Below are 72,089 nucleotides of genomic sequence, written 5' to 3'. Positions count from 1 at the left end.
CTATCATTCACTCTTCTCTCACCACCGGTAGCGTTCCCTCCTTATTGAAGACTGCTCTAGTCACTCCTATACTGAAAAAACCTTCCTTAGATCCTAACAACTTTAACAACCTTCGTCCGATTTCCAATCTACCCTTCATTTCTAAGATACTCGAAAAAGTGGTTGCAGCTCAACTTCATTTACACCTGGTTAATAATAACATCTACGAGAGATTTCAATCTGGTTTTCGCTCATGTCACAGTACCGAAACTGCTCTACTTAAAGTCACTAACGATCTTCTAATCAGAGCTGACTCTGGTCTTCTCACCATTCTCGTCCTTTTAGATCTGAGCTCAGCCTTTGACACCATTTCTCACTCTGTCCTTCTAAGCAGACTTTCCTCTCTCGGCATCTCTGACACACCCCTCGTCTGGTTTCAATCATATCTCCTCGACCGCTCCCAGTTTATTCAACTAAGATCATTCCGCTCTCATCTATTTCCCGTCACCTCTGGTGTACCCCAAGGCTCAGTTTTAGGCCCTCTTCTCTTTATAATATACATCCTCCCTCTAGGTACCATCTTCCGCAAATTTGATCTTCAGTTTCACTGTTTTGCTGATGACACCCAGTTATATCTCTCTTGCAAACCTGATTCCTCCCTCCCACCTTCTTCCCTTACAGAATGTCTATCCGAGTTAAAATCCTGGTTTACCTCTAATTTTCTAAAGCTCAATGAGGATAAAACTGAGATCCTCCTTATTGGCACCAAATCCAACCTTTTGAAGGCAAACCATTTCTCACTCACCATCGATAACTCCACAGTTTTCCCTTCTCCTCAGGTTAAGAGCCTTGGTGTCATCCTAGACAGTTCACTTTCCTATAAATCTCACATCAATAATCTCACCCGTTCTGCCTACTTCCATCTACGTAACATTAACAGATTGCTTCCTTCTCTTTCCACCCAGTCTACGTCCATTCTTGTACATAGTCTTGTTACCTCCCGTATTGACTACTGCAATTCTCTTCTGCATGGTCTCCCCCAAAAATCCCTCCACAAGCTTCAACTGGTTCAGAACTCTGCTGCTCGCATTATCACCAGAACCCCCTCCTACCAGCACATCACCCCTGTTCTTCAGGAACTTCACTGGCTCCCTGTGAAATTCCGGATAATTTTCAAACTTCTTCTGCTCACCTTCAAGGCCATTCATAACCTCGCTCCTTCTTACCTTTCTGACCTGTTAACCACCACTTGTTCTGCCCGTTCACTTCGTTCTTCTTCTTCTATCCAGCTTACTGTACCTTCCTTCCGCCTCACCACCATGGGAAGCAGAGTTTTCAGCTGCTCTGCTCCCAGGCTGTGGAACTCTCTGCCCCCTGAAATAAGAAATATTGGTTCTCTCCCCCAGTTTAAGTCCCAACTCAAAACTCATCTGTTCAAATCTGCATATTCACTGTGAATCCACTGTTTGTTCATTTTATCTTGTGCTTGTATTTTATTGTTCTTATTCTCCCATTGTTTTACTAAGTGTTTTATTCTATTGTAAAGTGTCCTTGGGTGACTTGAAAGGCACTCATAAATAAAATTTATTATTATTATTATTATTATTTCCGATTATCCCTGGCTATTGGACTCTCTGCACCCTCTGGTACAAAACTTCATTCTCCACGAACTTCACCTCCACCCTCCAGCCGCTACCGCTTCCCAACCCAGCCCGCCGGCGAAGGTTTTGCCCGGCCCGCCGGAGGTTTTGCCCGGCCCGCCGGAGGTTTTGCCCGGCCCGCCGGAGCAGTCGGCAGGGAGGAAGCGACGTTCGCGTCACCAGCGCGGCACCCCACAGCCGGACTTCAGGATGTCAAAACAGTCGGCTGTGGTGGGTGAAACAGACACTCTTTCTGTTCCTTCTGACCCAGATACTAGGTCTATTTCTTCTGGAGCTATTTTTTGTGTCTCCTCTAAAAATAATAAGGATTTCTCTGTCTCGCCCATGGCCATTGCTCCTAAGACTACCTTTGTTGAGCAGACATTTTTTGCTAATGACTATGTTCACGCTGTTGTTCCCATGCCCGGAGTAGCTGAGCCTAGCACTACGAACATAGGGAATTTAAGTGTCAGGGAAGCTTTCTTGTCTCCGTCAGTTACTTCAGGGAAAGCAATGAACCTTTCTGAAACTGGTTTTTCTGGCCATATTGTCCCATCCTCACTTTCACCTCAGTCAGCAGCCCAGCTGCCCTCAGTTCAGTCAGACACTCCACAATTTATTACACCTCCACTACTACCGTCTCCGCTACTGGTAGTTCAGTCCGTAGCCGCTTCGCTGCCTATAACTCTGTTGCCACCGGTTCAGCTGTCTGCCCACTCATTTACCTAGCCACTCCACACAAACTTTTGCTGGTTCATTTAAGCTGGCCATCTCAGAGACAGTAGCTCCCTCTAGGGCCTCCCCAGAGGCTGGGTGCCAGTCACCGGCCAGCTCTGGACCCCTAGAGGTCGAGATGCCAGCACCAGCAGCTTCATTGGAGGACTTTGCTGAGCAGTCTCAGCCGTCATCCCCTGCTGAGAGCTCCAGTGAGTCCGCCCCTCTGCCTCCGTCCTCTGTGGGAGGACCAGAGGGACCCATTCAGCCGTCAATCTCAGCTGGAGGGCCCGAGGAGCCCGTCCAGCCTCAAGCCACGTCTGCTGGAGGGCCCGAGGAGCCCGTCCAGCCTCAAGCCACGTCTGCTGGAGGGCCCGTGGAGCCCGTCCGGCCTCAAGCCACGTCTGCTGGAGGGCCCGAGGAGCCCGTCCGGCCTCAAGCCACGTCTGCTGGAGGGCCCGAGGAGCCCGTCCGGCCTCATGCCTCGTCTGCTGGAGGGTCCGAGGAGCCCACCCAGCACCACGCCTCGTTAGCTGAGGGTCCTGGAGGACCCAGCCAGCACATCCTCACACCTGCTGATGGTCCGGGGAAATTGGTTCAGCCGTCACCTGCTGAATCGTCCCCCGCGACTTTTACATCATCGCCTGCAGCATCATCACCTGCTGCCGTCCCGCTGCTGTCAGGTTCCGCAGCCGTCCCGCTGCTGTCAGGTTCCGCAGCCGTCCTGCTGCCGTCAGGTTCCGCAGCCGTCCCTTCACCCACGCCTGGTCCGGCGACCATTTTAAGTACACTGAGAGCAAAGAAATAATCAGAGCCCAATTTTTTTTGTGTGCACACATACTTCAATAAAGCTGATTCTGATGTAAATGGTTGTCTTCTTCTGTTAGCCCTGAGACACACTGGTGACTTGTCCAGGATTATACCCTACAGCAGTGGGCAGATGGATGGGTTGATTGGTGGATCTGATTATTTATGTGCATGTAAATACCCACACTGCCTGACACACAGAGCATAGTTGCTGCAATGGAGCAGGAGATTACTTTATCAGTCTAGTTCCAAGGCTTTGCTTAGTCTGCATATCTCTGATTTACTTCAGCAATTTAAGACATTTAGGTATCTTGTACGTGGACCTTTTCCACAGCTAGCAAATTATCCTTTTGTAGGAGGAATTAAGAAAAGAGAGACATTTACCTGTTCGAGCAGCAAAAAATAATAAGTGTCAAACCAATCCCCACAAGCCTGGATGAGCCTGACCAAGAGTCCGAGTTCTTGGTATTATCAGCTGACTGAAACTTGGACCATAGATAATATAAAACATGCATGTAGCCATAACTCATGTTTACCAAGCTCAAATTACTAGGGAGCCCAGTGCTGTTTTCCCATAGAAAATCGGAAGTCTTTTTCCAGCCACAGGGGTTGCTCTCTCCTGTCCTTTACAAAAAGACAAAAAAAAAAAAAAAATAGATTTCAGGTATTTCCACCTTGGCTTCTCTTTTCAAACCTGGAAAAGTAAAGTATCTACTCCATGTATAAAAAATGTTTCGATTTTCATTTAAGTATACTCCATTGTATTCCTGAACTGAACTGCATTACAGCTGCATTACAGCATTTCAGTTATCCGGTTGTTCAGTCTGACGTCACTAGCCGTGTCTGGACCTAAACTCCGCTGCAGGTCCATATATGAAACGATCACTATGGCATTACTGAGAGTTGAAAAACTGTCTAAAGTCTTTCATCTTTAATAAAATGATCAGCGTTCTGCTCTACCAGGTGTAACAATTGAGTTTAACATCCAGGCATCCATGAAAACGGAATTTATGACATTTAACGGAGTTAGAAGTTAGCAGGGAGTTAGCTCGCTAGCTTCTATCTAAATACAATATAGCATGTCCTGACTGCGGGGTTTTGGAAACAAATTAAAACGTACAGCTCTGTTATCACTTCCAACATAAATGAAGACAGAAAACTAAACAGCAGTGATGTTTGTAGGGTTACTGAAGTTTGGCTAGCTGGTATATAATGATGTGCTACGTGACCGCTAGCGACACAGCTATGTTAGCATAATATAAACAAGCTAACTTTTTTTCCACTCGATAAAAGTTACCGTGAGTGTTCTCGGTGGTCAGGAACAAATGTAATCGCATGGCAGGATGCTGTAAAAGGACCAAACTTCAGCCAGGAGAACAACTGAGATAATCCATCCAAAATACGAGGTTAGTCATTCATATACTGCTGCATGGGCTGGGCTGTAGTTACATCCTAAGGTTTTAAAAACTGAGCTTAAATAAATGATTAGCGGTAATAAAAGCCGAGGGAGGTCAACGGTGATCACTGACTGTTTTAGGAGCTTTTTGAGATCAAATAGAAGAAAATACCTAACATTAAACATGTTAACAACACAAAAGCCATATTAAATGCAGACTACTTTAGACCCGGAAGTAGGATTCGTCGTGTCATCACTGAACAACCGGATAGAGGAATATATACAGGGCGATTTTAGCCCATTTTTGGGGGTGCTTCAGCTTCAGCACCCCCAAAAATGAATCAAAGATTTCTTACTTTTTTTTTGACAATATTTGCTGTTTGTGTGACACACTACTAAAACTATAAAAAGCATACAGTACTGTACTTGTTTGAGACGTAACATTTTAACAACAAAAGTATAGATAACCCCCCCTCTCAAAATGGTTTGTTCCAGCTCACGTCTCCCGTACTCTGGCTCTAGCCTCTTGCTGCCAAATCGATGGTGGCTGAGACGCAGCGGAGCGGAGGTGTAAGTGCCTGGCTTAAAACAGGACATATTAGCTGCATTTAACCTTCAGTCACTCTTATATAGTTAGGTAGGAGTCAGACCATGTTTCTTTTTAGCTGAAATGCATTGCACTCAGGTACCCTGCAGTGTTGAAAACGTGTTTTCCGACGATGTTTGCTACCCTACCTACAATCCGTCCTCATGTAGTAAAATCAACGACATGTGACCGTCCTTTTGCTCCCATTGAAATGTATACAGCCTATTTAAAATCTAAAACTTAAAATTGTCTGTAGCCTGCTGTTGTTACCATTGTCCTGTTTGAAATGGAATGAGAGAAGCTGGTTATTTTGTCATATGTGCATGTGCCGATTGTCACGATCCTGGGTCTTATGACCCAGTGTTTTGAGTTTTAGTTCATTTTGATGTTTATAGTATGTTTAAGCTCATTAGGTCTCCTATGTTCATTTGCTTATTAGTTCCCCCTTGTGTTTTCAACCCCTGTGAAGTCTCTCTTGCCCTTCGTGTGTTTCATGTCTGTTGTCTTATGTTGTCATGTCTGCCTCTCATGTTTCCTGTTTTATTTTGAAGAGATCTCGTGTTTTTATATTATGGATTATGTTTTGTGTCCTTTGTTGTACTGTTTCTTGTTTCCCTAGGTCTCAGTTATGGTTATCATAGGTTTAGTTCTTTGGCTTTGTCATATGGCTTCCCTGTGTTCCATGTTATGTCTACTGTGACGTTTTTGTACCATGTTTCAGGTTCCTATGTTCTGTCTCCCCAGTTGCTGTTAAGTTTACTCGCTCGAGGAATGAAAAGAACTGGGGTAAAACTGATTTCTCAACAGTTTTGGTGCCGTGAAACCCGGGATTCGCTCGAGGCGCAGAGATGAATTGGCAGAGCTGAGATCGTGAAACAAGGCGAACAGAGAGCTAGCTCACATGATTAAAAGGTAAGCACGACCTGTTTATTTTCGAACCGTGCATATTGTTTAAAGCCTAAATTATCTGTTCGCTAAGTTGAACGTATCCCAGTGTAAATTCACTCAGTAGAAAAAAAGGCGGCTAGCGTCCGTCTCAGTACGTTAAAGCAAGAGACTTTTGATAAGAACTCAGGTTGATGTTTAGGGCCCCGTGAGGACATCTCGGTGCGTTAAAGCAGGAGACGTTTGTTACGGATTAACTCATTCACTGCCAGCCATTGGCAGTGAATGAGTTAAACCCATTGACTCATTCACTGCCATTGACGGCTATAGACGTCAATGGCAGTGAATGAGTTAATAGAATCGGTGTTTGATCCGTCTTAGTTATTAGGAAAAAAGTGGCGGTGCTGTGCTCGTCCTCGTGCGTTAAAGCAGGAAACTTGTGTTACTATTAGTTAGAAAGCGGGGCTGAAAGGCTTTGTCGCCGGCTAAGGGCCGTGTGCGCTCCGAGTTTGGCAACTCCACCCTTGGTCGGACGTGTCCTTGGGATTTGCCGGGGTGGTGACCTGGGCACCGGGGGCGCCCTAAATAACTAAACCTAGGTGTTGGATCCTAGTCACGGTTGATAACCTGCATGAGAGTGGGGGCAAGTTGCTTTGTTAGTGAGAGAACGACTGCTTGGCTCAGCCCACTGACTGCAGTGTGTGTAGACTGTGCAGTTTGTGTGAAAGCGCCGTTAGAGTCGGCGTCTCGTCTGAAGTACGGGAGTCAATTAAAGTAACAAAAAGAATTCGTGTCTAAAAGTGTGTGTTTGTGGTGTGCAGAAATCGCGGCAGAAGGCCGTGTCACGAGTCGTTGTAAACTGTGAAGTCAATTGGGGGTTTAATTTGGTTCTATATTTTTTAGGGGAAGAGAAACCGCGGTATCGAGTCCGTGGCGCAGTTTGAATAATTTGTGAGGTGCACAAGAGCGGACGGCACCCGCTTTGTGTGCCGCTTAGGGCGTTGTCCTTAATCAGCAGAAGTGTCTTGCAGAAAGTTTGAATGGGGCTGCGAGAAGCATGAGGTGTGTGTGAGCCAGCCTCGAGGGGCGGGTTCACAGGTGGAACGAACGAAGAGTAAATGTGCGTGTGTGTGAGAGAGAAAGAAAAGGTGGGGGCGAGTGACCAGCCTGTGAGTGTGTGTGAATTTCTTGATGACAAAGAGGGAGACAAAGTAGATTAGTTGATTTTCTGTGAAATAATAAATAGTCAAGAAATCGTAGTGATCAAATAGGAGAAAATGAACTAAAGTAAATAAAAAATAAACAGTGGATTAGTGTTAAAGTAATGATAAATAAATTGATAAAATTAACAGTGACATTTAAAGGTGATCAAGTACTCAAGGATGAATGGAGAATTTGATTGTTGACTGTATGAGAGCTGTTGGGGTGAAAGGAAAATGAGGTTGGAGGAGTGAGTTAACAGGTTAATGTGTGGGTGTAAAACAATGGGGTAATAAAAAAAGAGAAAGAAATATCATGAAAACAAAGAAAATAAAAAGTGTGGAAGTGTGAGTGGGAAATTGTCTCCAACTGGGGGAAGCAGTGACACTACAGGTCACCTTCTTCCCCTGCTGGACACAAAGGAAAACATAATTTGGAGTGTTGTGGATGAAAATAATTAACAACAACATCAAGAAGATTTTTGTGTTTGCGGTTAAGACCAAATAAAATTTTATTTTTGGGCTTTAAAGTCAGTAGAGTTCAAAACAAAATAAGTAGAGATGTGTTGCTTTAGGAGTGATGAAAACATATGCAGTCACAGTGAATAATGAAAGTCTCTCAGTCTGTCGTTTACAGGTGGGGAACGGACCTGGATCAATTCTCCATGGGCAGCAGTCGGAAGAAAATTATAGGTTAAAATCATTAGAAAAAAATAGAAACACCCAGCCAGAATTTTTTGGCTGAATTGTTTTGCAGCTTCTCGTCCTCGTCCTGAATAAGCAAGCTCCAAGGAAGCTAATCTCTCCCTGAAGACACTGAGTGCAGTTCCAGAAGCACGAGCATGAACATCAACAGTGGACAGGAGTCCAAGAGACAATACCAGAGTTCTGAGCAGAGAGGTCCAGCAGCACTGTGGGCAAACGGCATCAGAAAGAGAAGAACCACCATCTAGATTGGATGGATGGAGATGCGTTTCCAGCAAGCTGCAACCTCACTGTGTGTGAAGGACTTTTGAGAAGACTGTCTGAGTTTGACATTTGCCATGTTTGGAGTGAGATGGCAATGAAAGAGACAGTGGGACAAAGAGATACATGGGACAAAGCTGAAGAAAACTGACTGCCATTGGACTGAAAAGTGGGAGAGAAGAAAAGGAGCAGAAGAGGGCTGAGGCTGCTGTTTTAGTGTGGGGAATCAAATTGGGTTAAGGAATCCGGGGAGACAAACGACTGCCTGGAAGTGGAGGATTGACACAGACCACCACAAAAGGGGGAGGAAGACAAGCACTGAGGTATGCAAGTGTACTGTTAGAAAAATGGAAAGGTGACACCACACATGCAGATAATATGCACCAGAGATAACAAAAAATCATACACAAAGTGTTACACATTACAAGAGGGTATTTGTAGAAGGGGTTAACAACACACAGTGTGGTTGCCTATGGTAACCTGCAAGCATTTGGGGTTTAGCTGTGCCTGACTATGACAGAGTTTTTCATTTAGATGTTTCTGAAACAAAAATTGGAGTGAACGGAGTCTTGTTTCAGAAAAAAGGGGGAAGGTACATAAAAGGTTACATAAAAACAGAAAATGTATTAACCCGACTAACACACACACACACACACACACACAATGAAGATCAAACACAATTTTAAGTAGGTAATTCTGTTACCATCATCCTGTCTGGTTTATTGAGTGGGTTGAGAACTGATACATAGACGACTGAATTAGTATTATTTTGGGGAACATGATAGCAGGGGTGAACAGAATCCTGCAGCCAGAGTTTAAATGAGTGAAACTAGCAGATTTTTGTTTTGTTTTGTTTTGTTTCTGAAGTATGGGTGTTTTCTCACCTATAAGAGAAAGAATATTCTGTGACAAGCCTTAAGACCGGGCTTCTGTATTTTTATTTTCTTTTGTTTTTCAGTTTTATTTGTCATTTTTCATTTTATTTTTTATTTTTTGAACAGTGCACTGATTTTTGTTTGTGAATTTCTTTTCTTTAAGCAGATCTGCACGTCGGGAATTAAAAGCGCTACATGTCGTTGGGAAAATTGTTGCAAGTGAGTTTCTCCACATTAAAATGGGCTCAGGAGGAAGCCACTTATTTGGGACAATTAGAAAGTGAGAGTCCCTGCCTAAAAAGGATTCAGCGATGTAATCCGATCTAAAGTTCTTCTTTTTCTTTTTGAAATGACGTCATTTTGCTGAAAGTGGAAACTAAATGCGACGATAGGTTCCACTATCAGCAAAGAAAGAATGAATGAATGTATGAATGAATGAGTGAAAGAGAAAAAACTGATTGGTAAAAGCTGACAAGACTTGACCACGACACAAGGTTAACTTCCACCTAGACAGGACAAAAGGGTGGATGAATTTATGTGTTTCCTTTTACAGGAGCAGAAAGATGACAGCAACATTCGAGGTTGCGTGATGATTTAACTTTTAAATGCCATTTTCTGTGTTTGTGAATCTACCAGGGGTGTGTTATTCATGGGCTTGTGTTGCTCACAGAAGTTACTGTGAGAAAGTGTGTACACACCTGCGCAGCGCTAACATTTGCATTCTCTTTTCTACAGCATTACAGTTCTTCATGTGATTTGATGATGTGATTTCTAACAGAACAATTGGTGGATGTTTGTTTCTCTACTGCAGGTTATGAGTTGGTGATGCTGTTACACTGTGTTTTTGGGATGATGTGAATAACATTCTTTCCACAGCTATGGATGGCTAACTTTATGGTGTTTTTATGGCACCTCTGGAATGTGGATGGCCGACGCCTGCCCACCACACGATCCATGTGTGTTGCTAATGTTTGTTTTCTTTAAGAGTGCATTGTGGAGGATTCGGCAGAAGTGGACAAGTGACATGAGAAAAACAAATAAGGGATGCAGTGTTTATGGAATAGTTGAAGATGGGTTATTGAGCTCATAGTGATAAAACGGGTGGAGTGACATTGTTTAAGGAAAGTCACAGATTAAATTGTGGAATAAATTGGGATGATTCATGATTTGGGACAAATTATGGTAATAATAGTGATTTAATGATTGGAGAAAACCTGCACATGATACTTGTCTGTTATGCTGAGTACTTTATCACTCTCATGATCTATAGTTGGTTGCAAATGTGAAGTTTGATTTAACAGATTTGTCTTCCAGGTTACAGGCTCCAGGTGGAGCTGGGAGTTAAACAAGCTTAACATGTAACTGCTGACTAATGTTTTTACACAGGGTTACAGGTTGGAGTATGGCTGCTCCAAGTGGGAAACCCTGGAGATTGTTTTAGAGAGAATGTGCAACATTCTTGTGCATGTCTCATTGGGGAGTTGACACGTGGCGAAAGCCGTGTGGCGAGAGGAGTGTCATTTTTGAATTTGTAAATGTCGTGAGGTGCCATGACGAGAAGGAGTGGCTGAGAGGATCGTCCACAAGAGGGGAGCTGAGGCCAGGAGAGAGGCTTCAGGAGGATCGGAGATCATCTTCAGCACAGCAGACATCACAAAGAGAGCTGTGCTACTGAGCTTCCAGGAGATCAAGAGGAGACTTCCCACAGCAAGATTTTAAATAAAATGAAAGATTCAGTGTTGACGCTGAGGAAGACAGCTAAGGTGTACGACGTGCTCTGCCTTAAATCTTCAGCAGCGTTGGAACATGAGAACCTGAGGGATGGAGAGAGCGTGCCAAGCTCCAAAAGCGACAGCGCAGAGGAAGTCCAGCGATGGAATTGTAATTCTGTGTGAGGCACAAATACTAGGAGACTGGGAAATAGTTGACACCACTTTTCCCAAGGATGAAGATCACCTAAAGTGTGTTACTTTGCCATGCAGATTTGATGCTCTGCAGAGAAGCCTTCTGTGAGGGAGAGATGTAAACAGACGAGCTTTTTATCTACATTTAAATCATGTCAACTTCTCTAGGCTGGTGGAGGGGGAATTGGAGAGAAACGGTAGTGTTAGGTGTGACTGTTGTTATTGTAACTGTGATTTTTCTTATAAGTGAATTGCCCAGAGACAGACCTGAATCCATTCCAGCGACTCCACCATCACAGGCCACGGTGAAGCGAACCAAACGTAGCGAAACAGGTAAATCAGATGAGTGTTTTGATTATTATGGCGGTATAGAGTTGGACTACGTTAAAGGGTCCACAATCTCGTATACATTTGATCTTTGTTCTGTCATTAAATGCAAGGGCTTGCTGAACAGTTGAGTCCAACGTCTTTAATGGAAGTACAAAATCGGATGGCGTTAGATATGTTGCTGGGATAAAAAGGGGGTGTTTGCGCGATGTTTGGGGATATGTATTGTACTTTCATTCCAAATAACACAGTTCCTGACGGCTCTGTGACCCGAGTTTTGGAAGGCCTAAAGACGTCCACCGCAATGTATGAGCATTTGGGATTAGATGACCCGCTGGAAGCGTGGATGACCTCTGTCTTTGGGCAATGGAAAGGTTTCATTATGTTAATTATGGTTTCTTTGTTTGTTTTGTATTGCAGTATTAGTGACATGTGGGTGTTGTTGTGTGCCTTGTATCAGAGCTTTGATTGTAAGACTCATCAATCGTGCTGTGGGAGAGTCTGATACAAAGGCAGACACCATGATGCCACTTTTGGGAAATGTGGAGTCACAGTATGAAAACATTATGGTGAGGGATTTAGTTTAGTTTTATCTGCCATAGAGCAGATAAAAAAGGGGGACTTGTAGAATGTTTAGCTTATTTTAGAGTTTAGAAATGTGTTATCATAGAATGTAGAACTATAGTAGAGACACCGCCCTTAAAGTAATAAAGGCCTCACTGTGTTGTGAACTTAGGAGTAGATTGTAGAAGGCTTCTCCCCCACTGAGTGGAAATTCCCCAGAGGATGTTTTAGGGTGGGGGTTTCAACATTTGTAACTATGGTCTGGAAGGGAGAGGGGTTTTATGACCTCTAGGGAGATACCTACACCCACAGTGTTTTAACTGTCACGCACACACATCCACACGCACACTCACTCATGTGCACTCACACATACACACAGGTATGCGTACACAGTTACACACGAGCACTCGCATAGACACGAGGGAACGCGCACATGTAGGCATTCATGTGCTCGTGCACATAGACACAGACAGAGTTTGCAGCACACCGTGGGGGTTTTATGATGGGGTCACTTCTATAAAACTGTGTTTCACAGACAAAGGGGTGAAGATTTTTGCAGAGGGACACCGGCCTCGTCTTCCCTTCTAGAAGATGCATGCTTAAATGAAGATGAATAAAGATGAATAAAGATTTTGTGAAAATGACTACTGAGTCCGGTGCCATCTCTGGACGCTCGAGGAATGAAAAGAACCGGGGTAAAACTGATTTCTCAACAGTTACTTGCCTTTTGTTTGAAAGTACACTGAGAGAAGACAGTTTTTATTAGTGATCTTAACCTCTGGGTGGTCTTGGGTCGATTTGTGCCATTTTTCATTGTTCATTTACACGCCATTTGCACTGTGTTGAATGGAATATAGCGAAAGTCTGCAAAAAAAAGTTCGGTCACATTTACTGTTAAAATTTCAGTATGACTTCCGGAAATTAGCTTCAGTGGCTAAGCTACAGACAAACTTACACTATCGGTCCTAGTGGTCGATTTGTGCCCCATTGAAACCCATTATAAACGCTATTTTTCACGGCAAAAAAATTACGGTCAAATCGATCGTGATCGGTTATGTTTCCGTTTCCGTTTGCAGTACTGGCCTTAGAGTTGTAATTTTTTTATTTGTCCACCGGGTGGCGCCCTTGCTCCACATTTGACCCCGGGCTGGAAAACAGCGGGCTGCTTAAACAGACCTGCGGGAAACGAAGCCTCATTTCCGGCGTGCAGCAGCGGCTTCGCCCGCTGATCGGGCGGGACCATTTTCGGCCCCTAGGACCGTTTGAGGGTGCTTTTTTTTTTTTAATCAACAGGAAATGACGTATTTGTTGTGACGTGGTACCGGACGTGTGTGTTGGAAAAAGGGGTCCGACGCAACATGCCCCGGTCATCGTCGGGAGTTAACCCGGGAGGATGCACTGATTTCGGCCTAGAGGAGGAGCATTTGCCGCCTGGAGACCATTTTCTGGTCCTGAAAGAAAAAAAAAAAAAAAGGCGATCGAAATGAAGGTTGGTGCCAATCTTTAGTCCATCTAAAGGCCTAATTATAATAACAATCAAATATTACTTCAAATGTTTTTTTTTTAAAATATTTCGTTTTGTTTTGGGGGGCTAAAAAAAAGGTGCGCTCATGTAATTAAACTGCGATTAAAAGGGTTAAAATCCGCAAAATGTAATTAAAACTTGACATGAATATTTCAAGGAGAAGTAGGTCTAAAAGATTGGCTAATTTAAAGTGGAAAAAAATATTAATATATAAATTTTTTACAGCGCTTTTTAGGGCGTGGTCGATTTGTGGCTCTAAGCCCGATAGTGTATGCATTTTTCTAGGACCCCCCAGAGGTTAATAGTATTTTTTTCATATTAATGTAATTTTTCATCTAATTGAATACAATCTATTTGTGTATGATTGTCAGTCCAAAGAGGGAGAGAGGAAAGAGGGGAACGAGAGGAGAAAGTACAAGGTCAGGAAGAACCAGGTAAGGAAACAGACAGGGAACAGTGACAGGCAAAACAAACTGTTAAACTGCTTGAGAGAATTCACCAACAATAGTGATTTGTCAACCTCAAGCTGAGGCGACATAGGTTAAAATAAAAGAAAAATTCTGCAGAGCCATAATAGTATCTGCAGTAAAGATCTTTTCATACATTGTATACATTGTACCAGAGGCAAAGTTGCCTCCAGTTTTATCATTTTTTTATCAATATTTTGTACATTTGTACATTTAAAGGACTCTTCTATTTTTCAAGTGTATTTTTATGTATCTGTATATTATACATACACATTAAAAGTTAATCTCTGTCCAAAAAATGCACTCAGTTTACTTCTTACTCACTATGATCATCATTCATTATTCTCCCGCAGTAATTAAGGTTAGGATATGTATTTTCTTTTTTTTCCAATCCATTCTTCTTTTGCAGCATCTAAATAACCTTTATCAGATTTGATGGCTCTGTTACAGATTTTTAAAAACTGTTTTGATTTTCTTTCACAAATGTGGGGATTGTGTTAAAATGTACAAAACAATGTCATGTTTTGTGACAAGGACCCAGGCAGAGAGACTTGATGAATCTTATGATTTAATAAAGAAATTTGCAGACTTGCACAGAGATGGTAAAATTATGATGACTGATAACAGAGACGAAGACAACAGACGATGAGGACAGGGAGGAACAGTGGTTTAAATGCACCAAAGAGACAGTCAGAGGGAACTGGAGACATTTAAGGATGCAGGGACTGACAGAGACAGGGAATACCTTGCACTACGGGCAATACCTACAACCACGATTACCGACACTAACAAGCTGATCTACAATACGGCAACAGTGATCAGTGAGATGCTTGGCTACAAGTTGAACAGCGACAAGGGGCAGTACCCTCCATGGAGAAGGAGGCTAGAGGGCAAGATCAAAGTAGCACGGAGGGAGGTTAGCCAACTAACGGAGTTGCAGAAAGGTGCGACAAATAAGGTGCCTAAGAAATACAGCAAGCTGTCCATACCTGAGGCCTTGGAAACTGCCAAGCAAAGACTCACAGCCTTGGCCAGCCGCTTGAGGAGGTACACCAGAGAGATAGAAGGCAGGAGAATAAACCAGCTGTTCTCCACAGAACCAGCAAAGGTGTACTCTCAGTGGCAAGGGAACAATAAGAGAACAGCACCACCAAGGCTAGCTATATATATATATATATATATATATATATATATATATATATATATATATATTTTTTTTTTTTTTTAACCATTAGAAATTCTCTTACTCTAATATTAAATACAATACACTCAAAAATATCTTAAAATAAACATATCACAGTACTTTAGTTAGTTTATCACAACAGGATACATTTATCAGTAATAACTATAACAGTATAATACTTCATAATTACAACCTTACAAGTCTCCTTCATCAGAAAAATGACTTAACCTCCTAAGACCCGAACTCTTCCACGGCATGCATTTTTAATTTCTCTTTGATATTTGGTCACATTGGGGCCTGATGAATGTAAAAACAAAGAATTACCAGATTTTTTTTTTACCTTACTTTTGTTTTTAATAAAAATAAGAGCCACATATGAGGATATTCATTTTAAATTGTGATAGAACAGTGGCAGTATGATGTCTTCATAAGTGGATATCAGGCCCTTGTAGAGCAAAATTCAGTATTTTGGTCTAAATAACCCAAAATGTGATGTCCACATATGTGGACGCCAGGTCCTAGGAGGTTAAAGTCAGCAACTAAATACTTTTTAAGGGCTTTTACAAATGTGATCAAAATATGTAGATTTAAAAATATAACTGAAAATTCACTTTGTAAAAAAGATTTTTCATTTTCAACATTCTTGTACTACATATTAATGTACATATTAATATATGCACTAAAATGTTCAATAAACTGTAGCCTGGTGAATGGTCATGCTGGACATGTGTACAACATGTGATGGCTAGTAACATTAGTAATTTAATTAAAATTAATTGGAACATGGGACTACATTTCTAAAATGGAATGTCATATATTTCTGTGCACAAAATCACATAAGCCACATGTGTCGAACTCCAGGCCTCGAGGGCCGGTGTCCTGCAGGTTTTATGTGTGTCCTTGATCCAACACAGCTGATTTAAATGGCTAAATGACTTCCTCAACATGTCTTGAAGTTCTCCAGAGGCCTGGTAATGAACTCATCATGTGATTCAGGTGTGTTGACCCAGGTTGAGATCTGAAACCTACAGGACACCGGCCCTCGAGGCCTGGAGTTCGACACCCCTGACATAAGCTAACTACCAGCATGAAAACTCATTTTGCCAGCTACTCAAATACAACTGAGCAGTGCCTCCCTCTGCTGGCAAGGGTTAGCAATTACCCATCATTTATGGTAATTCTGTCCACTATACATTATAATTGCTAACATTTCCTCTCTCCAAGGCAACCATTTTTAGGTTTTAGAATCAGCCCAATTTAAAAAAACAGCCAGTATATATATAAAGCCCTTCTTAGATTTGCTAGAAAATGTCAAAGAGTTGAAGGCAAAGGTATGAGCTTGCTGAACTTTTTAAATATATATGATTCTTAAAGCAGGATAATGCTACATTACCATATAGAATAAGATGCATAGATCTAGAGTAAACAACCTAAGTGGTTAAAATGAATTAAATATAACGCAACATATTTTTATATATTTTATTTTATTGTTTACTCTATTTAATTTGTAAAATATGTGTATACACACACACACACACTCACACACACACACATAGAAAAATATTTAGTATACACATCCATAAATGCATATACTATTATATATTGTACATATATTTATTAGTTTCAGATGTAACCATTCTTGTATTTTGCTTGTTTACGTTATTGTATTTTGCACAACTCTGTTGCTTGTGAAGCTCGCACACAAGAATTTCTCTCACATGTACTGTACCAATGTACCTGCACATGTGATGTGACAATAAAAGTGATTTGATTTGATTTGACATGCATATTAATTTTGCAGTAATATCAATTTAAATATTTTAGATATGAAAACAAACATTTTTATGCACAATGAGTACTAACATGCAATTTTCTGATAACTGCCCAGTGTCACTGGGTATTGGCACAACATATAGTGCCACCTTCATCATTCCTGTTCAACTTGTGCATCTCAGGCTTTCAGTACAACTCTGGGTAACAGAACTACTCTGACAGTTCTATAGTGTTTGGATGTATACGTGATGGACAGGAGCAGGAGGATGATTTTGTGGAGTGGTCTGGAAGAAATCATCTCTGAGTAAGACCAGAGATCATCAACTACAGAAGGAAGAAAACAACTACAGCCTGTGCCTATCCAGGATTTTGAGGTGGTACCTGGTGCCCACACTGACAACAAGGTGAAGTAGAAGACCAACAATTAGCTAGCCAGTTTTAATGTTCTATTTTTGTTGTTGCTTTTGTTTTGAAAGGAAAATTCTAAAGGAGCCAGTTGAGGTGGTTTGGGCATCTGCCTAGGATGCCTCCTGGACGCTTCCTATAGGTGAGGTATTCTGGGCAGTGGACTCAGTGGAGAGATCACACATCTCTGCAGGCCTGGAATGTCTCAGTATTCCCCAGATAGAAGAGGTGGCTGTTGTGAGGGAAATCTCTGCTTAGACTGCTGCTCTCGCAACGTGAACCTGGATAAACAGCAGAAAATTAATGAATGAATGGATGGACATTTTTACTAGTTATATATCACTAATTAAAGTTATACTTATTTTACTTTATTGTGCCTAATTTTATTTTCAACTAGTTATTATTGTTGTTAATTGTTAAGATTTTATTAAGCTGCACACCACTCTACTTATTTAAGTTATTTAGGTTTGTTTGATTTAAGTCAAACATTAACTACTATAACATAAAAATTTCCCAGTTCTGGGATAAATAAACTATATCTTTACCTTAATATCTAAATACTTCTATTTTACCGAGACTTTAAATGCAGGACCTTTACTTGCTGTGGATGTTGCGATCATGCGTGTACTTTAAGTGGGCCTGCACAGCATTTTTATTCCTTGTCTACCAGTCCCATATATTGATGCAATGCCCCACATTTTAATGTGCTCTAGTTTGCAACAGAGAACACCAAGATGAAAAAGTGTGGTTCAGAACTGATGTGCTATAAGTGCTCTGCAAGAGCAGAAAAGTGCTGCATAACAATAAGTCCGTGTGCTGACCTATGGATTAATTGCTATTAAAACTGAAACAGACAGTTTGGCTGCTAAAACATATTTAAACAGTTTTAATACTTAATATGATAGACATGGTTGCACAAAACAGAGATCATACCTTCTATTTTAAGATTGGAAATTTTCATTCACATAAATGGCAGTATATATATCCTTCACATAACTGATGCCAAACTGTTAACTAGCATAGTTTTTTTGTTTTTTGTTTCTAGATTCAGTTTTCATCATCTCTCAGCATTAGTAAGGTGTCCCACACAAACATATTCTTTACCCTACATGTAGTGTTTTGGGATCTGGTCAGACTTTATAGTTGGTGTGATCTGGTTAACAAAAACCAGACAAACCTGCAATAAATACAAATTTTATTTATGTGAGAACTTATATTATTTAAGTGCTAGATGGAAAATAAGTAAATTAGGGCTTCATACATTCTTAAATAAATCTTTGGTTTAAGAGAATATAATGGTGGATTATTGATTTGTTAATGTTTTGGATGTCTTTATTTTCTAATGATCTGTGCATTACTTCAGCGTTTCACTTTGCACAATCTGGTCCTCTCTTAATTAAAGAATGTGTTTCAGACTTCAGCAGCTTAACCCAGTGAGGACTTTAATTGCAAAATACACAATGCCCTCTGTCAGAAAAGTCTGATTGGTAGAAGGATAACTAAGCGCTTTGAGGACAGTGACAGCTGATGTGATTTGGTGCTATGTAATTAAAACTAAATTGGTTTGAATTGATCTAAACATTTCTGTTAGCTTAACTGACTTGTCATCCAGCTGGTATAGGCTCCAGCCCCCCCGCGATAAGGATAAGCGGAAGAGAATGGATGGATGCTGTCTACATAGACTACATGTTGAAATAGACTACACGTTGAGCAAGCGGAAGAAGAATTAAGATGGTCATTTGAGCAGCTGAAACGCTATTGTAGCAGAAGTGCAAATTACACGAGTCGTGTTCTTTAACAAACAATAAAGCTATTGAAGCAAGAAGCAGTTAATGCTACTCTCGTAGCAGCACAATAGTAATGAGTAGTGCCATAAGGCAACCGACAGGGAAAGTCATAGCAAATAAAATAACTTCAAAACGTCAGTGCCACTCAAAACACCGTGTAGACAATGTTTTACCGCTTCGTTATAATGTATCCGTAATTATCTATATCCGTTCCAATACGCATGCGTGTCCGGTGTGCGCGGTTGCGCCAACTGTAAGGATGTTGCTAGCAGCCAGTGTAGATGCACAGCCTTTTCACAACAATAACATCAACCAAATTTGCATTTCCACATACTTGATTTGAGGATTATACATTCCGGACGCTGTCGGAAACCAGGTTTTGGGCCGTACTACATCTAGTTTTCTCCTGGATTGTTTGGTTACATTTTGTTTTGACAATGGGAGCGGAGGGCTTTGCAGATTTACAGCGCTCCTTTTTGCAGGAGCAGAAACAAGAATCATGGCTGGCCAGCTAGGCCGCAGATGGATTGTGTAGCTAAGAGCAGTAGTCTACTGATAGAAAATTCTGTATGTTTTCGTGGCACTTACACATAAAAAGTGGTGCTAAGGAATCAGTATTTTAACTACATAGTTAGACGTCATTTTTGTTACCTTTTTATGGCCAACCACGGCAGCTAGTGAGACCGCTAGCTTCACAACCTTGACTGGTTGACGTTTGCCTAGCTAGCTCCTTTGGGCAGCTAACGATAGCTAACGTCGATTTACCAGACATCCTCTGACCGAAAACATTCGGGAAGTAATCTCTTACAGGATTTATCGTGGTTATTGTGAGCACCGAGGCTCTTGGTTCGCAAATTCCTTTTGCAAAGTCTGTTTCTGGATGAATGTGGGACAAAATGGAGACCCCAACGATTGTGTACGATTTGGATACCTCTGGGGGCTTAATGGAGGTAAGGCTGCTATGTCTAAGGCCTTAATTAAGCGAAACATTCCTCTGTTGCTAACACTTTAATAAATTTTACCAAATTTGAATCGCAGCTGTCATCATCACTATAGCCCGCTGTCAAGCTCTTAGCTAGCTAATTCGGCTTGGTAACGGAGGCCACAAATTACTGTTACCGCTCTCTATAAACGTCACAGCGGACACTAGACACTAGCCGCGATGTCAAACTAAACAGCTGAACAACTTTTGCAGCAAATTCAAACACTACTGGCGCCCCCGAAGTCAGATGAGGTAGAGAAACGGAGTCGGAAACTGGTGAGGGACGTCCGGAGGAGCGGCAGGGCGACTAACCACGACACCTGCGATAGTTGCAGGGAAGGGGGAGACTTGCTGTGCTGTGACCACTGTCCTGCAGCTTTCCATCTCCAGTGCTGGTAAGTTATTTGACTGAAGAACACGCACAGAGTCAGTAAAACAAGCGGAAATAACTGCTAGTCCCCGTCAGTTATGTGTAAAGATGGCTGAATGCTAACTCCAGTGATTGTCCTCGGTTACCGTTTCGCTGTGGTTCCGATTCTCATAGACACATGATTTGAAATGTGTAAAGAAATTATCTGTTAAATGATTTCATTTTGCCTGATAGTTTTTTCGCTACAAAAGCTCACGCTTATATCAATGAAAAGTCAACATTAACGATCAATTGTTCTTCCGAAATTCCCGCTGTGTTCTCCGTTCACGTTAACCATGGAGGCCGGCTTTAGCCGCTGTGTTGCACTCTGTAAGGTTTATTATTAACTCCCATTTTTCTCTGGAAGCTGCTTGCATGTCAAATTTACTTCCACACATTTTCAGAATCTCAGGAAATAAACCAGTTAAAGTTAATTAAAAGACGTTTGGTGATCTAAGATAGGAACTGATAATTAAAGTAACAGAGCAGAATGTTTTCTTGCTCTGGGAGGACTGTGCACCGTTATCCCAGTCGTCTATCTTGTATACTGACTTTTGGACTTTATATAGTTTGAAAGTGTATAGCAAACTTATTTTCACCCGTCGTTAATGAAAATATAACACACAGGAGTTTGAAAAAAAATGCTTAAATATGTCGTATCTGCAAGAGGCTTGAATTAGCTTGCAGTCGGTCCTCCCCTCCTGCCGAGGCTGCAGCCAGCGGAGCTGCTGGTAAAAATGTAGCCTCTGTTTACAATATGGCGACCTCGTTGCTCTTTCCCCCCCTTCTTCCACCGCCATCTTACAAACCTTTAAAATCAACTCTGATGGAAAAGGGGTGCTTTAAAAATACGGACGAAATATTCCGCAGTTTTTTGGACGGGTATAACAGCGTTTGTTGAGGTAATTTCGGTGCCGCAGCGATAAATAAATACCCGTATCATTTTTTTCTGTATTACTTTGGTATTTGGAAGAATTGAGTCCAGACTGTCACCTGAAAACCGTATAAAACTCGTCTGTACATATATAGCCACACCTGTGGACGCCTTCAGATTTTAAATATGTATTGACGAATTTTGCTGCTTTGATGTCTGCAATGTAAAAGACAATATTACATGGGGTGACAACTCAGTTGTGCCATGCACAGCGCATCTCACATGTGACCACTTCAAACACAAACATATCATTAAAAAAAACTTGTTTCATTTTTTAAATCTGGAGGAATGTATTTTTGTCGTCATTTTACTGGATATGTTTTGTATTTCTTAGTCCAATTTTTATGCTAAATTCTGCAATTATGAATTCATACACCGGGTGCATCAGCAAAAAAAAGTTTAAAGTTGACTAGAAACTATAGAAACAAACAGCCAATAGAAATGAATAAATTGTTAAAAAATAATAATGAGTAAAGAGAAAAAGTAGGTAAATAAGCTTACTACAAGCAAACTACTAGTACCCAGAGAGAACCCACGCAAACACGGGGAGAACATGCAAACCCCACAAAGAAAGGCCCCGGCCAGGTGGTAGAATCAAACTAAGGAGCTCCTTGCTGTGAGGCAACAGTGCTAGTCACTGCACCACCATGGTTAAAAATGCAAGTTAAAAAGAAAGGAGTAACAAAGCATAATAGATAGATGGTTCAGTTTGGTCACTAAGTGTAATTTTATGAATAACTGTTAAGCGGATGGTGGTTGCAAGTAGCAGATGAGTGATGGAAATACCAAGGTAACAGTTAACCAGACATAATTTTAAAAAATGGTAAGGTGAAATGAGGTGGATCTGACGAAAGTTTTCTTGAATGGGGGCAGTATGTAGTAGGGGTGGGGGGAAAAAAATCGATACTGTGTAGTATCGTGATATTTTGTTTGCTAATAATGTATCGATACAGGGACAGCAGAAATCGATATTTTGTTACAAAAAAGGTTTTTGTGCTCTGACTTCAGAGCATGTTGATCCTTTTTCTGAGCAACAATCCTGACATTCCTTCACTGTCCAAATGTGTTTAACTTGTTTTTGGCAGCAATAAACATGACAGTTTACTTATTTTAATTTAAGACATGTTTTATTTTAATTACGTTTAAAACTTTTTTATTTAATGTAAAATTATATTTTGTTTTAATTTACTTTCAAATTCTTCAGTTGCTGAATGGGCTGCATAGTTTTCATAAATTGCATAGTTCAGAATAGCTATAATTGTACCAGATGGTTGCATTCAGTTAAGTTGGACTAGACTGTAATACAAACCGTTCAGTTTGTCAACAATAAAACTGAAATGAGAGAAAGACTGAGTGTGAGACTTTGATATTAGATAAATGAATATTGATAAAGTTTACCTTTATGTACAGAATCTGAATATTGCAAAATATTTTTAAAAATCGCAATAATATTGTATCGTGTGTTAAGTATTGTGATAATATCGTATCGTGGGATGTATGGTGATTCCCACCTCTAGTATGTAGTGTAAAACATTGGAAGCAATTGATTATTAATGAATGTGTCAGCTACTGTAATGAAAATGTAACATTGGTAACTGCCATTACTTTGCACTGTGTGGATGCTTTTGTTGTAATGCAGCCATTGGCCCACCAGATGGAGACAGAATAAGCTAGACTTTTGTTTTGATACCAAAACAATGGGATCAAATCAGTTTTTCATTTCAATGAAATGGGAATTAGAAATTGTGATTCATTTTATCTTATTAAATATTTAATTTCTGTCTTCTTACGACAGCAACCCACCTCTGAGTGAAGAAATGCTTCCTCCAGGGGAATGGATGTGTCATCGCTGCAATGTTCGAAAGAAGGTGAGTGACAGATGTGTTGTTACACATTTGATTCATTCTGCTTTTGAAATGTATCCTGGAGAGTGTGTTCTATGTACTGATAAATCAGTTCAATTCAATTTTATTTATTCAGCACCAAATCACAATAATATTTTACCCTACAATAATACATGCAGTAGGGCTGCACGATTTTGCATAAAATGAGAATCACGATTTTTTTTGCTTAGAATTGAGATCACGATTCTCTCACGATTCTCTTTTCCAGTATAAATATTTATGGCGCTTATTAACTGCACATCAACTTCGTAACAGTTGAGACTGAACATAAAAACAATAAATAAACATAAAAACAACAAATGTCTCACATTTTGTCGTTGTACTGCTTGAAATTCCGTCTCCACCGCTGCTCGACGCTGCGTGTATAGAGCAGGTAGTGCAACAATAGAAAAATAGTTGCGGGACGGCACTGTGTAGCGTTTGTCTAGGGTGTTGATCATTTTCCTAAATCCCTCGTTTTGCACAGTATTGATGGGAGCCATATCTTTGGTCAGGTGATAAGTGATAGCCTCCGTAATTTCTTTGTGCCTGCGGGAGTTCGACGGGTATAGGGAAACGCTGTATAAGGTTTCCGTTATTGATGTTTGGGTGGTTGACCGGGACGGATTTTCTCCTGTCACTTTCTCGTCATCCCTGACGTGCTCTCCGTTGTTTTTTTCCCTGCCAATTTTAGCATCACACAGCACAGCTTCTGTATCACGTGGTATAAAGCTCCGCCCTTGTCATTTGTTGAGCAGGAAGAGTGAGCGCTTGTTTTCATGCAGATTGCGTCCCGGATCAAAATGCGGTACAATCGTCGTCGCCTTTTTTAAAAAAAAATTTTAATCGTTGTCATTTGGAAATGAGATCGCACATAAGTATGAATCGAGATCGCAATTTTTCTAACGATTAATCGTGCAGCCCTAACATGCAGAGAAAAGCAATGAGCAAGCACTTTGGCGACAGTGGGAAGGAAAAACTCCCTTTCAACAGGAAGAAACCTCTGGCAGAACCAGTTTCAGGGAGGGGCGGGGCCATGACACATAGTGAGTCAGAAAGGTGACTGAAGAAAAAATACTCGATGCATCATGGGAGTCCCCCAGCAGTCTACACCTATTGCAGCATAACTAAGGGAGGATTCAGGGTCAACTGATCCAGCCCAACTATATGCTTACATATGCTGTATGTGAGGAGCAGGATTTTGAATTCAATTCTGGATTTAACAGGGAGCCAATATAGGAGAAATCTGCTCTCTCTTTCTAGTCCCTGTCAGGACTCTTGCTGCAGCATTTTGGATTAATTAAAGGCTTTTCAGGGAGTTTTTGGACAATCCCGATAATAATGAATTACAATAGTCCAACCTAGAAGTAATAAATGCATGAAGTAGTTTTTCAGTGTCACAGTGAGACAGGATATTTCTTATTTTAGAGATATTACGCAAAGATTGGAAGTCAGTCCTAGATATTTGTTTAATATGTGCGTTGAAGGACATATCCTGGTTAAAAATGACTCCAAGGTTCCTCACAGTGTTACTGGAGGCCAAGGTAATGCCATCCAGAGTAAGAGTCTGGTTAGATACCATATTTCTAAGATTTTCAGGGCCGAGTACAATAACCTCAGTTTGATCTGAATTTAGAAGCAGAAAATTAGAGGCCATCCAGGTCTTTATGTCTTTAAGACATTCCTGCAGTTTAACTAATTGGTGTGTGTTATCTGGCTTCATGGATAAATAAAGTTGGGTGTCCTCTGCATAGCAGTGAAAATGTATACTATGATACTGCTGATGATACTGCCTAAGGGAAGCATTTAAAATGTAAACAGAATTGGTCCTAGTATATCCATAATTAACCTTGGTGTGTGAAGCGGACTCACATGAACAAATTGGAGTCTATTAGATAGCCGTCTGCTCCTTGCTAACTAAAATATAACAGGACATTGGAGTAAATTCTACCATCTCAAACTTCCTGTTTAATCTGTTTTCTGTTTGATTTTTCTTCAGCTGTGTGAAAAAACTTTAATCTCAGCCAAGCCAACTTACTCAGGAACACATGAAACACTGGAAAAAGCCAAACAACAACATTTTTAAGTTATCTAAGTGACTTATATATCATGTTTAGACCGCGGGGGGTCTGAAAACGATGTGCCAGGAGTTCGGTGTTCTCGTCGGCTCTAGTGAGCCTTGAGCCCCGGCTAGCTATCGAGCTGGTGGGTAACAGATGTCTCCGAAAATGTTGGTGCACTTTTGCAAAAATGTGATGTCTTGATAAACTGATCAGATATTTAAAGTTTAGACAGCTGAATTCTCACTTGAAAATATCTTAAAAGTTTATTTTGTGACCCACAAAGAGTAATATTAAAATTAAGTAGCTGCCGTCATTGTTGGAAACTGGAATTGGCTGGGCCGTGCTATGAATTCTGGGATAGGTTGGGCAACGAAGGATACACCCGACCCATCCTTGAAATCTGGGGAAATGAAGGACGCATTTGTCGGAGTCTTCGAATTTGGACAGCCTTCCTCGTGTCGCTGTAATGTAATCGGCCTCCAAATGCAGTCTCCAAAGGGTGCGGCCCCTGAATTTGGACACAGCTATGATACCGGAGACTGCGGCTGTGTCCCAATCCAGTGACCGTACGCTTCAGAGTATTCACAGTTTGCGTACTAGGAACGGCGCGTACTAGGAAGTACGAGAAGTGCGGAAGTGAGAGGTTGTGAAATGGGACGGTCTAGCCTTCGTCGCGCTGCTCAGGTTGCCTAGCAACCATGATACAAACCGCGAGAAACGTTTCATACAGCATTGTTTGACAGAAATGAAGGAGAAAAAATGTTTTGTTCGTTCATTTTTTTTATGACATCACTTTGATTAGTTGAGTATCTGAGGCTGAGACATGTTCATACTTTTATTCCACAACCGGAGAGAAATAAACAGAGAGAGAGTGCAGGACAGACAGACAGGTGACAGTCTCAGGTGTACACACTGCTACACAACAGCACCAGAGAAGGAGGATTTAGTGTTTGTGTTATTACGAGTGCTGAACAAGAAGAGTTCCCAGATGGTACAGTGGACACATGTGTGACTCCTGTGATTAAAGCATCTTTCTTTCAGCTTAACGAGTGAACCGTGAGCTCGTTCAAACACACGTTAAAGTCCGTTTGGCTCGACACCACCGAACAGAGGCAGCAATATAACATAGCTAACATTAACAGTGCAGTGAATCCTGCTTGTGCCGTGATATTCAGGACTGCAAACCAAGCAGCATCACTGACTTTCAGCTTGTTGTGTTTGTGGATGTATAACTGACTTTAATTATCCATAAAATCATCACATTCTCTGTCAGATTAAGGTTGACTATTGAACGGCGTATATTTTAAAGTAGAGGCTTTAAAACCAAGCTGACGCTGAAAGTACAAACATCACTAATGTCACACAACTTTGCTGACATGTGGGCAACAGTAATGTTTTAATGTTCTTCATTATTAAACATTTGCACATAAATAAGTGACATAACATTCAGTACTCACTTTTAAAAGTTTACTCTTCGGCCGCTCCGCTTCAGCCGTCTGCCGTATTTTTCGGCAAAATTATCCACACCCACTGTTGCGCAATGAATTGTGGGATGTATGGGACCACGAAGTCTACAACGGACCACACTTCAAATTTGGGGAAATTGATGGCACATTTGGCAACCACATTTGGAATACACTTTGGATTGGGACAGCCGTCGTTGCGTCGCTGTGACGTAATCGGTCTCAAAATGCATACTTCGAAGCGTGCGGTCGCTGGATTGGGACACAGCCTGGTTCTTCTTCTTCGGGGTTTAACGGCAGCTGGCATCCTTGTACATGCAGTGCTGCCATCTTCTGTTTCATTTCGTTGTTACACTCTTAAATCCTACTACTTATTCCTGCATCTTTCGGGGTCTTACAAAGCTTCAAACGACACATTGACTATTAAATTAGTCGTCAACGATTTTGATAGTCGACGTAATCGTGGCTAGTTGACAAATTGTGGGAGCCCTAATACAAACCACTGCAGAAATAAATACCTACAGCATGCTCTAATAAATATTATGCTTGACCATAATAATTTAATAAAATATTATGGTCAAAAGTATTGAACGTTGCACTGAGGTCTAACAAGTACAGAGATGAGTCCACTGTCAGAGGCCATAAGAAGATTAACTGTAACCTTCACTAAAGCTGTTTTTGTGCTGTGATGAGCTCTGAAACCTGACTGAAACTGTTCAAATAAGCCATTCCTCTGCAGATGATCTGTTAGCTTTTTTTTAAATGATTTTTTTCAAGAATCTTTGAGATAAAAGGAAGATTAGAGATTCATCTATAATTTGCTAAGACAGCAGTGTCAAGAGATGGCTTTTTAAATCAGTGTTTGGGTTTTTTGTGTGACTTTGTACAGAAAAGAGAACAGAAGTCTGAACAGACCAACGGCCTGCCAGAGAAATCCTCCTCCAAGCGCTCTGCTTCTCCATCCGTGGAGCTGGAGCTCAACGCTGGCCCACTGCGGCTTGACGGTCTTCCTCCGGGGGCTGGAGCTGCAGGCCCTGGTCTACGAGTGGCCCAGGTACGACTATTGGACCGCAGAACCAGCAGCAGGCCAAGCAGCCGACCTGGGACTCCAAATTCCAACACTTCATCCACCCCAACCCCCTCAGAGGAGCAGAACGATGGAGAGGAGGAGGCAGCAGAGCCTGAGGATGAAGTTCAGGGTGCAGAGCTCGAGAGTTCTACAGTTTCTGCTCCGACACCGCGACTCCTCAAGAGGCCCTTTCAGCTCCTAATAGCGGCTGCTATGGAGAGAAACCCCACTCAGTTTCAGCTGCCGAGTGAGCTCACGTGCACCACTGCACTACCAGGTCAGTCAGTCATAATGACTACCAAAATATTTAGTATTTATTTATTTATTGTCATTGTCAAGAACAATGAAATTGCGTTTGGGGCTTCCATACAACCCAAAAAAAAGAAGAAAATAATAAATACCCCTTAAAACCCAAGTGTACATATTTAACCCAGTGTGACTCCAATGCAATAAGACAATCCTTAGCAATAATGTTCGTAGAAATTCAGACAAAGACCTGAGAAACATGACAAAATACAACAATGCAACCCATTCAATATTATTGTACTGTGAGATATGATATCAGATATGATAGTTATCTATTTAAGAAAGAGGGGGGGGGGGGGGGCAGGAGGGGGAAGAGAATAAAGATATGATGCACCAATGCAGACCAGCTCATTGCTATTAAGAAGTTGGATATGGTTATTGTCCGTGAGAGGGGGGCAGAGAGTTCAGGAGCCTCACAGCCTGTGGATACAGGCTGTTGGCCAGTCTGGATGTTCTGGCCTGTATAGACCTGTACCTTCTCCCTGAGGGCAGCAGATGGAAAAGGTGGCGCGCAGGGTGATGTTGGTCCCGCAGGATACTGTGCACCCTCCTCAGACAGCGAGTGGGGAAGATATTACTGATCTCTGGCAGACTTGTTCCAATAATTCTGCCAGCTTCTTTCACCACCCGCTGGAGTGCTTGCTGATCGGCCTTGGTGCAGCTGGGGAACCACACTAGAAATCCATACGTCAGAACGCTGCTGATGGCACAGTTGTAGAAGTTCAACATCAGAGATCTGGGAATGTGTGCGCTCCGCAGTCTCCTCAGGTAGTAGAGGCGCTGTTGGGCCTTCCGTACAACTGAGGTGATATGGTTGCCCCAGGACAGGTCCTCGGTCACAGTTACCCCCAAGAATTTAAAACTGCTATGATTTCTTTCAGCACCCTAAGTTTAAAATACCTCTTTATATATGCAATTTAGACTGTTTCTTCAATGTTGCTCTTTTGTTTGGATTTCTAGGCAGCAGTAAACGGAGGAAAAAAGAAGAGCTGCTTGGAAAGCCCTTCAGGAGGCCTCAGCATGAACTGGATCCCAATGGTCTAGTCCCTTTGCCAGTCAAAATCTGCTTTTCATGCAACAGGTCAGGAGTTCTGGAGCACAGTGCAAAGAAGTAGAAGCAATGACAGCAGGTACTAATTCTATTTATTTGGTCTCTCAGGAGTTGCAGGTTGGCTCCATTGATCCAGTGCGATTACTGTCCCCTCCTGTTCCACATGGACTGTCTGGATCCTCCACTCACAGCTTTACCTGCCGGCAAATGGATGTGTCCAAACCATGTGGAGCACTTAGTAGTAAGATGCACTGTGCTGATTCTAAGCTAAAGCTGCTTTCCCTTTCCTTTTATTGATGTAAATTTGTATTGATATATTTTTGTTTGCTATGCAGCTGAATCAGAGGAGCCTCAGCCTGTCCAGCCGCTGTCAGCTCTTCGATCAGTTCCAGGACAGGATGTCCCAGCACGCAGTTAAGTTGGACTTCCTGCGTAGAGTACATCGACAAAATGCTCCCAACCGGCGCACCACTCACCAGCGCAACAAGAAAACCATCAAGGTAGACGTGTGTCTCAGTGTGACGGTGCAGTGTGTTGGATTTCATATAATCCTTTTTTCTTGGCCACTGGAACACAGGTGGAGATCTAGGAAATGAATGGCTTTAATAATATATCTGTTACACTAAGACAGTAATACCTAGATATAGGGCTGGGCTAAATCATACCGTTCACGCTAATACCGGTGTAATGTTGGGCAACGATAGGAAAATGACATATTGCGATAGAATATGGGTAAAACGCACATGCGCAGTGCCTTTGTTTACATGCGCACACGGCGGCGACGCAGAATGAGAAGAGCGAAAGTGGATCGTTGAATGAAACGGATGAACCAGAATTCGTTTGTAAAAATGCTGCAACTTCAGTGGTGTGGAACTGGTTTAGCTTTCATCCGTCAGATACACAACAAAGCACTATTTTTGGTAGCGCGTGCTAGCGGGCCGACGTTATTACCGTGTTTTTTGGAAAATACGGCGCACTTAAAATCAATCCTTTGATTTTTCTCAAAATAGACAGTGCCCCTTATAATCCCGTGTGCCTTATGTATGAATTCTGGTTGTGTTTACTGACCTCGAAACGATTTTATGTACACGGCGCTCGAAAATCTGTCAAATGTTTCAGTACGACTTTGCTAAGCTACGAAGCCACACCGCTTGATGGATTGTCGGAGCGTTACGGCTATCGTAGGCGGAGCCTCGCGGAGTGATACGTACTGTGCTTCAACATAATATTACAGTACTGTGTGTGTATAACCTCTTTAAGTTTTGTGGATATTATACATGGTTATGCTGAGGATGTGTCGACCAATTTCCACTGGAAATGTCTTTTTGGTTAAACTGTCAGCAAGGATTTGCATTTGCACTGTAAAATTTTTATATAACTTTAATGCACATAAAAAACAGCTGCTTGTTTAAGTGAAAATACATTGATGTTTTTTTTTTTTTTGCACTAATAAAGTTGAGGAGTTGGAAAGTGTTTTGTCTAGTGTCAATTATATAGTTATCGCAAATTTTCAAATGTATATCGTGATAAATATTTTGGTCATATCGCCCTGCTCTACCTAGATACTGACATTCTGTCTTTTTTCCAGCTTCTGAAATTTAAGCAGTTGTGCACTTGTATATGAAGTGATGCTATTTTTAGACACATCTGAACGTACTGGTTAATTTGCTAGAAAGTGTTAGATTGTCTCTAACAGTCAGTGTTTTTATTCAGGTGCCAGATGCCATCAAGTCCCAGTACCAGAATCCTCCGCCCATGCTGCTTCCTGCAGGGGTGCGCCAGCTGGAGCTGGTTTGTAGTGGCATTCCTGACCATCAGCCCACAAAGCATTTCACCACAGAGGCTGAGCAGCAGGAGGTAGGCACAAGAGAAACCAGCAGCTGCCTAACACGTTCTTTAAGTCAGATTGTAATGATAGTTCCCTCGAAACAGGCTTTTGTGTGCTACAATCTGTGTCATCTGATGTAATAGGATGTGAGATTAATAGGAGAGCAGGGTAACCTCCTAAGACCCAAACTCTTTCATGGCATGCATTTTTAATTTCTCTTTGCTATTTGGGCTGATTGGGACCTGATGAATGTAAAACCAAAGAATTATCAGATTTTATTTTTTACCTGATGTTTGTTTCTGAGAAAAATGAGATCCACATATGAGGACATTCGATTTAAATTTCAATAGAACAGTGGCAGTATAACGTCCTCGCATGTGGAAATCAGGCCTTTGTAGAGCAACATTTAGTATTTTGGTCTAGCCAACCCAAAATGTGATGTTCACATATGTGGACACCAGGTCCTAGGAGGTTAAGGATGATTGATCGCTTTCCTTTTCATTTTGGATGATTGGATGAGAGTTTGGACAAGAAGTTTTTAGAGAGTTAGATTTTTGGTGTAGATGAGTGAAACACTGACACATCCTGTGTACTGTGTTTATCAGAAAGTAACAGAAAATTCAGTTTCAGAAGTTCTGAAAGCTGAACCAACTGCTTCACGGCACTTTGCAACAGTTGCATTAGAAAGTCTGTTTTTTTCACAGACTGTAGAGCTTTGAGTAATTAATTGAAAATTGCAGCAAAAGATAAATTCTGGTATCTGTTTGTTTGTGTGATATAAATGAATCCTTGATGAAGGGGAGGGCCTCTCAACAGAACTGCTGGTTGCTTCTTTATAAAAACATACATGTGTTGTGTTGAACAGTGGCTTCAGGATGTCATCGCTCTCCAGTGCAGTATCATGCGACACCTATCCATCAAACAGAAGGCCTCATCAACAGAGTGGCACTTTGAGCAGAAAGCAAATACACAATCAAGTGGAGCATCAGAAGACATGAAAACTCAGGCCTCATTAGAAAGGACTTCTTCCCCTGACCCCTGCTCTAAAGCTTGCAGTACACCCAGTGACTCCCAGGGGGCCTCTCTTTCCAAGGACAGCCCATCAGGGCTAGTTCTTTGCAAATGCACCGTGACACCATGTCAGAACTGTAGGAAACCTAATGGGCCTCTGGAATTGGTTCAGCCTCCCAGAGCCAATGGACCTGTAGACTGTAACAGTGCCTCAGATTCCTGCAGGCAGGCTGAGCTACAGAACAGACTGAAGGCTGGGAAAACGCCATCAGCTTCTGCCTCTGGACTGGTGAACCACATAGGAACAGAAACGGTTAAGAAGGAACCCGAGAGCACTGTAAATGCATGTGCCCAACAGAACTGCCCCACTGCCCCCACGATATGGCCCCACAGTGGCCAACAGAACCACAGGAGCCAGACAGAGCCCCAGGAGGAGTGTGTGAGCACCGATGAAAAGCCCTCCTCAATCACCAGCAGTTCCTTCACAGATGCACCATCTAGAGGCAGCCAGGAGCACGACACAGTAAAGTTTGGATCAGCACCTACTCCAGGTACACATCAGAAATGTCAAAGCTGCAGTCTAAATGTATCACTTTATACAGCTAATAATAATAATGATGATAATAATAGTAATAATATACTCAAGTAATCATTATGTTACTCTCTCCTCATTATACATGTAACGGTGGCCATGGTGTGCATGAGAGAACATTTAATTTGAGGCTATAGCAACATTATTTTGCATATTTAAATTAATATAAATACATTTTTAACTTTAAGAAATTGTGTTAATAGTCATGCTGTTAGGCTGAATTATTATTAGTATTAACATCTCCACTTTCATAACGTCTGTTTTGCATTAAAGCACAGAGAAGGCCTCAGAACTGAGAATGGTTATATGCTCACCTTTCTTCACTGCAGCCACTACATGCTTGTTTGAAGGCTTACACACATTCACTCGCACACTTTAACACACATGCATTCACACGCGTGCACACTGACCAACTCTGCTTCATCCAGGAGATGCAATACTGTCAGAACTCTTTTTTTTCCCCTTATAATGTAAGAAAGAGCTCCAAGCAGATGGGAAGAAGGCCTTTTTATTTCATGCCTCAGTCTAGGATGCATAGCTTATTTTATTTGGCAGATCACTTAAAATTGTGATTCTGTTATTTCTACTTCTAATAATTTATCAGTTTTTTGTCTTTAGGAAAATGTTTCTTCAAGAAAGTGGAAATGTGATTGTGATATGGGATGTAAATACAGTGAAAGAGTTGAGCTCTTTTGGCAGATACTGTGTATTGTTAAACTATCAAAACAAGCATTTTCTAAAGTGGAAACAAATGAAACGTTCATTTTAAAAGACCTGAGTTTTCTCTCTTTTGAATGTTTACTGTTGCTATTAATTGAATACTCACTGCTGACATAATCGATGGTGCTAACAGTTTTCTTGCATATTTTGTGTCGTGCAGCCCCATTTACCAAAAGGATACATGGCCATTTAAGAGCACATTTTATTTTCAGTTACTGAGTTATGAAGAAAAAAAAGTTATTCAGATACAACTTGCTTTGCCTTCTATCTCAGTAATAGTTCCTGTGCACTTTTTTCCTTTATAGTGAACTATCAAAAACTGTCTTTTTTCTGGTCCTTCTTTTATCTCATCTCATCAATTTGTCTCTTTTTTCCTCTCCTGTCCCTCAGATATAAAGGCTGCTCCTGCACTGACAGACTCACTGCTGCCCAACACACTGCCCTCCATCACCAACCTGTCCAGCTGCATGAAGGATGGAAAAGAGGAGGATGGGGGTGAGTTTGTCACTCTGCGGCCACATGTGACAGTTTAAGAGCCTTCGTATTGCTGTGTTCTGCTATGAAACACACGAAGATGTAATTAGCTTCTAGCGGTTGTGTGTGTTTGTGTGTGTGCAGGGATTGAGCTGGACAAACTGGATACAGAGATGATCAAGCTCTTGGCCTATCAGAGGATCCAGCAGCTCTTTGCTCCCAAAGTGCCCAGCACTCAACCTCCCCCCACCACCAGCACTACCCCAAAAACCTCAGCACCCCACCCAAACAGTAAGATACCTTTGCACTACAGTTTAGTCTGTTTACTTGTCAAGAAGTCAGTTTTTCTGCTGTTTGATTGCTGTTTTGTTCTAATTATTAAAACCTACACTCTCCTCCTCCCAGGTCAGAAAAAGGTGCAAGCCAGAGCGGTCTTTTACCCTCTGACAGGAAGAGGAGCAGCTGTCAGCATGTGCTATAGGACGTTACACATAGGATCAGGTAGGACATTCAGTCGCTGTGACTTTGACCCTGCTGCATTCTGTGCCCTGGCTCTGAGCCACTCTTAGGTTTCACCTTTGATGAGGAAAGGTTCACGTACTGACGTACTTTATAAAAATCATACCACTTCACCAAACTCCAGTCAATCATGTTTGATTTAGGTTAGACTCTTGCCTTATGACTAAAGTTTAGTAAGACAGAAGTGGAACATGGGTAGGACGCCATTATACCTGCTGTGTGGTGCCTGGCAAATGTCACCGTATAGCAAAATTGATGTTACATGTTGTAAGCTGTCATCTCTGCTGGTCATCCATCCATCCATTTTCTTCCGCTTATCCAGGGCTGGGTTGCGAAGGCAGCAGCCCAAGCAGAGAAGCCCAGACCTCCCTCTCCCCAGCCACTTCCTCCAGCTTGTCTGGGGGAATACCAAGGCGTTCCGAGGCCACCCGAGGGATATAATCTCGGTCTGCCCCGGGGCCTCCTTCCGGTGGCACATGCCCGGAACACCTCACCCAGGTGGCCCCCAGGAGGCATCCTTGTCAGATGCCCTAACCACCTCAACTGGCTCCTTTCGATGTGGAGGAGCAGCGGCTCTACTCTGAGCCCCTCCCAAATGGCCAAACTTCTCACCCTATCTCAAGTGAGAGGTCAGCCACCCTTCGGGGGAAGCCCATTTCCGCCGCTTGTATCCGCAATCTCTTTTACACTCAGCTCTCTTCGCCACAACAGACCCATATAGCGTCCGCATCACTGCGGCCGCCGCACCAATCCGTCTGTCGATTTCCTGCTCCCGTCTCTCGTGAACAAGACCCCGAGATACTTAAACTTCTCCACTTGGGCGGGAACTCGTCCCTGACCCGGAGTGGGCACTCTACCATTTTTCGGCTGAGAACCATGGCCTCAGATTTGGAGGTGCTGATTCTTATTCCCACCGCTTCACACTCGGCTGCGAACCATTCCGAGGGAAGCCAGAGGCTATCACCCGATGAAGCCAGCAGAAACAACTCCATCTGCAAAAAGCAGAGATGAGATCCTGAGACCACCCAAGTGAAAGCCTTCCACCCCTTGGCTACGCCTAAAAATTCTGTCCTTAAAAATTGTGAACAGAATTGGTGACAAAGGGCAGCTCTGGTGGAGCCCATCACCCACCAGGAACAAGTCCAACTTATTGCCGGCTATATGGACCAATGCAACAGTTGTATAGGGACTGAATGGCCCGTAGCAATGGGCCAGACGCCCCATACTCCCAGGACTCCCCGAGGGACACGGTCGAATGCCTTCTCAAAGTCCACAAAACACATGTAGACTGGTTGGGCAAACTCCCATGCACCCTCAAGTATCCTTGAGATGCTGAAGAGCTGATCCAGTGTTCCACGACCAGGACGAAAACCGCATTCTTCCTCCTGTATCAGAGGTTCAACTAACAGACAGACTCTCCTTTCCAGCACTCTGGCATAGACTTTCCCAGGGAGGCTGAAGAGTGTGATTCCCCTGTAGTTGGAACACACCCTCCGGTCCCCGTTCTTAAAGATTGGAACCACCACCCCGGTCTACCAATCCAGAGGTACGGCCCCTGATCTCAATGTAACATTGTAGAGGTGTGTCAACCAAGACAGCCCTACAACATCTGGAGCCTTCAGGAACTCAGGGTGGACCTCATCCAACCCAGGGGCTCTGCCACCAAGGAATTGTTTAACTGCTTCAGTGACCTCGCCCCCAAAGGAGGTCCTCGAACTATTCCTTCCACCGCCCGGCAATTTTCTCAGTCTAAGTCAGCAGCACTCCACCCGCACTATACACAGTGCAGGTTGAACACCGCTTTCCCCTCCTGAGTCGCCTGACGGTTTGCCGGTCCTGGCCGCCGCCTGGCTCACAATGCACCCTACCCCTACCGTACCTCCTGCGGGTGGTGGGCCTGCAGGAAGATGGGCCCATGTCCCTCTTTCGGGCTGTGCCCGGCCAGACCCCATGGCGGGGCCCCAATAACCCTATGGCAGGGTGAACTGTTCCCTCGATGGTCTTGCCATAGGGGTCTTCCGAATCGCTCTTTGTCTGGTCCCTCAACCAGGACCAATTTGCCATGGCAGACCCTACCAGGGGGGCAAAAGCCCCCAGGCAACATAGCCCCTGGGATCCCTGGGACACACAAACCCCTCCACCACAATAAGTTAGGGATTCGCAGAGGGGACTGCTCCATTTTTATGATGCATCGTTCCATTGCTGCTGCAGCTGGGTTAAAGTCTGTTTTTAATGGCATCCTAACATCATATCAGTACAGAAGTTTAGAGGTTCACAGGTTTCACAGAGGGAGATGTTGAAACTTTGAAACTTGGCAAAAACTTTAAAATTCCTTGGCTTCCAACTTTGACTTCTTCTCCTTCTATACCAGCGCTGATTTGGAGGACGGGCAACACCTATTGTTCAGAAGAATACTGCAGCACGTACATGCACCGTAATAGCTAGCATGAATGGATATAGCTGTGTGATGGCATTGCCGGTGATACGCAAAGTTGCCAACACAGCAGGTGTACCTTGGACCTGAGCTAGTCACTCCTACAAATACAAAAATGGGAAGTGATGCAGAAGCAGTTTGTGGAAAAACTAACAACACCCCATCATTCATTAGCTTGCAGAATCACCAGACATTCTTGTTTAGATTTGCTGATGTGCTTGGAGTCATTGCACTGCCTGATCCTAGGTGAATTTTTTTTGGGACTTTAACTCCTGGAAATATTTTGCAACAGTCTTGAATGTTTTCCACTTGAATAGTGAATAATCTTTCTCATGGTAGAATTATGAGCGTGTTTGGGACTGGCTTCATGCAACTTCAGATACTGACATGCAGCACTCATTTATTCTTTAAGACAGCGGTCCCCAACCTTTTTTGCGCCACGAACCGGTTTATGCCTGACAATATTTTCACGGACCGGCCTTTAAGGTGTCGCGGATAAATACAACAAAATAAAACTAGTACCGGTACCGAAAAAAAGATTTATTCATAACACACGTGAAAAGACCCAGGAAAACCAAGTCAACGATAAAAACGATAAAAAATAACGCTGAAAACCATACATTTCACACCTGAGTCTCAACTCTCGCGGCCCGGTACCAAACGACTCACGGACCGGTACCGGTCCAAGGCCCGGGGGTTGGGGACCGCTGCTTTAAGACATCTTTCCTCTTTGGCATTATGTACACACCAGAATGCTTCTGGGTTTTTATAGAGGTGGTCACTCGTGCTGATAAGTTAATCAATTGTGTTTGATTAGCAGTATGTACCTGCTACTTGTCATCTTTATTTCTATGGAAGCAACAAGGGTTTGCTTAGTGTTTCATACACTAATTCTGCATTTTGGCTTAGTTTTTTTCAAATACATGGCAGTAATGTCATATTTTAGAGTATAATATAATAATATATCACAATCTCTGCATCATTAGTCAGGTTGAGTGATAGTTGATACTAGAGCAGGGCGATATGGCCAAAAATATTTATCACGATATATATTTGAAAATTTGCGATAACGATATAACCGACGATATAATTGATGCGAGACAAAATACAACTCCACAACATTACTAGCGCAAAAAGACAACCTTCCATTTATTTTCACTTAAACAAGAAGCTGGTTTTTATGTACATTAAAGCTTTATAAAAATGTAACAGTGCAAATGCAAATTCCTTGCTGAAAGTTTAACCAAAAGGCATTTCCAGTAGAAATGGGCTGACATATCCTGAGCATAACCATGTATAATATCCACTGAAGTTAAAAAGAGGTGCTTTGCAACATTAAACTGCAGTGTGCAGTACGCATTTTTCGGACCATAAGGTGCACGGGATTATAAGGCACATTAAGCGAAACAAAGCAGTCAGATAAATCAAATTTTATTAAACTCATTCTTCTTGCTTCCTCCACTTCTGTACCATTGATTCATTAATGTTGAATTCTCTGGCAGCTGCTCTATTCCCATGTTGCAGTATATTAATGACTAACCTCGTATTGTGGATGGATTATCTCAGTTGTTCTCCTGACTGAAGTTTGGTCCGTTTACAGCATCCTGCCATGCGATTGCATTTGTCTCTAACCATGAAGAACCTTAACGTTAACTTTTATAAGTGGAAAAGTGTTAGTGTTCGTCCTCCAGCTTCACTGTTTATGTTATGCTAATATAGCTGTGTCGCTAGCGATCACGTAGCACATCATTATATACCAGCTAGCCCAACTTCAGTAACCCTACAAACGTCACTGCTGTTTAGTTTCCTGTCTTCATTTATGTTGGAAGTGATAGCAGAGCTGTACGTTTGATTTTTTTCAGAAATCTCTCAGTCAGAACATGTAATATCATGCTTAGGTAACTAGCAAAACTAGCGAGCTAACTTCCGCTAGCTTCCTGCTAACTTCTAACTCCGTTAAATGTAATAACTTTTGTTTTCATGGATGCCTGGAAGTTAAACTTCATAGTTACACCTGGTAAAGCAGCAATGCTGATCGTTTTATTAAAGATGAAAGAATTTAGACAGTTTTTAACGCTCAGTGATGCTGCAGTGTTGTTTGACCTGAAGCATACGGAGTTTAGGACCCAGATTACTCCCAGATTTAAGAGCATCTTAGTCCGACAAATACGACAATAACGACGGCCGCTTGCATGTTCTGCAAAAAAATGTGCTTTGTCATGTATCTGACGGACAAACACCAAATCAGTTCCACATCACTGAAGTTGCACCATTTTTACAAACCAATTCTGGTTCATCTGTTTCACTCAACAATCGGCCATGTGCGTATGAAAACAAAGGCACTGCGCATGCGCGTTTTACTCCCATTCTATCGCGATATTTCATTTTCCTATCGTTGCCTAACATTATACCGGTATTACCGTGAACGGTATAATATGGCCCAGCCCTAGTTGATACCGTCATCTTTAAATCGGAGTATTTTAAGCAAGTTGTCTGTGAAAGTAAGTTCTTAGACCTGTGAGGGTCACAACAGGACCATGTGGAATAAAAACTACTGAACAAAAACGCAATATGTCACATTGGAGTGCAGGTCATTAAAATACATTTTGACACGTCAATATTGCAGGAAAAAAATCCATGTTGCAAATCTGTATTCTTTGTGTTGTGGGAAAGGGTGTTTAAGTCTTTAACTGTTTCTTTAAGGTGCTGACATGGATGTGTGCCTTACAAACTACGGTCACTGCAACTACGTATCGGGGAAACATGCCTGTATTTTCTATGACGAGGTGAGGCTGTTAAACTACATCACTCTGCAGAGCACTCCTGTGGTTGTTAGTGACCAAGATGTAAATGACCAAGATGTGTGTTTGTCGTCCTTCAGAATACCAAGCATTATGAGCTTCTGAACTATAGCGAGCATGGCACCACAGTGGATAATGTCCTGTACTCGTGCGATTTCTCTGAGAAGACCTCACCATGTCCACCCGGTGGCCTGGTAGCCAAAGTCCAAGGAATCATTCGTAAGTACATCTCCGTCATCTGTTTGGATTGGCTTGAAGGAACCCAGGTCTGTGTGCCCAGTTTGACTTGGACTGCTGATGAGGTCGTCACTCATAGATTTTGTATGAACTTTTTATGAATATCCATCCATCTTCTTCCACTTAGCCACTCATCTGTATGTGTTCTGGTTAAAATGGTTAAAATTTTAATTGTGAAGAAATCATAACATCATTGCGTCTGTAAATTACAGGAATACTTTAATTTATACTCTAATACTGAAAAGAATTATTTTTAGTTTGGCTAGAATTTCAGGAAGTGTAGCCCCCCCATGTGCTTAATGTCAGTGTCCTGTTTGTTACACTGACACTGCTCCTGCATTTTTGGTCAGCTTTTAGTGTTCTTCATCCAAATTGTGGTCAAGGTCACATTTGTCATTCTTAATGGGTACATGTAATTAGTTTGTGCAGTGCAGTGAACCAATGACAAGAAAACTTATCACCTTCTTGCTGTAATTCATACCTTAGAGTAGTCTATGAGATGTGCTGAGCTATGCGTGCTTATATTTAAGTGAATAATATTAGCTTAATATAAAACTAAAATAAATAAGTGAACATCATCATTAGCTGTCTTCAGTCAGCCCATGTTCTTGGACTGCAGCTGCTGGCTCTTGTTCTGCTCTGAGTCCCAGTGAGCTCATTGTATTCTCATTGTTGGAGAACTGCACACGAACCAGTTCTCCGTCTGTTGTAGGTTCTGGTTAGAGTGCCAGCTTGAAGTGCAGGAAAAAAACAAACCATGAGTTTGGTGTTGGAGTTCATCTCCATCCATAATGGCGATCTAGCCAGCGAGCCTGCTGGTAGAGAAAACACCAAATGGGAAAGAACGGGCTGGCTTATTATTAGCTATTGCAATTGCAAAGTAAAAGTAAGGATGTAGTAAACGTACAGTACAGTGGTAAACTTGGTGCATGTGGCATTGTAGCAATGAGAAAGGTAAATAAAGTGTAAAATGAGCAGTCAGATATACTTGTTCTGTGGCAGACCACGTTATGTAAAGTCTGAATGTTGCTGTATCACATAAAGCTTCCAGTCTTAATCTGTTATTAAAGATCATTTGGACAGATGTTTGATTAGTAAAGAGCTGCAGTGTGAAACAGCATTAAATCAGATTTCTCTGAAACTGTTTATAGATGATGAGTGTAAAACATGTTTGCCAGAGTTCAGCTTTCCACATGATTTTAGTCTCATTTTCAAAACAAAGTGTTCATTTTTATTTTGTGGATAAAATGTAATCAGTGAAATCTTTTCATGGTTGCATTGTCTCCACATTAATGGAGTTTACTGTGACACTAGTCTGTACAGACGTCTTTCTCAGACCTGCTGCATTTCTTCTTTGCGTAGGTCGCAGTAAGAAACGGGAAGAGAACGAGGGAGCCAACTCCATGGTGGGGTTGTTGCCAGTAGGAGGAGTGATGAGTAGCCAACGTCAGGGTGGTGCTGAGCCGTCTTGTAGCTGCAAAGCGAGTAGCTCCAGCCTAATTGGAGGCAGCGGGGCGGGCTGGGAGGGCACGGCCCTGCTCCACCATGGCAGCTACATCAAACTGGGCTGCCTCCAATTTGTCTTTAGCATCACTGAGTTTGCCAGTAAGCAGCCCAAAGAGGAGCAGGCCACTACACCTGCTGCCAGTTGCACAAGCACCACCACCAGCAGCAGCAGTGTCATCAGCACCACCCTCAGCACCACCGCTAACACCTCCACACCACCACCACCCAGCACTGCCACAACAAGCGGCTTTTCCAACCAGGATGAGGCTGACTCTGAGACTGTACCTCCCCACCAAGTGCCCGTACTGCGTTCTAACTCTGTTCCATAATCCGCACAGGAAGCCCCGCCCTCCCTCTTATTTTGCACCTTCTGTGTCACGATGAAGGGAAAGCTGCACAGCTGGTTGGTCAACAGGGAAAAGTTCTTCTTTTTTTTTCTTTTTTTCTTTTTTAAATGGTTTATATCTTTGCATGAACTTGAAGTATTATTGACAATCTCTTTTTTTCTTTTTTCTTTTAAATGACTGACGTAACCGTTAGGACCGTTAGGACTTTGAGCAAACATTACTTCCTTGGGCTCAATCTTTGTTTTTGCCAGTATATTAGTTATGTATGGTGTAACCTTTTTGTCAGTCAGCCCATTTAGCACAAACATTTTTTTTTCTTTGTAGTATTCAATTCCATACATTCTAATTTCTTTTGCTGCTTTTGCACCACAGGTAGCTATATATGTATGAAAACATACATGCTTATACACTATAACATGTATATATAATGTAAATACATTTTAATTCAGTGCCTCTCGATTGGAGAAACATTGGATTTCATGTAGATTTGCCATTTTTTGGTTTTTAACTGTACAGCTCATTGAATTTGTGATACTGTGTAGAGTACCAGACGTTTTGTGATAAAACTTGTTCTTAGTCTGTACTTTCCGCTGTAGTCCATCTGTAAATACCGTATAGTTTTAGCACTCATTTTAACATCTTGTGCTGCTGTGTATATAAGCACTCTGTCTGTACCTGCTTGTCTGTTCAAACCTGTAAATACAGAAAGATTTTCTAAGAACAAACTCAGTGTTTATGCCTGTTATTTTCAGCCTTGTTCTAGGTCCACTTTGAGCTCTAGTTTGGTTTTCACTTTCTGAGACAGCAAGTTCAGTACTGACAGGGGTGGATCTACAAGGGTGGCATGGGGTGGGCATGTGCTACCCTAAAATAATCTTTGCCACACCCTAGTTGTTTGCATATGACATGTTGTTTATTAAAATAAGTTAGCATTAACACTTTGAGCCTAGCTGCAATTAACGTTGAATATAAATTCTAAAAAATGAATATATTGCAGTGTTACCCTCCCTCCCCTATTAGAAAATGGTTCAGCCCTTGATCGTTTTTTTAAAAACAATGAAAATCTTTGGCAGTCAGTGACTGACTGAAGTCTAGATGCTCTGTCGGACCTTTGCTGCAGCAGCTTTCGGTTTCTTGATTTGTCTCTGCCTTCAGTTTTGTCTATGGTACAGTTAATAGCATTTTTTTCCATATATACAAAGGCCCTGGAGCCATGCACATTCAATCCCAAATGAAAACATGAACAAGTTTTTCTTTACTGAAAATGAAGAAAAAGAAAATTAGGTTCACAAAAATAGAAGTGTCTGCATTTTCATTTACAAACTGGAATATTTACAGTAGAAACTAAAATGAGGATTTTGCTTTTCCTTTAAGCACACAACTAATATTAAGTTGTGTAACTATTATTTCTGATCACTGTTTTACATCTGTGTGGCATGGAGTCAACAAATATTTGACACCTGCCTCCAAGCTGACTGGACTACATTAAACAGATCTTCTGCATTCTTGGGTTTTGCATCAAGAAGACAATTTTTGAGGTCATTCCACTAATTCTCAATCAGATTGAGGTCTGGGTATAGGGCCGGCCACTTTATAACATCAATCTGTTTTTGTCTGCAACCAGGATGTTGCCTGCTTGCTGGTGTGTTTGGGGTCGTTGTCCTGCTGAAACACCCATTTTAAATGGTAAATGGCCTGTATTTATATAGCGCTTTACTAGTCCCTAAGGACCCCAAAGCGCTTTACATATCCAGTCATCCACCCATTCACACACACATTCACACACACATTCACACACTGGTGATGGCAAGCTACATTGTAGCCACAGCCACCCTGGGGCGCACTGACAGAGGCGAGGCTGCCTGACACTGGCGCCACCAGGCCCTCTGACCACCACCAGTAGGCAACGGGTGAAGTGTCTTGCCCAAGGACACAACGACCGAGACTGCTCGAACCGGCAACCTTCCGATTACAAGGCGAACTCCCAACTCTTGAGCCACGATCGCCCCACGATTTTAAGGGCATTTCTTCCTCAGCATAAGGCAACATGACCTCTTTCAGTGTTTTTAGGTACTGACACTGGTACATGGTGCCTCTTATGTGATAATGGGCCCTATTCCAAAGTATGAGAAAGATCCCCAGGTGCTTGCACCTCCATGTTTTACAGTCTTCACAGTGTGCTGTGGCTTGTATTCAGTGGTCTTTACACCTAATAAGAACCATCTTGCTCTCATCTGTCCACAGAATATTGCGCCACTTCTCTTTAGGCCAGTCAGTGTGTTCTTTGCCAAACTGTAACCTTTTCAATACATGTCTTTTTTCATCAATGGTACTTTACGAGGGTTTCTTGCAAATAGCTTGGCTTCACATAGGCATCTTCTGATTATTGAAGTACTCGCAGGTAAATGGAGATCATTGATCTGTCTTGAGCTGATCATTGGATGCTTCTTTTCCATTCTTGTTATTCTATGATCTAGGCAGATGGTAGTATTCCTTTTTCTACCATGTGTTTTGGGTTTTCTTCCCCATTTCAAAGCATTTAAAATCGTAATCATTTAAATTCAATTCAATTTTATTTATACAGCACCAAATCACAACAACAGTCGAGAAAAAACCCATCAATCATCCCCTAAGAGCAAGCACTTTGGTGACAGTGGGAAGGAAAAACTCCCTTTTAACAGGAAGAAACCTCCAGCAGAACCAGGCTCAGGGAGGGGCGGGGCCATCTGCTGAGACCGATTGGGGAGAGAGAAGGAAGACAGGATAGAAGACATGCTGTGGAAGAGAGACAGAGAATCAGCAGAGACGTCTGTTAACACATGTTTAGCAGCATGCATTTCATGTCTGTTAAGTCTATTGGTTGGCTGTTACTCTGCTACACCTAGTCATGAATTTGTTCCCATGTTGTATCATCATTTCTGCCAAAATCAGTACTTAAACACGTTAGTAATGTTAGACACGTTAATAACTGTAACTGTAACGAGTGTGCTCCGTTCACTCAAAGAAGTCAACTGGGAGTTATTCAGTTAAATAAATGCAGCTACACACAAATTAACTCAGATGAATTTGTTGGCATTTTAAACATATCACACTTTACTAGTGATGGGATTTCCGGCTCTTTTTAGAGAACCGGCTCTTTCGGTTCGGCTCACTAAAAAGAGACGTCTCTTTCGGCTCTGAACCGGCTCTTCAGGTTGTTTTGTTGCTTTAATTAATTTATTATTAACAATAATATAAAATTATGCACAAAAAGGAATTACTAATGTTAAAAAAGTGGTTTTATTTATATATGTTTATATATAAATATGTACAGTGGCCCCTAGAGACAAAGCACGTACAAACTCCAAAACACATTTTTAGCATTAACTGAACTTCCAAAACAGAGCTACTAGATCACTTAAATTACACAATTGAAAGCATATGTGTATTGTTTGTGTATTAATACACAATCACTCATATATATTCAAATCATTTAAAAAAATCTTCATTTACCTGTTATTACCACACCAAATCCGGTCGTTGGTACTTGCTGGCTTGTGTAGCCTCTAGGTAACAAAAGCTCAACACTGCCCCCTAGCATCCTGGAGCACTTCTGTTGTGTTTTGTTTGTGTTTTGGAGTTTTTACGTGCTTCTGAGTTTTTATGTGTTTTGGAGTTTGTACGTGCTTTGTCTCTAGGGGCCACCGTAAATATACTTTTATTTATTCACTCCACATAAAATATAATAAATAAATCATATAATACAAAAACCAACTAGTCACTGTTCAACTTTTAACTATTTAAATTTTCAGCTTTTTCCTTTTAAACAAATTTAAAGTGAAACAACACAAAACACTGCAAACCACAACACAATAAAATATTAATTAAAATATGAAAACAAAAAGAAGATGCATATTCTCTGTCATATGGGCCTGCATGAATAAACCTTAATCCTTTATCATCCGCAAATGAAAATAGTTGTGGATAATTACTATACCTTTCTAATGTGACGTTGTTGTCCCTGGCTCTTTCTCTGTCTCTCCCTCTGCTCTGGTGAGAGAAAGGAAAAAACAAACAAACCACGACTCGCGATAAGGAGCCGGCTCGCGTCGTTCACGTCAAAGACCTGGCTCTAAGAGCCATTTCGTTCGCAACCGACACATCACTACACTTTACCAAGTTTAACCCTGTAAGATCCAACCCATCAAAAAATAGCCAGAAAATTCAGATTTTTTTGGAACTCAGATGTTTAATAACCCTTATAACAAAATCCACTTTTTTTGCTATATCATTTTGTATATGGTATATTTTTATTATATATTTATTATATATTTTTGTATATATTTGATATATTGGGCATTTTTTGCAACTTTTTGTTAACAACAATTTTAATTTTAGACAAAAAAGAGTTTTGTCCATAACATTTTGAAATCATGGCAAGTATTGATCATGCTGATGAGATAGGGGTCTCAGAAACTCATGTATCAAATATGATACAAAGGGCATTATAGCGTTAACTCAAATTTTGGACTAGCTACAGTCACAGAACCCACTTTGTGTGCATGTGCTCTAACAGGTTCTCCTAAGAGACGAATGGTATTGATATCAGTGTTTACATTCAAGTATATCTGATTGCTTCTTTTGACAAAGGTCCTTTTTTCCTTTTTACAACATAACAGGGCTGAGTGAATTCAACAATCCAAACTGCCTCTTTACAAAGTCCTGTATCATATCACACTGAGAAAACATCACACGTGCTCAGAAGCTCTCTCTAGTAGTGATGTGGGATACCACTGAGATCAGTTATTATTATTATTATTATTACCCTTTTTTATTTTGTAAAGGGTTCAGATCTTTCGTGAATATTCACCCAGAGCTGGAAATTGTCATTTTCAAATTTGGTTTGTAGTTAAGAAAGAGCACCACTGCCATTTCTGATTATTTTGACTTGTTTTAACTAAAATGACTCAGATAATAAAAATGCATTTCATTGTTGTTATCATTATCCTACATCAGATTGCTGTGGTCCACAGCACTTTTTTACTGTAATTATTACATGTTTGTAGGTGGAAGCAGAGTTTGCCCACATCACCACTGTCCCACTGACATTCATGCAGCAGTTAGATCACCGCTCCTTGCAGCTAATAAAATTCTTCCAAAGGAAAAGACAAGCTCAGGGGGTTGGGAAGCGTATCTGTAACCGGAAGGTCGCCGGTTTGATCCCTGGGCTCTCTGTCCTGGTCGTTGTGTCCTTGGGCAAGACACTTTACCCTACCGCCTACTGGTGTTGGCCAGAGGGGCCGATGGCGCGAAATGGCAGCCTCGCTTCTGTCAGTCTGCCCCAGGGCAGCTGTGGCTACAACTGTAGCTGCCTCCACCAGTGTATGAATGCTAGAGTGAATGAATAGTGGCATTGTAAAGCGCTTTGGGTGCCTTGAAAAGCGCTATATAAATCCAATCCATTATTATTATTATTATTATTTGCGACAAAAAATTAAGAACATCAAGGCAGACTTGGACAAGGTGTTTTTTTTATTGTTGTTTTTCTAACAAATGTCTGTTCATCAATATATTTTTGTATTCAATTAATTCTGTTATTATTATTTGAGTGCAACTGTTACTCAATTACTCTTTATTATTCTGAACTCTGTATGGGTTCTTTTTTGGGTGCTATAACTTCTGGCATTTGTTCCTGTTATTCTTTCTGTAATAACCTTTTCTCAAGAGATTTTTTACAAAGTCGATTTTGAAAAATCTTCCTAAAATTAAGATTTAAACTGTTTAAACTGCTACTTTCAGCTGCAGAAACTATTAAAAATTTCAGTTATTTTGGACTTTTCAGTGATTACTTTTTGTGTTTTTTCCTTTTATTTTTTTTCTTGTGTTCTTTACGGCACAATACAACAATAACCTTACACACTGCCCTTTTCTTTGCTGCAGGCTGCTGCCATTGAAACTAAAAGAGCTCGTGTACTAAAAGCACGAATTGTTTATCTCAGTGAAGACCCAGAAACTCTCATAAAGGAGGACACTGTAAGTTTAGTGGCCTCTCGCCCTAAGACAGCTGGAGAATGGATGGATGGAGAGGGAAGGGTGAAAAATAAAAAATGGAGAATGTAACAGATTGGCATGAAAACGGGGCAATAAGAGATGTCACAAGGGTTGCGTATCTTAACTATTTTCTGTTTTTCCAAAACTTGGTATGTGTAGTTCCCTTCTGCTACAGAGTCCATTTGTTGTTGGCTTGCTTTTTAAACAGCATTTGACACAATATTAACACAGCATAGAAAAACACCAGCTATAATCTTATTAATGTAAAAGTGAAATAGAACCACTTTTCCTACTTATTTGCTCTTTAGTGAAAACTGTTAAACATTACGCCCGATATAGAAGAAGGAAAATGTTTATTGATACTCAGAGATACAGTGGGGCAAAAAAGTATTTAGTCAGCCACCGATTGTGCAAGTTCCCCCACTTAAAATGATGACAGAGGTCAGTAATTTGCACCAGAGGTACACTTCAACTGTGAGAGACAGAATGTGAAAAAAAAAATCCATGAATTCACATGGTAGGATTTGTAAAGAATTTATTCGTAAATCAGGGTGGAAAATAAGTATTTTAAGAATTGTTGTCTTAAGGCCAAGAAAGATGCCAAGCAGATTTATTTTACCAAGTGGATCATCATGGCCTTGCCATATTGGTCCATTTGATTGACCTTTATTATAATTATGAATTTATTTTATTTTCAGTTGCTACAAACGGGACAGACATGACTGGGGGATAGGACAGGGAGAAAGAATGAAAGAAAGAGAGGGAGAGAAAGAAAACCAAAGAGGAGAAGAGACGGTGAGAAGGGGGGGGAGAAAGAAAAAAAAAACAAAAACAAATAAAACACCTGGGTCACCTGTATGGAGAAAAAAAACAGAAGAGAAAGCAAACAACAAAGAGCAACATAATAAAAAAAACAGCACCATCACAATAAACTTGTATTCCAAAGGATTCCCCATGTGTGGGGAGCCATAGCCCCGTCCCCCAGGGCATGAAGCAGGTATGGAGGAGATCCAGGCCCCAGACATCCAGAGGCCCCAGAGTACGAGGACCTGAGGAGGACCACCAAAGGGGGGGAACCGTGCCACACTTCTGGGAAGAGCTGAGGAGAGCCCCAAACGAGAGGTCACCCAGCAGCTATGGAGCAGAGGCCAGAGGGGGTTGCAGTGGCGTGCCTGCGGGCTCTGCCGGCAGCCAGCTGTGCCAGAGAGGACCAGAGGCCTGAGCGGACCCCACCCCCCCGGAAGGGGCCCAGCCGGGCCACAGGCGCCAGGCCCTGCCAATCGGCCACCAGGAGTGAGCCGGTACATACATGAGCGCCCAGCCCCAGTCGACAAGAACCACCAACACACCAACGTCTGAGGGCATCAGCCACCAGCAGGGAGTGTGGTGAGGGGAGATAGGCCTCCGTACTTTGGAGGGCCTGAGATGTACCCAGAGAACCAACCAAATACTCTGCACTCACCCAACGTGTAGACAGACACAAATAGACACTGCACAGACAGTCACACTCCCCAAACATACTCTATATCCCAGGTCCAGGTACCCCCGTCCCCAGAGGGGCAAGCTGCACCTAGACCCAGGAGATGGAACCCTTCTCTCTGGGGTGGAGGCAAGCGGACCACCTCCTTATCTGCAGTAGCAGGGAGGCCCCGCATCCCAGACCCCAATCTGACGGCCAGAACCTCCTCCCAGCCCCCCAGCCCTGAGGGCTAACAGAACCGGGGTGAGTGAAGACCCCAAACCTCCCTCTGCCCGCTCATATGTAGTGTTGCTGTGTGCTGTTCTAAAGTGCATTTAAAACACAGGAGAGCATGGTTCCTGCTTCCTATCAGAGAGCAGCATGGCTCCTCCCGAAAACCCTCAGTGTCTATATGCATTTAAAATTGAGGGTAGGGCACCAGCGCCAGAGGTGGGTTGGAATACACCGACCATCCTCTGGATGCTGTAAAACGTGCCCACCCGCAAGGCCCTATATGTATGTGTTATGTGAGAGTGTTAGTAATGTGGATGTCTAGGTTGCAGAATAAAATTGAGGCACAGGTGGCCAGAAGGGGACAGAGGGGGAGTGCCTCCCCTGCACCCTGGTGACATACCTGCACCCCAAGCCCTGCGTGTGTGGGTGGGTGTGGTAGAGCGGGAATAGGGAGGCAGCTGAGGATGGGGAAGGAAGAAAGGGAGGGGCAAGCGGCCCCTCCCTGGGGTCAGCTCCCCCGCTGACCCCAGTAGGCACCCCCACACTCTGGAACCCACCAGGGCAAGGGGGCCCAGGCCCATCCGGCCCATCTAAGAGCCACCAGAGCCCCTAACCAGGTCATGGCCACATCCCCCGGGTTAGGCCCTCCAGGGAAAACGTCCCTAGGGACTCCTCAGACGCCCTAAGGCCGTCCCTACCCCCATATCAACCACAATACCGAAGGCAGGACCAAACCACGACCCCCCACCCCCACTAGGTGATGAAGCCAATCAAAAGACCCAAAGGGATTGATCAAATGTGATGGCAGAGGCTGTATCAAGACTAATGTGATCTATTAGATGGTTTTTATGTTGGTTAGAATTAAGATTATTTTTATTTTTCCAGTTAATGAGGACCATTTTCTTGGCAATGCATAGGGCCGTAAAAACAATGTGGGCTGTGTTTATTTCTGCAGTGACCACATCCAAGTTGCCCAGCAAGCATACTAAAGGGGAGGCTGGAATGTTACATTTCAGACACTTTGATAAGTCTTCACATATCTCACGCCAAAACTTCTGAACTGGTGGACAGAACCAAAGAGCGTGGATGTAATTGTCCGGTGTATTTGCTAGACAGTGTGAGCAGTTGTTGGAAGGTGTATGTCTCTCTCCTCCATCTTGTTAAGAACCTGGCGGAGCTTGTGGTATTCGGCAGGAGGCACACGCCTGATGGCGAGAAAAGACATCTTGATAATTGACCACAAGGTCAGCCAACTTTTCTTGCCAGTCCGGAGACACATCACAGGACTTTAGGTCCAGGTCACCCAGGCCAACACGGTCCAGCCTCTCCTGTACAGTACCAACATCCACTGTGGGTACAGATGTCCCAGTGGGCTCTGTACGAGTAGACTGTTGACTGAGCTCTGGAACCTCCATATCCTCCAATGCAAAGCAGGTGTAGACATCAGCAAGCTTGGCATTCCTCCACAGAATAACAGGGTTGTCTGTGACGTTGAGGAGCTTGAGTGGGACCCACCTGTCTCCCCAGAGAGGAGTCACCACTCTAGCGACCATGATGCCCCTGGGTGCAGAGCGAGAGGGGGTTGGCTCAGTAACCACAGTAGAGCCGGGAGAAATCTTAACATCTTTAGGAGGTTTCCCCCATACAAGAAACTCACTGTTACCTGGCAGGGTGACAGCCCTGTTGCACCTGACTGTGCCCACTTTGTCTGGTACCTCAGTACCAGACCAGCATTCCAGCCCAGCAAGCAGAGAGAGGAACTGTTCAAGTTCCTGATGCCCTGAACCCGACGTCAAAACTGCCTCCCAGTAGCTTGCATCTTTCTTGAACTGATGGATTAAATGTCTGATGACATTCGAGCCATAAATTAAGTAATCTTGTTGATTCTCAACAACAAAGGTTGGAACCAAGATATGACACCCATACACTTCCATGTCGAGCTCCACCACTGATTTAGGCTTCACTCGTACACCACCACAGCCAACAAAAACAACAGTGGGTGCCCCCTGATTGCTCAAATCAATAGCACCAGCAGCAGCAAACCTCTGCAGTGCTACTTCACTCAAAAAACAGGCCATTGAACCACTATCCAACATAGCACCAAGGGATGCCTTGCCTCCGATTGTAACAGGAGTGTAGAACAGGCTGTCACTGCTGCTGATTCTCTGTGTGTCCTGAAAAATAACTCTCTCAGACTTGTCTAAGTCCTTTACATTGTCATACAGCTCTGCTGCATCATATGTGTGGGAGTGTTCTTCATGACCTGTACAGCCTCCCTCAAAACACAGGTCGTCTAGTTTCCCTGGGTGTTAATACCCGTAGAGGCCCCATTGGCACACGAGCGCCGTGTGTGACCGGGCTGAAAGCATGGGAAACAGAGTCGGGCAAAGCGGCAATGGGACTGTGTAGTGTGGTCCTCCTTATTACAGACCTGACAGCTCCTGCCATTGAACGAAGGGGCCCGGTTCTGTACTCGCCCGCCACCCTGCCGTGAGGGGGAATGTTCATCCCCAGCCTTCACTTTATTCAACAGCTCCCTGAGCATTGACATCATCTTACCAAGCACAGCATTGTCGCTGGGCTGCTGACTGTGGGAGAACTGCTCCTCAGGAGCAGGGAGAACAGACTGCTTCTGGTAATGCAGGGGAATAGTCTGACATCTATTCTAATGCTATCTACCGCCTGACTACCGAGGACAGTGACGTCATCAGCGAGAGACCGGTGACCAGCATCGCAGAGCATGACGTCCGAGCGGCACTGAGGAGAGTGAACACAAGGAAAGCGGCGGGGCCAGACGGCATCACCGGCCGTCTGCTGCGCTGCTGTGCTGACCAGCAGGTGTGTTCACTTACATCTTCAACGAGTCCATGGTGAAGTCTGTGGTCCCCACATGCTTCAAAAGATCCACCATCATCCCTGTGCCCAAGAACAGCAAACTCTCATCCCTGAACGATTACCGGCCAGTTGCACTGACCTCGGTAGTAATGAAGGTGTTTGAGAGGCTGCTGAAGAACATCATCTCCTCCTCCATCCCAGAGGACAAGCCCATTATCATCAATGGAGCTCCAGTGGAGAGGGTGCAGTCCTTCAAGTATCTTGGTGTCCACATCTCCTCAGACCTGACATGGGCTGCCCACATTCAGGCCCAGACCAAAAAGGCTAGGCAGCGCCTGTATCACCTACGACAACTGAGGAAGTTCAGGGTCTCTCCAAAGATCCTCAGGATTTTCTACACAGGCGCTGTGGAGAGCATCCTCACACAGAACATGACATCGTGGTTTGGGAACAGCTGTGTGAAGGACCAAAAAGCTCTCCAGAGAGTGATCCGTACAGCAGAACGCTGCTGCAGGATTGCTCTCCCCCCGCTTCAGGACACCTACACCAGGAAATGCCGGACTAGAGCAGCGCAGATACTGAAGGACCCGTCCCATCCTGGCAACAAACTGTTCCAACTTCTGCAATCTGGTAGAAGGTTCCGCATCTTCCGGGCAAGGACAGAGAGACTCAAGAGGAGCTTCTATCCCCAAGCCATCCGTGCCCTAAACACACACACCCGCCCTCTCACATCATCTATAATTGACTGAGACAGGACTCTTCCAGACACTAAACCAAGGCACAATGTACATTTCAATTCCTTTAATTTTAAATATGTTTATATTGTCTATCCTGTAAAATAGTCAGATGTCTATTCATATTAATGTACAGAATTCACCTGCTTGCTGCTACTACTGCACATTCACCCAGTGTATATACTACATATATATATATATATATATATATATATATATATATATATATATATATATATATATATATATATAATGTTCTTCCTCTACACCGCCCCCCCCCCCCCCCCCCCCAATTTTTTTGCACATGTCGAGGAGCGTGTCAGGCTACATTTCACTGTGTGTTATACTTGTATAACTATGCATGTGACAAATAAAGAACCTTGAACCTTGAACCTTGATATAAATACATTTTTAACTTTAAGAAATTGTGTTAATAGTCATGCTGTTAGGCTGAATTATTATTAGTATTAACATCTCCACTTTCATAACGTCTGTTTTGCATTAAAGCACAGAGAAGGCCTCAGAACTGAGAATGGTTATATGCTCACCTTTCTTCACTTCACTACATGCTTGTTTGAAGGCTTACACACATTCACTCGCACACTTTAACACACATGCGCTTTGGGGTCCTTAGGGACTAGAAAAGTGCTATACAAATGCAGGCCATTTACCATCTTTAACACACGATCACAGACTTTAGAGGGAAAACCAGCACACCGCAGACCACGGCCTCTCTGTGTGAGGATCTAAACGTATTCTACGCTAGATTCGACACAGCGAACACCATGAGACCGGACAGTGTGCGCACCGCGGATGACGTCAGTGCGCACACTGTGTCTGAGGAGGATGTGCGGAAGTGCTTCAGGAAGGTGAACGCGCGCAAAGCTACTGGTCCGGACGGGATTCCCGGCCGCGTCCTCAAGTCATGCGCGGCTCAGCTGGCTGGAGTGTTCACACACATCTTCAACCTTTCCCTCTCTCTGTCTGTAGTCCCAGCCTGCTTCAAAATGGCCACCATCGTCCCTGTACCCAAATCCTCCACCATCTCCTCATTGAACGACTGGCGACCTGTAGCCCTGACCCCCATCGTGAGCAAATGCTTCGACAAGCTGGTCAGGGACTTCATCTGCTCTGCACTACCCGACTCACTGGACCCTCTACAGTTTGCATACCGCCACAACAGGTCCACTGATGATGCCATAGCCCTGACACTACACACTGCCCTGTCACACCTGGAGAAGAGAGACACGTATGTGAGAATGCTGTTTGTAGATTACAGCTCAGCATTCAATACCATCGTTCCCTCGAAGCTGGACAGGAAACTGCAGGATCTAGGACTGAGCAGCTCCCTCTGCAGCTGGATCCTTAGCTTCCTGTCTGACAGACGCCAGGTGGTCAGACTGGGCAGCATCACCTCATCCCCCATCACACTGAACACTGGTGCTCCACAGGGGTGTGTACTGAGCCCTCTCCTGTACTCACTCTACACCTACGACTGCACAGCCACTAACAGCTCCAACATCATTGTGAAGTTTGCGGACGACACTACAGTGGTGGGTCTTATCACCAACGGTGATGAGACGGCTTACAGGGAGGAGGTCAGCGCTCTGACCCACTGGTGTCAAGACAACCATCTCACCCTCAACGTCGCAAAGACAAAGGAGTTGATAGTGGACTTCCGGAGGTGCAGAGAAGTACACACCCCCATCACCATCAACGGCGCTGCTGTGGAGAGAGTGAGCAGCTTCCGGTTCCTTGGTGTACATCTGGCTGAGGATCTTACGTGGTCAGTACACACAAACAAAACAGTGAAGAAGGCGCAGCAGCGCCTCTTCTTTCTCAGGAGACTGAAAAGATTTGGCATGAGCCCCCGCATCCTCAGGACCTTCTATCACTGTACCATTGAGAGCATCCTCACTGGATGCATCACCACCTGGTATGGCAACAGCACCGCCTACAACTGCAAAGCTCTCCAGCGAGTAGTGCGGTGCTCTGAACGGATAATTGGAGGTGAGCTTCCCTCCCTCCAAGACATCTACAGGAAGCGGTGCCTGAGGAAAGCGGGGAGGATCATCAAGGACTCCAGTCACCCCAGCCATAAACTGTTCAGACTGCTTCCATCAGGAAGGAGGTTCTGCAGCATCCGGTCCCGTACCAGCAGACTGAGAGACAGCTTCTTCCATCAGGCCATCAGACTGCTGAACACGTCATAGACACCTCAGCTTCACTACTGGAACTTCAACATTATGCACTCCATACTGTACAGTAATGCCACTGTTTTGCACATATTCAACTCTGTATATTTTTATTTATTGTTTACTCTATTTAATTTGTAAAATATGTGTATACACACACACACACACACACACACACACACACACACACACACACACACACACACGTAGAAAAATATTTAGTATACACATCCAGAAATGCATATACTATTATATATTGTACATATATTTATTAGTTTCAGATGTAGCCATTCTTGTATTTGCTTGTTTACATTATTGTATTTTGCACAACTCTGTTGCTTGTGAAGCTCGCACACAAGAATTTCACTCACATGTACTGTACCAATGTACCTGCACATGTGATGTGACAATAAAAGTGATTTGATTTGATTTGATTTGACATGCATTCACACGCGTGCACACTGACCAACTCTGCTTCATCCAGGAGATGCAATACTGTCAGAACTCTTTTTTTCCCCCTTATAATGTAAGAAAGAGCTCCAAGCAGATGGGAAGAAGGCCTTTTTATTTCATGCCTCAGTCTAGGATGCATAGCTTATTTTATTTGGCAGATCACTTAAAATTGTGATTCTGTTATTTCTACTTCTAATAATTTATCAGTTTTTTGTCTTTAGGAAAATGTTTCTTCAAGAAAGTGGAAATGTGATTGTGATATGGGATGTAAATACAGTGAAAGAGTTGAGCTCTTTTGGCAGATACTGTGTATTGTTAAACTATCAAAACAAGCATTTTCTAAAGTGGAAACAAATGAAACGTTTTAAAAGACCTGAGTTTTCTCTCTTTTGAATGTTTACTGTTGCTATTAATTGAATACTCACTGCTGACATAATCGATGGTGCTAACAGTTTTCTTGCATATTTTGTGTCGTGCAGCCCCATTTACCAAAAGGATACATGGCCATTTAAGAGCACATTTTATTTTCAGTTACTGAGTTATGAAGAAAAAAAAGTTATTCAGATACAACTTGCTTTGCCTTCTATCTCAGTAATAGTTCCTGTGCACTTTTTTCCTTTATAGTGAACTATCAAAAACTGTCTTTTTTCTGGTCCTTCTTTTATCTCATCTCATCAATTTGTCTCTTTTTTCCTCTCCTGTCCCTCAGATATAAAGGCTGCTCCTGCACTGACAGACTCACTGCTGCCCAACACACTGCCCTCCATCACCAACCTGTCCAGCTGCATGAAGGATGGAAAAGAGGAGGATGGGGGTGAGTTTGTCACTCTGCGGCCACATGTGACAGTTTAAGAGCCTTCGTATTGCTGTGTTCTGCTATGAAGCACACGAAGATGGTAAATGGCCTGCATTTGTATAGCATTTTTCTAGTCCCTAAGGACCCCAAAGCGTTTCACACTACATTCAGTCATTCACACACTGGCAAGCTACATTATAGCCACAGCTGCCCAGCGGCTGCCTGATACTGGCGCCACCGGGCCCTCTGACCACCACCAGTAGGCAAACATGGGGTTAGTATCTTGCCCAAGATTTGGCATGCAGCCAGGAGGCAGCCTGGGATCGAACCACCGACCTTCTGATTAGTGGCTGACCTGCTCTGCCACCTGAGCTACAGCCACCTACAAGATGTAATTAGCTTCTAGCGGTTGTGTGCGTTTGTGTTTTTGTGCACATTGATCGAGCTGGACAAACTGGATGCAGAGATGATCAAGCTCTTGGCCTATCAGAGGATCCAGCAGCTCTTTGCTCCCAAAGTGCCCAGCACTCAACCTCCCCCCACCACCAGCACTACCCCAAAAACCTCAGCACCCCACCCAAACAGTAAGACACCTTTGCACTACAGTTTAGTCTGTTTACTTGTCAAGAAGTCAGTTTTTCTGCTGTTTGATTGCTGTTTTGTTCTAATTATTAAAACCTACACTCTCCTCCTCCCAGGTCAGAAAAAGGTGCAAGCCAGAGCGGTCTTTTACCCTCTGACAGGAAGAGGAGCAGCTGTCAGCATGTGCTATAGGACGTTACACATAGGATCAGGTAGGACATTCAGTCGCTGTGACTTTGACCCTGCTGCATTCTGTGCCCTGGCTCTGAGCCACTCTTAGGTTTCACCTGTGATGGGGAAAGGTTCACGTAGGAGAACAGCATTAAAGCTGCTCTCACGTAGTTTTTTTTTTACCAGTTCACCAAACTCTAGTTAATCATGTTTGATTTAGGTTATATTCTTGCCTTGTGACTAAAGTTTAGTAAGACCGAAGTAGAACATAGGTAGGGCCCCATCATACCTGCTGTGTGGTGCCTGGCAAATGTCACCGTACAGCAAAGTTGATGTTACATGTTGTAAGCTGTCATCTCTGCTGGTCATGCACTTCTGCATTTTTATAATCTGGTGTGTTGTTGCATTGCTGCTGCAGCTGGGTTAAAGTCTGTTTTTAATGGCATCCTAACATCATATCAGTACAGAAGTTTAGAGGTTCACAGGTTTCACAGAGGGAGATGTTGAAACTTTGAAACTTGGCAAAAACTTTAAAATTCCTTGGCTTCCAACTTTGACTTCTTCTCCTTCTCTACCAGCGCTGATTTGGAGGACGGGCAACACCTATTGTTCAGAAGAATACTGCAGCACCACGGCCCCTGGTTTGGTGTCTTGGCTCTGAGCTAATCACTCCTACAGATATAAAACTGGGAAGTGAAGCAGAAGCAGTGTGTGGAAAAACTAACAACACCCCATCATTCATTAGCTTGCAGAACCACCAGACAGATTTGCTGACGTGCTTGGAGTCATTGCACTGCCTGATCCTTGGTGACTGTTTTTGGACTTTAACTCCTGGGAATGTTTTGCAGTTGTCTTGCATGTTTTCCACTTGAATAGTGAATAATCTTTCTCATGGTAGAATTATGAGCGTGTTTGGGACTGGCTTCATGCAACTTCAGATACTGACATGCAGCACTCATTTATTCTTTAAGACATCTTTCCTCTTTGGCATTATGTCGACACACACCAGAATGCTTCTGAGTTTATAGAGGTGGTCACTCGTGCTGATAATCAGTTAATCAGTTGTGTTTGATCAGCAGTATGTACCTGCTACTTGTCATCTTTATTTCTATGGAAGCAACAAGGGTTTGCTTAGTGCTTCACACACTAATTCTGCATTTTGGCTTAGTTTTGTCAAATACATGACAGTGTAATGTCATATTTTATAGTTCATCTGAGGTTATATATCAAGATTTAATTTCAAGACCTGCTAAAAACAAGATGATTTTTATTTTGTCCCAATATGTAAACCTTGACAGAAGGTATCCTTTTAACCATGACTGTACTTCTGTACGACAGGCAGCAGTACACGACAGAGTATAATATAATAATGTACTGAGCCTGTACTAGCTCCCAATCTCTGCATCATTAGTCAGGTTGAGTGATAGTTGGTACCGTCATCTTTAAATCGGAGTATTTTAAGCAAGTTGTCTGTGAAAGTAAGTTCTTAGACCTGTGAGGGTCACAACAGGACCATGTGGAATAAAAACTACTGAACAAAAACGCAATATGTCACATTGGAGTGCAGGTCATTAAAATACATTTTGACACGGCAATACTGCAGAAAAAAATCCATGTTGCAAATCTGTATTCTTTGTGTTGTGGGAAAGGGTGTTTAAGTCTTTAACTGTTTCTCTAAGGTGCTGACATGGATGTGTGCCTTACAAACTACGGTCACTGCAACTACGTATCGGGGAAACATGCCTGTATTTTCTATGACGAGGTGAGGCTGTTAAACTACATCACTCTGCAGAGCACTCCTGTGGTTGTTAGTGACCAAGATGTAAATTGTGTGTGTGTGTTTGTCGTCCTTCAGAATACCAAGCATTATGAGCTTCTGAACTATAGCGAGCATGGCACCACAGTGGATAATGTCCTGTACTCGTGCGATTTCTCTGAGAAGACCTCACCATGTCCACCCGGTGGCCTGGTAGCCAAAGTCCAAGGAATCATTCGTAAGTACATCTCCGTCATCTGTTTGGATTGGCTTGAAGGAACCCAGGTCTGTGTGCCCAGTTTGACTTGGACTGCTGATGAGGTCGTCACTCATAGATTTTGTATGAACACAATTTTATTGGAGATTACATATCGGAATTTCAGGAGCCGGACCACACCTCCAAACACACTCCTTCCAGTTGTCATCTATGTATGTTCCCTCGGTTCTGCAAGCTGTTCATTCTCGTTTACGTACCCAAACCTCCCTTCTTTTTTTCAATTCTTTAACTTCTTCATGTCTATTTAGTGCATGGGGATCTGCCAGGCCCGCGAGCCGTCACCAGTCCCCTTCGAGGCCTTACCCGAACCGCAGCTCAATTCATGCCAAAGCATTCACTTTTACTTACTAAAACGCTGTCAAAAATGAGGACGTGGGCCCAGCTAGAGAATTCATATCCATCCATCTTCTTCCACTTAGCCACTCATCTGTATGTGTTCTGGTTAAAATAAATGAAATAGAAAATGTGTTTTATTTGTTTAATAAATAGTTTTGACCAGTAAACTCTCCTTGTTATGCACCATGGTGTGGTCTTTCTTTGCTTGTGACTTCTTGATGTTGGTAAATACAATAATTGAAAAATACCAGGTTACATATAATATATACATATAATAATGTAAAACACATTATGGAGTATGCTTCTGCTGTGAGGTCTTGCCTCCATGCAGGTATGCAATTAATCGCCGGAGGGGTGTATTTATAAATAATATTATATTAGGGAAATTTCCCCAGACATATTTTTGACCTGGGGGTAGAATTGATTGTGAAATGGAAAAGGAAAATGCTTATGAACTTGCAAATTAAAAACATGATGCATTTAAGGTAACCCTTTCTCATTTTTATTTAAAAAGAGAATTTGTTCTAGTTTGCGATGACTGAACCTGTTCCTTTTTGTGGAGATAATTTCTCCTGCCTTAAGGAAAATCCCTTCACATGGAACAGAAGAGGCTGGAGTGCAGAGAAACTGGTAGAGATGCAGTTATACAGTCTACCTGGGCCCCACAAACGATCAGATAAAGAGAATAAAGAAATTCAATTGCTGCACATTTGGCAGACTAACATTTTCAGATTAATTAAACAATAAAATATATATTTTTACAACATTACATGTAAAGAGTCAAGTGGAAGTTTTTCTAAAGTTATTTCAAGGTTCAAGGTTCTTTATTTGTCACATGCATAGTTATACAAGTATAACACACAGTGAAATGTAGCCTGACACGCTCCTCGACATGTGCAAAAATTGGGGGGGGGCTGTAGAGGAAGAACATTATATATATATATATATATATAGTATATACATTGGGTGATATTTATATTTATATATTTAATGATATTTATATTATGGAAACAGATTTTTGACATTTTACCTTTTTCCCGTTTTCAGATATAATAAACACGCACAAAACAAAAGCAAACGGCCAGAACACAAAGCTGGAAAACCCACCCGATTGACAAAAATCAACTCAAAATTCTCCCACACAACAGAACCTCCTTTATTCCTCGCTGGCTCCAAATCTCTCAGTAGAATGATCAGTGGTTCGCTATCTGTCACCATCAAAACACTCCACAAATCCCACGAATGATTTGCTTCCTTATAAACCATTGAATCAGATACCGAAGCAGTTAGGCTCTAAATGAAGCTTCGGACGTCACTGATCACGTGACTCTGGCCAAACGAGTCAAGCTTCGACACAGTGCTTCTGAAGCAGTGTGTTGATTTTTTTGACACACGCACCAGAGCTTCAGCTTCAAGCGGACCATCACTAGTTAGTAGTGTTTGCTTTAAAACACATGCATGGATGTAAAGAATGTAACTACTGCTACCACAAACAAAACCCGGGATATTGTGTGTTAAGAGAAGTTACACCAGCAATGTCTAAATTAAAGCATTATGGCTGACTGTAAAATAACAGAACACAAAATAACAATATATGCAAGTGACAAATGACAAATGAATTCTGTCCTAGCCACTTTGTCACACTGAGTGTGACATGTAATGAATCATCTAATATTTTCATGTTTTTAACTGGTAGTATATTTATTTGAAACATGTGTATAGTTACTCCATTTTTGTATACTTACTATTTTAATGATATATAATGCATATTGCAGAATGTAACAGCCGCATATGTGTCAAAAAAAAGACTTTTTTCTTTTTTGCCACCCCATTTGATCTCCATGCCACCCTCATACCACCCTAAGAAGATTTCTCTTGATCCACCCCTGAGTACTGAGTATGTAAAAGTTCTTCCAGAAGTAACACAGGGAAATGAAGTGGAACGGAAGTAAGTTCACACCACAGTGTGTGGCTGTCTTCTTTTGAGTAGGGTGTTGTTCAACTTTGCAACCACTAGAGTGCAGGATGCCTCAATCTGCTTTTATTACTGAATGAGACCGACAGTGTAACTGTGCTGCGACCCAGTGGTTTGGGAAAAGTACTTGATACGAGTTAGAGGGCTGAGGAAAACATGTAGGACTTTAATCATCAATTGAAGACCATGTCAAGTCTTACATTTAACATTAAGCTTCATTCGGCTTTAAATTTTCAGATTTTCTTTGATAAAACATTTTAAATGTTTTTTTTGATTTTAATCATAGAACACCTGTTCACAATGGCAGTCATCTCAAAACCTTATTTAACGAGTTAATGACCCTAAAGTACAGAGAGAGAACCCCCCAAATCAGACCATCCACTATGACCAGCACGTGGTGATGTAGGGGAGGATTGGCAATGGATCACAGATCAGGAGCTGAATCATACCTTAACTATAATTGCACAGGCTCACGCTCCTTGGTGACATCTCATGATGATGAATAGCAGCCCCTCTCTTTCACCATCCATGTATGCTACTGTGGCATGTCAGTTACCATATCTTCTTTGTTTGTGTTTGTTTCTTTTCTGTCTATTTCACAATACCTTTCTGTAAATATTGCTGAGAAACACTAATATGTAATCAGTAAATAAATGACTGAATCTGATTAGGAAGCTAAAGAGTCATTAATTCAGTGAGTGATGTTGCTACTTTTGTTGTTTTCAGTAGAATGGCATTCGTAATGTGTTGCCATTTTCTGCTTGTTGCCATGGACCCAAATGTAACCATGGAAATCACAGAGGGAAACGCAGGAGCTGGTTTTACTGATGCTACTGCTATCACATCTGAATGATAGCGGAGAGCACATGCTGCAGGAATGCACTGAATCAACATCTGGTTCAAAGTGTGATTGACTTTCATGGGCCAGCTCACTTTTTACGCTGTTAGTTAGTAAAACATGCCAAATTAATCCCATTCAGCTGTTAACATTTTACCCATTTTATGCTGTTAGTTGTCCAGCGTTTAGCTATGTAGGCAGCTCAGAGGCACCTGGAAGGGCTAACTTTTCAAAAAGAGTGCCCGGATGTTCCCAGACAGTGGCAAGTGTCTAAAATCAGTTTCAACCCTTAGATACATACGTGCAGTTGGCCAGTGAGGTTGTTTTCTTGCAATATCTAATTAATGAAAAGTCTTCATCATTTCATGTTCCAGCGATTCCTCGAAAACATGTTGCTGATATCATACATTTGAAATTTTCACCTTACGTTTTACACATTTTACAAAAATTGTAGTTTTTGTATTACTACCCCAAACTTTCATAGGTGGGTCAAAAACGACCTGCATTCATTTCTGCAGTAGATTCAGAAAAACAAGATGCACCATCACCACAGTTAACTTTTCTCCAGTGTGCCCCTTATCCACTGTCTCCTGGAGAAACATTTTTGGGGACTCTACAACTGAACAAGGCAGATATCCTTCTTCTGATCAAGGCTCCCAAGTCCAGGGAGTTTTACAGCACAGTTTGGATTCAATGGCAGCCTTAGCATGGGCAGCAAGAAAAGAAACACTGATGTACTCCTGAGCATGATGTGATACCTCTGCAAGTGTATAACACAGTGGTGGCCCATGGTGCTGTGCTACAACTTGACATTACCACCATTAATGACTTTTTAAAATAAATTAAATTAAAGAATTGTATTAATAATGCATGCCAGCTCTTCCTGACTGAGCACTCAAAGGAGCTAACCACACCACACATGAGAAGTCAACTGGAATGTTGCCCCCAAACTCCGATCACTAAGGGTGGGAAGGTGTAGGGTGGCATAAACCAGAACTCGGCCACAGGGGAAAAACAGACAAGTTCCAACCTAAGTTAGCAAGAGTTCAGAGCCGAGTAAGAAAGATGGTAAAGTCAGCAGTCTATGAGGGAAATGCAATGTACCTGTATGCCGGGATTCCGGCCAGAAACAGGTGGTTTGTCACAACTCTGTACAGTGAGGAGACAATGCAAGAAAAGAGAGCCGACAGTCACAGACACACATATTCTCTCTCAAACATGCTACCCACCAGCTTGATAGCTAGCCGGGAGCTCGAGGGTCACTGATACCGCCGAGAACGGCACAACTCCCGGCACATCATTTTCAGATCACCGTGGACTTTCGCTACTCGGGTTAAACGTAATATATAAGTCACTTAAACAACCTAAAAATGTTATTGTTGGGCTTTTTTCAGTGTTTTGTTTGTTCGTGAGTAAATCGGTTTGGCTGAGATTAAAGTTATTAGATTGGATAAAATAAAACTTTATTAATCCCCCGGGTGGGGTCCTCCTTGTTTTTTTTTTTTTTTTTTTTTTTGTGTGTCCAGTTTGGATCTTTACCATCAGAATTGTTGTCTTAAGGCCAAGAAAGATGCCAAGCGGATTAATTTTACCAAGTGGATCATCATGGTCTTGCCATATTGGTCCATTTGATTGACCTTTATTATAATTATGAATTTATTTTATTTTCAGTTGCTACAAACGGGACAGACATGACTGGGGGCTAGGACAGGGAGAAAGAATGAAAGAAAGAGAGGGAGAGAAAGAAAACAAAAGGGGAGAAGAGACGGTGAGAAGGGGGGGAAGAAAGAAAAAAAAACAAAAAAACCCAAAACAAAGCAAAACAAAACACCTGGATCACCTGTATGGAGAAAAAAAACAGAAGAGAAAGCAAACAACAAAGAGCAACATAATAAAAAAAACAGCACCATCACAATAAACTAGCTAGCAGTAGATATCAGTAGATACTAAATAATAAACGATATTGTGCAGCACGCAAGATAGACAGCGCACAATGTGCTTTGAGGCAGCAGCCAAGAAAGCTGTAGTCCGCGTCTGTGAACACCCGTGTGTACACCTGTGTGCATACCTGTGTGGATCAGCATGCTTATATTCCAAAGGTTTCTCCATGTAACGATCTGCTAGGGAGTGTGGGGAGCCACAGCCCCGCCCTCCAGGGTATGAAGCAGGTATGGAGGAGATCAAAACTCCAGACATCCAGAGGCCCCCAGAACACAAGAGACCAAGGAAGACCAACAGAGGGGCAGCCGCGCCACTGTCCCAGAAAGAGCTGAGGAGAGTCCCAGATGAGGGCTCACTCAGCAGCCACCGAGCAGAAGCCAGGGGGAGTTGCAGTGACGCGCCCGTGAGCTCCGCCGGCAGCCAGCTGTGCCTGAGTGACCGAGCCCCAGGCCGAGAGGCCGGGGGCACCCCACCTCCGAAGTGGCCCGAGCAAGCCCCAGGCTCCAGGCCCCGATAAGCGGCCGCCAAGGAGTGAGCCAGTGTGTACCTGGACGCCCATCCCCAGACACAAAGAACCACCAACGCACCGACACCTGAGGGAGTCCGCCACTGGCAGGGGAAGTGGTGGTGGGTGGAGATAGGCCTCCAAACCTTGGAGGGCCTGAGATGTCCCCAGAGAGGTGGCGTCTGATACCCAACCTGACATATAGACACAGACATACAGGCACACACAGACACAAACATCCATTCCCACCCTCATGCTCTCATATGCACTTACTCCACACTCAACCAACGTGGAGACAGACATAAAGAGACGCTGTACACACGATCACACTCCCCAAGCGTACTCTACGAACCGGGTCTAGGTACCCTTGCCCCTGGAGGGGGGAACTGCACCCAGACCCAGGTGGTGTTACCCTTTTCCCTGCGGTGGGGAGAGGCAGACCTCCCCGACTCCATAGCAGCAGGGAGGCCCCACACTCCAGACCGCAGTCGGACGGCCAACTCCTCCACCTAGCCCCCCCGCTCCAGCAGGCCGCAGAGAATGGGGGTGAGAGAAGACTCCAAACCTCCCTCCTCCTGCTCATTGTAGTGTTGATGCATGTGTGTTCTAAGGTGCAATTAAAACCCAGGAGGGCATGGAGCTACCTGCCAGAGAGCAGCAGGTAAGCGCATAGTCCCTCCTGCTAGCCCTCAATGTCTACGTGTATTTAAAATTGAGAGGTGGGCAACGACGCCAGGGGTGAGGTGTACACCCTGATGGTAATTTGGACTCCGTGTATCGTGCCCACCCCCAAGATCCTATATGTATGTGTAATGAGAGTGTGAGTAATGTGAATGTCTAAGTTGTGGGATAAAATTGAGGCAGAGGCAGCCAGAAGGGGACAGAGGGGGGGGGGGGGGGGGGGTAGCCTCCTCTGCACCCTGGTGACATACCCCTACTCCAAGGCCCTGTATGTGTGGGTGGTTGTGGTGGAGCGGGAAGAGGGAGGCAGCTGGAGATGGGGAGGGAAGGAAGGGAGGGGCAGGTGACCCCTCCCTGGGGCCAGATCCCCCGCTGACCCCAGTAGGCACTCCCATACTCCGCGACCCGCCAGGGAAAGGGGGCCCAGGCCCATCCAGACCGGGGCCCAGTGCAGCAGCGCCCCCCGGCCCCACAGAGCCCGGGACAGTCCACCCAACCCCACCACAGAGAAAACTGCACCCACCCCACCATCCACTCATCTTCCAGACTACATGAGACAATAGACGCCCAGGCTGAGATCTTCCTCCACCTCTCCTGTATCTCCCCCTCCTGCAGAGAGAGTTCCTGAAGAGAGGAAAGTTCCTGCAAGGTGTGACAATCTCCCCCACCAGTTGAAGAGCCCCCCCAGGTGGCTCGACGCACCAGCGGCACCCTGCGCCAGGGATGGGCCCCCATGCACCCACCCGCCCACAACCCCGGCAACACACCAACCAGGACCCGAGGCCCGGCCAGGGCCCCAGCCTAGAGACGGAGCGCCCCCAGAACCTCACGCCCATTCCGGACCCACCCAGGGGCAGCCAGGCTACCAGGTCAGTAACCCACTCCCGACAGCACAGCCCCTCCTCTAGCCCCGCTGCACGCAGCCATGAGGAAACAGTCACCTGAGAGCCAAAAGAGCCCCCAACCGGACATGACCGCTACCCCGGGTTATTAGATTGGATAAAATAAAACTTTATTAATCCCCCGGGTGGGGTCCTCCTTGGTTTTTACACAGCTGACTAAACGTCAAACAGAAAACTGATTAAACAGAAGTATGAGACGGTCGAGAATTTACGCCAGTGTCCTGTTATATTTTAGATAGCAAGGAGCAGACGGCTGAGTTTATTAAACTCCACCGAGACAGCGGTCACGCTAATCAGAAGGCTAGACTGTCCAATTTCCCCAGCCGTTTACTTCCAGCCTACCCAACCTTCTGAGGACCCGGCCCACAGGAAGATGCAGCCCATGAATTTGGACACGACCATTGGGACCTCCACAGTAACTGGAAACACGTGACCTCTTCAGTAGGTGGAAAGACGTTCTTTTTTCTTTTTTTTGTCTCGTTCCTGCATGGATCATTAACCTTGCAAATCGATCGTAAAGGTTGGTACAGAGTCATCCATGTATAAATTCGCCGTTAATAAATATATAATTCTAGGAATCATCTACTTTGCTGACACTGATTACGTTGGCACTTTGTTAGCGTTACAACAACTGTCATACCCTCGAGGTATCTAAACTTTAGTGAGGAATGTGTGTACTTTTGACACCTCTGGTTAGCATTTAGTGGTCCCTTTCGAACGTATTTGATTTTTGCTTGTTAACAAATTCACTTCACTGCTTTTCACTATCTGACATCAATGCACATTCCATTTACTGCATATTGCGCTTTATTCATGTCTCTCATTCCACCTGCATCAACATTGTAAAGTTTGTCACAAAGAGATTTATACATTTATAAATATTAATATTCTCTATTCCATTCTGTTCTGCTTTTTTATTGCCCAGATTTTAGTTAGCCTTTGTTAAATTGTCTGTTATATGTCAATAGATATGTATGTCACAAATAAAAGTGTCTTGTAAATTAGGTTTTGTAATGAATTTTCTCCCAAATCTCTTACATGCTAACTGTAACGTGTTATTTCTGCTAAAACCTGAACTTAAATGTGTATATGTCTTTACAGGTCTACCTAAAAAATCAGTCAGACAACTACAGCTCATTCAGAACTCTGCTGCTCGAGTCCTCACTAAGACCAAAAAAGTGGACCACATCAGTCCAGCTCTGAGGTCTTTACACTGGCTGCCTGTCCGTCAGAGGATAGACTTTAAAGTTCTGATGCTGGCCTATAAAGCTCTGAATGGTTTAGGACCAAAATACATCAATGACCTCCTGACCCAGTATGAACCATCCAGATCCCTCAGGTCATCTGGATCCGGTCTTTTATCAGTTCCCAGAGTCAGAACCAGACACGGAGAAGCTGCATTCAGCTTTTATGCTCCTTATATCTGAAACAAACTCCCAGAAAGCCTCAGATCAGCTGAAACACTCAGTTTATTTAAATCCAGGTTGAAGACTCACCTGTTCTCAGCTGCATTTGAATAAAGCACCAAATCCACACTTTAAGCTTAAATTTCAAAACTTACATTTAACTACTGATTTTATCTACTGTTCTGATTTTATCTGTTTTGATTTTATATACTGTTGTTTGTTTGTTTGTTTGTTAATTAGTTAGTTAGTTTATTTGCTTGTTTTAATCAATTTTAAATCATGCTTTTTATTTGTTCTTGTTTCTAATGTCTCTGTAAAGCACTTTGAATCACCTTGTTGTTGAATTGTGCTATACAAATAAACTTGCCTTGCCTTGCCTTGCCTTATTTGTTTTTCTCTCTGTTTTAGATGCACATATCAATTTGGAATTCTGCCACCAAGCCAGAATTGCAGGAATGCACCACGTGTTGCAGAAGACTCTTTCACTGCCCTCTGTGCCCCCCTTTCAGCCCTTCTTTCAGGGCAAAGATCAAAGAGCATATACACTGAACAAAAATATAAACGCAACACTTTTGTTTTTGCTCCCATTCCCCATGGGATGGACGTAGAGACCTAAAATTCATTCCAGATACACAATATAACCATCCCTCCCAAACAGTGGTCACAAATCAGTCCAAATGTGTGGTAGTGGGCACATCTGCTATATTGAGATAATCCATCCCACCTCACAGGTGTGCCACATCAGGATGCTGATCTGACATCATGAGTAGTGCACAGGTGTACCTCAGACTGCCCACAACAAAAGGCCACCCTGGAATGTGCAGTTTTGTCTCACAGCAAAATGCCACAGATGCCACAAGCAATGAGGGAGCGTGCAATTGGCATGCTGACAGCAGGAATGTCAACCAGATCTGTCGCCCGTGCATTGAATGTTCATTTCTCAACCATAAGCCGTCTCCACAGGCGTTTCAGAGAATATGGCAGCACATCCAACCGGCCTCACAACCGCAGACCTCGTGTAACCACACCAGCCCAGGACCTCCACATCCAGCAGGTTCACCTCCAAGATCGTCTGAGACCAGCCACCCAGACAGCTGCTGGAACAATTGGTTTGCACAACCAAACAATTTCTGCACAAACTGTCAGAAACCGTCTCAGGGACGCTCAACTGCATGCCCGTCGTCCTCATCGGGGTCTTGACCTGACTCCAGCTCGTCGCCGTAACAGACTTGTGTGGGCAAATGCTCACATTCGATGGCATCTGGCACGTTGGAGAGGTGTGCGCTTCACGGATGAATCATGGTTCACATTGTTCAGGGCAGATGGCAGCTGAGAATGTCCCAGTTCTTGCATGGCCAGCATACTCACCGGACATGTCACCCATTGAGCATGTTCGGGATGTGCTTGACCGGCGTATACGACAGCGTGTACCAGTTCCCACGACTATCCAACAACCTCGCACAGCCATTGAAGTGGAGTGGACCAACATTCCACAGGCCACAATTGACAATCTGATAGACTCCATGCGACGATGTGTTGCACTGCATGAGGCAAATGGTGGTCACACCAGATACTGACCGGTTCTGGGTCCCCAGACCCCCAATAGCGCAAAAAACTGCACATTCCAGGGTGGCCTTTTGTTGTGGGCAGTCTGAGGTACACCTGTGCACTACTCATGATGTCAGATCAGCATCCTGATGTGGCACACCTGTGAGGTGGGATGGATTGACAATCTGATTTGCCACTTGTTTTGCACATATTCAAAACAAGTGGCAAATATATATTTTATATATTTTATTATTATTATTATTATTTTATTTTATTTTTTTACTATTTAATTTGTAAAAATGTGTATACACACACACACACACACACACACACACACACACGTAGGAAAATATTTAGTATACACATCCAGAAATGCATACACTATTATATATTGTACATATATTTATTAGTTTCAGGTTGGCCATTCTTGTATTTTGCTCGTTTGTGTTGTTGTGTTTGCACATCTCTGTTGCTTGTGGGGCTCGCACACAAGAATTTCACTCGCATGTGCTGTGCCAGTGTGCCTGCACATGTGATGTGACAATAAAAAGTGATTTGATTTGATTTGATTTGATTTGATTATCTCAATATAGCAGATGTGCCCACTACCACACATTTGGACTGATTTGTGACCACTGTTTGGGAGGGATGGTTATATTGTGTATCTGGAATGAATTTTAGGTCTCTACGTCCATCCCATGGGGAATGGGAGCAAAAACAAAAGTGTTGCGTTTATATTTTTGTTCAGTGTAAATGGACACATTAAAAATGCTTTGCTTTTCAAAGGTATGTTGGTATTAAATATCATAGTTAAAGTTATAAATATGCACTTCTTTTCAGCACCTCTGCAGTCTCTTTGTTGACTTAAAAGTTTATTTTCTTAATCTACAGTTCAGTGCATTCATCAGCAAGAGAAAAAAGTGTGTTTTCATTAGAGATGGCACGATACCACTTTTTTATGTTGGATACCGATACCGATATCATAAATTTGGATATCTGCCGATACCGATAAGAATCCGATATAGTGTGTTTTAATCAACAAAACTGTTTTTTTAAATATCTTGCTGCATTTTGTATAAGTTCATACTCAAGTTTAAAACAACAACTACACTAAAGCTATTCTGTTATACCTAGGGATGGGTATTGATAAGATTTTAACGATTCCGATTCCATTTTCGATTCTGTTTAACGATTCGATTCTTTATCGATTCTCTTATCGATTCTTTTTAAAAAAGGAGAACACTAAGTTCGATTAGCTTACCGATATGAATCCGATATAGTGTTTTTTAATCAACAAAACTGTTTTTTAAAATATCTTGCTGCATTTTGCAAGTCTGCAAGTTCATACTCAAGTTTAAAACAACAACTACACTAAAGCTATTCTGTTATACCTGTATACAAAAAAAATATTTCATAGTTCAGCAATACTGATCAATCTAATAAACTTAGACCTACACCATCCTCCCTATTCTGGTATTTTAAAGAGTACTTAGCGTAAATATTAAGCAAACTAACTAATAGGGTTCCAACTCCTAGCAACAACAAAAATAAATAAATAAAAAATAGGGAACCACCCTCCACCTCATGATGCTTAATCGACGTAATCAACCTTAATTTGATGCAGTGTGAAAAAAAAATGCACAGAAATAAATTATTTTTCAATATATTAAAATATTAACATCTTTCTTCAACAAAATTGCACACTGCACAGATGGTACCTTCCCAAAATAAAAAGTACTATAGCTTACTAGGGTATATATATTAGACTTAATCGTTACTAAATACAGTAATGGACTTCTATTCATTTTGCATCAAATTAAAACTTTGGGTGTCAGATAATTATTTATTAAAAGCTAGACATTTTAAATGAGAATAAGAAAGAAAAGTATGTCTTTGTGCCCCCTTTTCCCTGTTAATGCCCTATCGGCTCCCCTGGCTAAACTTTGCTAGATCCGCCCCTGCACAGTTACCAGCGTCAGCTACAAAAGGATCCTGGTGTAGAAATTAATATTAAATAAATTCTAACAATAGCTTATCAAGCTTAAACGTGCTGCTGTTGTTTATCCGCTGGTTTCCTCTTTCTGGAAGGAAACAAAACAAAACAACAAAAACAAACAAGAGAGACGGACTCACGACAGAAAAGCCGATCAGCTGATCATTAAGCAGTTTCATGATTGAAGTAGCAGCAAGAGAGGGAGAGAGAGAGAGGCAGTCGCTCCATATATCAGTTGTTAAGCTTAACGCAGGAATGCTTTACAAACATTCAGAGATGAACTTACACACTTGCTTTACTTCTCTCGGGGATAACTTTGTCGGAGATGAAATGCCAGGTTGCTAGCGAAACTCCAAATGCTATCCAGACCACCGACAGGTCCTGCATGCCACAGCCGCTCTATCATGTGATGCATACTGCTAACGTTCTGAGGTGAGTTACGGCGTGTTGCAAGTTTTGTGAGGTGCTTTCGTGATATTTAATGGATCGGATTACATTTTTTATTTTTCTCCGATATCCGATCCAGTAATTTAGGTCAGTATACCGATACGTAATATCGGATCCGTCCATCTCTAGTTTTCATTAAATATTTTTTTTTCTTGTTCACCACATTTCCTGACTGCTTTTGTGATCCACACCATTTTGCTTTCATTATTGAGGATGGCTTGGATATTTTTGTTAATATGTACAATCTGACTGTTAGATAAACTGATTGCATTCTATACAACTACATTTAAATTACATGTGGGGTTCTTTCTTTTTTTTTTCTCTCTTACAGACAAAATGATATGCCGGTGCACTTTCACTGCCCTGTCTGTAACATGACAGTCA

The 72,089-nt window shown here is 42.7% G+C and overlaps 2 protein-coding genes across 2 annotated transcripts; both read left to right on the top strand.

Annotated features, from left to right (window-relative positions):
* The first annotated feature begins 19,793 nt into the window (after positions 1 to 19,793).
* LOC146559108 (PHD finger protein 12-like) lies at positions 19,794 to 42,329 on the top strand. The gene is made up of 15 exons (XM_085244796.1): positions 19,794 to 19,932; positions 20,178 to 20,359; positions 23,103 to 23,175; positions 27,606 to 28,062; positions 29,052 to 29,172; positions 29,251 to 29,383; positions 29,478 to 29,642; positions 30,856 to 30,999; positions 31,836 to 32,532; positions 33,684 to 33,788; positions 33,912 to 34,058; positions 34,173 to 34,268; positions 39,424 to 39,506; positions 39,602 to 39,740; positions 41,121 to 42,329. Exons 1-15 carry the CDS (start codon positions 19,867 to 19,869, stop codon positions 41,591 to 41,593), a joined length of 3,081 nt encoding a protein of 1,026 aa, XP_085100922.1. The 5' UTR covers positions 19,794 to 19,866; the 3' UTR covers positions 41,594 to 42,329.
* Positions 42,330 to 50,885: 8,556 nt separating this feature from the next.
* On the top strand, positions 50,886 to 59,501 carry LOC146559107 (uncharacterized). Its single transcript, XM_085245199.1, has 7 exons — positions 50,886 to 51,045; positions 56,261 to 56,391; positions 56,793 to 56,931; positions 57,046 to 57,141; positions 58,780 to 58,862; positions 58,956 to 59,177; positions 59,382 to 59,501. Exons 1-7 carry the CDS (start codon positions 50,886 to 50,888, stop codon positions 59,499 to 59,501), a joined length of 951 nt encoding a protein of 316 aa, XP_085101325.1.
* The last annotated feature ends 12,588 nt before the right edge of the window (positions 59,502 to 72,089 follow it).

The sequence above is a fragment of the Mchenga conophoros genome, linkage group LG14, assembly GCF_057382185.1.
Source record: "Mchenga conophoros isolate Kocher_MC1m ecotype Shallow Benthic linkage group LG14, M_conophoros_male_GT1.1, whole genome shotgun sequence".
Lineage (NCBI taxonomy): Eukaryota > Metazoa > Chordata > Actinopteri > Cichliformes > Cichlidae > Mchenga > Mchenga conophoros.
Note: the sequence above shows the minus strand (reverse complement) of the source record. Positions and strands in the feature narration are given on the sequence as shown.

Coding starts and splice junctions, on each gene's coding strand:
- LOC146559108 (XM_085244796.1), top strand. CDS start 19,867: ATGTGGGACAAAATGGAGACCCCAACGATTGTGTACGATTTGGATACC. Junction 33,789..33,911: donor TGGAAAAGAGGAGGATGGGG/GTGAGTTTGTCA, acceptor GTGTGTGTGCAG/GGATTGAGCTGGACAAACTG. Junction 34,269..39,423: donor GACGTTACACATAGGATCAG/GTAGGACATTCA, acceptor TGTTTCTTTAAG/GTGCTGACATGGATGTGTGC.
- LOC146559107 (XM_085245199.1), top strand. CDS start 50,886: ATGATGCCCCTGGGTGCAGAGCGAGAGGGGGTTGGCTCAGTAACCACA. Junction 56,392..56,792: donor TTGTCACTCTGCGGCCACAT/GTGACAGTTTAA, acceptor ACATTGATCGAG/CTGGACAAACTGGATGCAGA. Junction 56,932..57,045: donor CTCAGCACCCCACCCAAACA/GTAAGACACCTT, acceptor TCCTCCTCCCAG/GTCAGAAAAAGGTGCAAGCC.